The following is a 69,918-nucleotide window of genomic DNA, read 5'->3' on the forward strand; positions in this document are numbered from 1 at the left end:
CAGGCCCTTCAGACCCCACCAGACACAAGCATTGCCCTTGGTCTGGGGTCAAGTGCTCAGACCCACAGCCCAGTGCCATCACTCACCTGCCGGTAACTGGACCTCCGTGGGCCTCAGCTTCCTCATCTGTGAAAGGGAGTCCTGGTACCTGAACCACAGGTTCTCTTGCGTATTAAATAAGGTCACTGAGTGTGGTGGCTCATGCCTGTAATCCCAACACTTTGGGAGTCCGAGGCAGGTGGATCACCTGAGGTCAGGAGTTTGCGACCAGCCTGGCCAACATGGTGAAACTCCATCTCTACTAAAAACATAAAATTAGCCGGGTGTGGTGGCTCACGCCTGTAATCCCAGCTACTCAGGAGGCTGAGGCAGGATAATCGATGGAACCCAGGAGCGGGAGGTTGCAGTGAGCCAAGGTCTCGCCATTGCACTCCAGCCTGGGCGACAAGAGCAAGACTCTGTCTCAAAACAATGAAACAAAATAAAATAAAAAGGTCACTTAGGATAGCACTCAGCAGATTTCTCGGACAGAGATGGCTCGTCAAGCCCCTTCACCCAAGCCCCCAGTCCCTGACCTCCAGCTGACCACCCCTAAGAACCCCAGGGGACAGGGGCTGAAGCCCTGTGGTGCACCAGCCCAGGGCAGCGGGCCTTCAGGGGCAGATCATCTCGGTAAGAAAGCCACAGATAACACAGTTCCATCCGCACTCACGGACAAGAAGAGGGAGAACAAATACACACACGTTTTCTGAGAGTTTTTATCATTTTTTTTTGGTTTCATTTTGTTTTGAACACTAAGATTTATTTTCAAACAGCACACAGACCATCTGCGGGGCAGAGCCAGGCTAGGCTGGTGTCTGGGCCCCACCCACAGCAGCTGCCAGGAAAAGAGGACCCTTGCCCGGGTGGCGCGGCCGAAGCTTCAGGCAAGCATGGTGGCTCGGCAGCCCCCAGCCCCGCCCTGCGGCCAGGCACACATGCGGGCACAGGCAGGGGCGCCAGAAACTCAACTAGGGGACACAGCAGCTTCAGAAACACTGGTGAATTTCCGCCGGACTTGCCGGGACGCGGCTCTTTGGAAAACGACCTAATCTTTGGGAGAACGCCCCTCTGCCTGGGGGTCTCCTCTTGATTTCCCTTTGCTCTTCAAAAGATTAAAAACGAAAACAAAACAAAAAAAAGAACCACACATTTTTCGGGAGGTGTTCTTCACACGCCCGGAGGCTGCCTGGGCCCCGCCGTCATGGGACCCTCTCAGTGAAGTTCTCGGGGAAGACGCCGCGGCACTTCTCCAGCTCCTTGTGCTGGTTCCAGTCGCTCTCCTTCACGCCCATGAGCCAGCCTTCATCCTGAGGGGCAGAGCACCGGGTCGCACAGGGATGAGCAAGGGGCTCCACCCCACAGGGCACGCATCCCACTCCAACCTGCTGGGAAGACGGCCCCTCCTCCTGCTGTTGGTGCCTCAGCCTGCCAAGCCCACCTTGAGAACACCTCCTCCAGGCAGCACTCCCTGATGCTGCTGGCTGAGGCTCCTGCCCACAGGCACCACAGGAGCCAGCCTGTCGTCCGCAGGTGGATCTAACCATTCGTGGCTGGTTTTGATGAGTCCCACTGCATGCATGATGTGCACATCAGCCCTTCCAGGATTCCAGGCTTCTCAAACAACCCCAGAAAGTTTTGGGAGTGACAACAAGTTACAAGTTCTAGAGGGACTTGGGGCCATCCCACCAGTCCCTCCAACTTCGACTTGCCCTTTGCTTCAATCCTGACACCCGCAGGGCCTTCTCTGGGAGTGCTGACAGGCCCCTGGCCCCAGGTGGGTCACGGGGAGCCGTATGGCCATCCACTCCTGCCAGTGGCTGGGCCGAGGCTGCCCCTGCAGCTGGGCTGTGCCTGGGGCCTACCTGGGTCTTTGTTATTTCCCTCTGTGTCATTGTCAGCCTGGTCACAGACCCTACTCATGCCCTATCTGAGCCCCCTCCAGCAGCCCCAGGGCAATTCTCACTGTGGGCTCTGGGTAGCAGTCTGCTTGAAATCCTACCCAGCCAGGGCTGGCCCACTAGGAGGTCCATGAAGACCTGGGGGCTTAGGAGAAAGGGCCGAATCAGTGCCAGGCCCACAAGGTCCTCATCACTCGGGCCTCCTGCCCCGGACCTCAGTAAGTACCTGGTACCCCTACATCCCAGCCCAGGACTCCCAGTAGGGTCGGCCTCATCCAAGACCCAGGCAGACCCACTGTCACCCCCAGCCGCTCTGACAACCTATTCACACAGAAGCGTTGATGGCTAAACATGTTCTCTGGAAGCAGGAAGAAGCCAGCCAGGCCCTCTGTGCACAGCCCGAGGTGCTCAGGGGCTGAGCCGTGGAGGAAGCCAGATGCCCACATGGCACCACCGACCCCCGACAAGCAAAGCTGGCTCTACACAGCGGGGAGGCTCCTGCCAAGAGTCCAAGGCCCCCTGGGAGGGGCAACTGACCCAGATCCAGGAGGGTCCCAGACCTAGGAGGGACACACTTAGCACCCACCCAGGCTCAACAGGAGCCCTCACTTCCAGGAGATTAACATGGAGCCACAGCAGGAGGAGAAGGGTCTGGAAGGCATCGTGGGTGAGCCTCAGCCGGGGACACAGCTGGGAAGCCCATGGCCCTGCGTGCACAGGGCAGGGCCCGCCTCGAGGGACGGCACACGGGGCTTCATGAGCCCAACCAGTGCTCCGGCTGGCTGCAGGGTGGGCAGCTTGTGGGCGGGGCAGGAGGGGTCAAGCATCCTGTCCCAGGAGGGAGGCAGGCCTCAGGCACAGCCGCCAGGAGAGGAGAAGGGGAGAGACAGAGGCAGAGCTGAGAGCGCCTGAGCAAAGGGGGACGTGGGGAGAAGAAAGCAGAGGCTACAGGAAGAAGGGGGTATGGGGACAGGGAGAGAGAGAGGCCTAACAGGAGAGGGGCCGAGGGAAGGGAGAGGAGAGGGAGAGAGGAAAAAGCCCAACGTGGAGGGCGGGGAGGAGCAGTTGGCGCGGGAGCCCTGGTGCTCGCAGGCCTCTGCTGCCCCCTGCTGGCCTGTCTCCGCCACGGCGGTGCCAGCCACAGCCAGGATGCCTGTGGTCCCCCTGCGCTCTGGCGGCCCCATCCAGCCCTCACCTGCTCTTCAGGGTTCTGGAAGGGGATCACCAGCACCACATCACCAGCCTTGAGCTGCAGCTCGTCTGTGTCAGTGGCCGTGTAGTCGTGCTGGGCCTGTACCTGCAGAGGATGCGGATGGCAAGTCAGACCTTCCGTCCCACCTCCAGCCCTGCACAGAGCACGGGCCTTGCATGTGGGAGGTGCAGGTGGCAGTATGGAGACCAGGAGTGCTCAAAAGCAGCAGGACAGTATGGGGCTCAGATGCCACCTTGCTGGCTGGGAGTGACCTAGTAGCGCCTGCACAACTTTGGGCAAACCACAGAGTCTCCTGAGGCTCAGGGTTCTCATCTGCCCACCAGGGCACCGAGGGACTGCAGCAGTCAGAGGCTGTGGGCTCACCTTGAACATGAAACCTGGGGGCAGGTCCAAGCGCCCGGCCCCACTGCCGCCCTCCACGGTGCCATTCACAGTTGCTGGGAAGGTCTCCACCACGACAGCAGGAAGAGAGCTCTGGTGGCAGAGGTACGGGTCAGCTGAGCAGGGAGGTGGTCCAGGGACAGCCAGGGCCACCGAGGAGAAGAGGGGCGGGGAGGGGAGAAAGGTGTCTGCGCCTGGTGCCAGACCGGCCCGCCTCCAGCTTCCTCAACAGGAGCCAGGCCTGGACCAGCACCAGCAGGGGCCACAGGGGAGCCCCGGACAGGCAGGCGGGCGGCAGGGAGGAAAAGGCAGGGCTTTGTCCCTGCTGTCTTACGGAGGCTGCTTCACTTGCCGCCGTCTCCCCTGGCTCCTGGGCTCCAGCCGCAGGTTGGGTCCCACCCGCCACCTCCGAGGCCTCTGCTGGCTGCAACATAAATGCCGGCTTGGGGTCAGACACAGGACAGGACACAACCAGGACACAGGAAACAGGCCACAGGAGGGCAGCACCCAAGCGACAGGGCCGGGGGCATCGCCTGGCTGGCAGCAGGGTCTAGAGATGCCCAGTGCCTCGAAGAATCCAGGGAGCCTCTGCTGGACAAGCTGGGCCCTGGGCCGGGGAAGCAGCTGAAGAGTAGGCGCTGGCAGGCCCAGGGATGTGAGTGACATGCTGTGAAGAAGCCCAGTGCAAGCCCCAGAGTGCCACCCCCAACCCCGCCTCACAGGCCCTGCTCTCTCGGCACCAAGACCTCGCCCAGCCACAGCCACCGCCCGCCCAACCTGCTTGACCCGGCAGGTGGCAGGATCTTGCTGCACCTATAGATAGTCCATGGCAGGGGACAGCAACACACATCTGTCCCAGCCTGAGCACAACCCAGCGCAGGCGGTGCGGTGCAGCCTGTGCGCAGCCCAAATCCAAGAAGGGTGTGGCACAGAATGGGCACCGCAGCACGGGCACCGCAGCACGGGCACCACGGCAGGCCCTGCAGGAACCCCAGAGCTGGGCTGACCTGGGCCGACACTCAGACTTGGCCACTTCTGAGTGCTGGAACCAAGTTACTCAACCCTCCTAGCCCCCATCTCCTCATCTGTAAAAGGAGGAAGTGTCTGGCTGGCAAGGTGATGATGAAGATTAAATGAGAAGATTCTGGAAAGTGCCTGGCATAAACCAGTAGGTGCTCTAAATGCTCCTCCTCCTGCGCTGGGAGGCTGGGCTGGGGTGGGCGAGCAGGAGGGGCTGATGCGCCCAGCTGCGCTCACTCACCCCTGGCAGCCTTGGTGACAAGCCCGTGCTGGGGCAGCCTAGCTCAGGACCCTGTCCTCACCCTCACATCCATGGTGGCCTGGTCCCTCCTGCAACCCCTCCTCGGGGCTCTCCTTCCATGCTGCACCCCTAGAGACTGGGGACAAGCCAGACAGGGGCTGGAGGTGGGCACTTACTTGGGCAGGCCCCGGCTCGGCCGTCTGGCTGGGCCAGGACACAGCAAAGGTGCCCTCGGCAGCGCTGGGCTCCCCGGAAGGCAGGCTGCCGGCTGGACTCTCTGTGGGCTGGTAACAGGCCACGAGGAGAGAACAGGGAGGGGGCGGGGAGGCCGGGGTGGAAAGGCAATGGGCAGGATCACAAGACAAGAGAAAATGTCACCAGCGGCTGGGGTTGGTGGGGGCAGGGTGGGTACCAGCGGAGCCCGGCCAGCCACCCGCCTCCCACATCCTCTCTCCTACCACTGTCAAAGGGACAGGCAGGTGTGACTGTGCTGCCCAAGCTCAGCACCTACCGAAATCCACTTGTCAAAATGGCCCTACCAGCTCGCACCAGGCTGGCTCTTTCTGGCTTCCTCCAGAGGGAAATCCTGCGGTGGAGCCTCCAGAGCTCCCAGGAGCCTGGGCTGCCAGCGCATGCCCCAAGGGCGCCTGCACACCCGCCTGCCCCTCCCAGCATCTCTGCCTGTATCAGGGGGTCTCAGGGACAGAGCCCAGGAGACCCTGTTGGAATTCTGGCTCTACCATGACCAGTTCTTGGGCAAGTACTGAGCCTTCCCTGAGCCTCTGTGTCCTGAGCTATCAGGTGACAGTGACACGGTGCTGTGTGAGATGGCCTTGCACCTGCCTGCAGGCCCTGCTCTCAGAAGGCACTCAGCCACACCCTGTCTTCCCTGACTCTCTCAAACCATCCATTCCTCCCCTCTCCCCTTCCTCCCAAACAGCTCCCCACTGCCAAAAAGCTCAGAGAAGGCAAGAACCTTCTACCCTGAGGCCCTCCTGCCCCACACCCTGAGGACACTCGTCCATCCTGGGTGACCGGCCCACTTCTGTCTGGAGGCAAACACTCACAGGCTGTAAAACAGGACCAGATCTCAGGGGACCCCTGTCTCAAGCTAAACCGAAGATCCCCTTTTCCAAGGGCCTGCCAGAGGGAGAAGCAGCAGAATGGCTGGAAGCGGGGTGGCTTCACCAGCTCCCTGTGCGTGAGCACGTGCCTGTGTGTCCTGCGTGTGGGGGGGGTGTGGGGTGCATGCACCTGTGAACAGGCTAGGAGCAGGCCAAGGCATGTGGGCCTGGACACATACGGAAGAGTGGCTCCCCCAGGGGCTGGACAAAGAGCAGACGTGCAGCTTACCTCCCAGAGGTCCCATGGAATTGACTGAGCGCAGCAGTGAGGGCGAGAAGGACAGTTAGCACAGAGGTTAGAGACAGGGCGGCAAGCAGTCCCCAGGGACCCTACCCCCGCTCGCCCCAGGCCATCCAGCCCAGCAGGCACAGGAGTGGCTCGGAGCCAGGTAGACTCCAAGATTTGCAGGTGGCCGAGCTCCCGACACCTCTCAGGGAGCTTCAAGACCCCAAGCCAGGATGCTTCTGCCCCAAGCGATGAGCACAAAGTTGCCAGGAAGTGTTCAGCAACCCCCTACTGAGAGTTCTCCCAGCTGATCAGGGGCTGCTTCCTGCCCTACAACCAGGAGGTGATAAGGGCTGAAGGCTGAGGTGCCAGGGGAAGGGCAGTGACCCAGGCCTAGCTGGGGTCACGTGGCCAATAGGCAACATGAGCCCAGGGTTGGGCACCTGGAAGCTGGTGGGCCCATGGGCAGTGGTGGGCACAACCAACCTGACCAGAGGGCGTGGGTGCCTTCACAGGGCTCGTCACGGGCGGGAGGGGGTCAAAGTCCAGGTCCAGCAGACTGGCCTGCTCCGAGAAAGGCCCCGGGGCCTCAAACTTGGCGGCAGCAGCAGAGGAGGAAGCAGTTAGTGTTAAGCTGGGAGCCCTCACCCCAGGCAGACACTGCAGGCACAGGCACACGCGTGGACACACACACATACACACACCACGCATGCACAGAGCAAGCGCACATACACGCACACATGCTGGCACACAGCCCAGGCACCAACTCATCCACCTCACACACGGGAGCACTGCCCAAAGCCACGCGCCCCGGCACAGGCTCCCGCCCACACCAGGAGGACGACCCCAGTGCCCTCCTCAAACTCCCAGTCATAGGTCCGCCCGTGGCCGCCACCCCGCAGGGCCAGCACCAGGCCCCAGCTCTCTTCTGCCACCATCCACAGACTGGTGGGCCCCTCCCCACCGATGCCCGAACCTCCTCTCCGCTCCCTGCCCCAAGAGTTCTGCTGATCTTGCTACCCCCCGGTGGCGAGAGTAACACCATGCCACAGCCACCCTCAGTGCTCCCGACTGGGAAAGTTCCAAAGGCAGAGACTTCACACTGGCTTTTCCTCCACCCCAGACAGGCAGGTCACTCTCTGGCGACACCACCAGCCGTCAGCTCCAGGGATGGAGAAAGAGTGGAGCCAGCCACAAAGCCCAACAGGCCAAGCTTCAAAGTGGGGGTCTTCAACATTCGGGGGCTTCAGAACCACCCGGGGCACTTGGGTTAAAACTGCAGGCCCCTGACCCCTCCCAGCAGCCCCTCGCCAAGATCTCCTTCCAGTGAGCCCAGGAATAGGCATGTGACAGGCATGGCCCCAGGGATGGGACACGGTGGCCCTGGCCACACAGGGACAAGCCTCCCCATAAGCTGGGCCAGACTAGCATGGGAGGAAGGGGCTTCCTTAGAGCCCCCGGCACAGGCGGGGACAATGACTCCGGTGAGCCCTGGGGCAGCACCCATGCCCAGGGCACAAGCTGCCTTCTGAGGAGCAGGGACTGGCTCGGCTGCGGTCTCCATCTTGTACCTGGGGCTTCCCTTTGGGGGCCAGAGAGAACTTTGCCCAGGTTTAAAAGGAGAGGGACGTGGCCGGGGTGCTCCCCTCTGGGGCCCTCCCCTCCGGGGCCCTCAGGCAGTGCTGGAAGAACTCCAGCCCCGCAGCCCAGGCCAGCGGCTTCCCGGCTCTACACACTCTTGACAGGCACCGGACACTGACAGGGGCGCCCTCCCACCCGGCCTCCACCATGAAGGATGTGAGACCTGGGGCTGTGGGCCGGGCTCCCCAGAGGCACCTCCATAGCTGAGCCGAGGGCCCATTGGGAGAGACCCAAGGTCCTCAGTCCTAAGAGGACCCAGCTGTCCTGCAGCTCAGGGGACAAGGCGTGGAGCAGTCCACATGGCCAAGCCAAGGTGTCAGACAGCTCAGGCCAAGTGGACTCACTTCCTAGAACCAGGGGCCCTAGGCCCCAAGCCCTGCCCTGGGCCAATCCCAGCAGCTGACTTTCCTTTAGGTCCAGCCCTGTCTGGGGAACCCAGGGCGGGGAGGTCACTGCTCTGCCCCATAACCGGCCGTCTCTGAAGGAGCCCTGAGGACGCCGGTGCACAGCCTCGAGGTGCCTCCCACCAGCGGGCGGCCAGCATCTCTCCCCAGTGGCCCCCACCCTGCCCCAGCAACACCCCTCCCTCCTGTCTCAGAAAAGTCAGCCAACCCAGGCAGCAATATCCGTCATGTGCTGAGGGGAGGGTCATCCGCCAGAGAGCTGACCATCCCTTCGCTGTCCTGCCCCGGCAGGTGGCACCTCGCCATGCAGGCCCGGGACTGTCCCTCCATGCAGGGACACAGGCTACTCACCACCCCACAGCCAGGAAGCCCGTGGGCACCCGTGTCATGGACAAAGGCAAGCCCACCCCTGCCCCATGCCCCACCCAAAGGTCATGTCTCCCCGACCCCAGACCAGACCGGGAAGACCAGTTGCCTGGAGATGGCACATGCGGTGGCCAGGGAGGCAGGTATGGTATGGAGGGATAGGCGCGCTCAGAGCCTGGGTGCGGGTGGTCTCTGCACCACCTCCTGGCCTGGCACACCTTGTTCTGGCGTGGGCCCGCGGCACAGGCCCTGGGTTCCTTTCCTCACCTGTTAAATGGGGGCATGATGTCCTCCCAGAGGGTGATTGAAAACCAAACAATGGGGTATAGGAAGTGGCTGGCACCGTTCTCTGCTCAGTATTTGCCAGTGTCCATGCCATCCCGTCTCCCTCGCCTGCACACACACTGGGCATCACCAGGGCGGAGGCATGCTCGAGCCAGGGAGGCCAGCAGCAAGCAGCCCTGGAGGTCCTCAGCCCTGCCCCCACACTGCTCTTCCTACATCGCCCTCTGCCACTATCCCACAGAGAGGGGCTCCCGCGCCTGCCAGGCCCCTGAACTAGGGCGTCACCCACCCAGACACCTGCAGCCTCAGTTCCTTAGTTCTAGTCCTAGTCTTTGCATAGGGGCTTGAGGCCCACCATCCCCAACCCTTCCTAGCAGCGACCACTGTTCGCAGTTCCCAGCGGCCACTCCCCATACTCACACCCTCCAACCTATCCCCACTAGGCGTCTGAGCTGTGTGAAGGTGTTTGCTGGAGGCCACCACAGCCTGGACTGGATAGCCTTCCCTACAGGCGAGGCTCCGTGTGGGAAGGGTCCTGGCCTACCCACAGGAGGAAGGCTGAGGCCTTGAGGGCTGGACTTGAGGAGGCAGTCAGCTCTTGGGGAGTGCGGGGCAGGCCGGCCACCTCTGGGCAAATCTGACAACATGTCAGCCCACTCCAGCACTGGCAAGATGCGCTTCCAGCACAGGTACTCCAGCCCGACCTCCACCACGAAGGACGTGAGACCTGGGGCTGTGGGCCGGGCTCCCCAGAGGCACCTCCACGGCTGAGCCAAGAGCCCACTGGGAGAGACCCAAGACCCTCTGCGTGGCTCCTTGCTGAGCCAAGGGCCCGTCGGGAGAGACCCAAGCCCCCCGGGTGGCTCCCTGCTGTATCTGGGCATTCCACGCCTCTTAGGGAGTGTGCACACAGTAGTTCTGCCCTGCAGCCTGGCCGCTGCCCCCGCCCTCGAGGGGCTGACAGCAGCTGTGGGAGCTGAAGTCCAGGTGCTTCAGCCATTCCAGGACCTTCCAACTCTCCCTGGCCCCGGAAGCCTTCCCTGACGGCCACAGGTCCTCCACACTCCCCGATCCCCTCTGCCATAGCACCCACTGCATCGCGAGGGCGCTGCTGACATAACTGCTGCGCCGGGAGGGGCGGCACCTTTCCCCTCTGTGGCCCTGCATCTGGCCTTAGTACATGCTCAGAGATGGGTGATGGAGGATGATGGAGGATGATGGATGGAGGGAAGGAAGGGTGAGAGAGGGAAACTGACACTCTCTCTGGCCAGATTCCTGGCTCTTGAGACAGAAGCATAGAGGATGAAGGCCATGCACGCCCTGAGAGGGCAGGAAGAGAGGAGAGCTGGGCCGCGGCGGCCGCGGCTGACCTGGGAGGGGGTGGTCACGCTGATCTCAGGGACAAACGTGTCCTCAAACAGGCTGAGGATCTGCTCCTGCTTGACTTCCTTGGACGGGGTGTGTTTGGGAGGCGGAGGGACTGGTGGGCCTTTCCGGAGCTGTGGGTCGGCGGCGGGTGAGGGGCCGCGCAAGAAGGCACAGCAGAGCGCGGGGTTTGGGGGAGACAGACAGAGACAAAGCCACGGTTAGTCACACCTCAGGCCACAGTCCCACCCAGGCCACTGAGCAGGACGCAGCAAATGAAGAGTCACTGCCCTCCCAGCCCCCCAACATAGACACCAAGACCCCAGGCCACCCCCGAGAGGGACAGTGAGGCAGGCGGTCCAGAAACGCTGTGTGGAGAGAGAAGAGATAGAGAAGTGAGGGGAGAGGAGGAAGGAGAGCGAAGAAGAGAGAGGCCCCAGGCTGCCCAGTGGCCAACTGTGGGAGGGGCTGGCTCCCACTGGCCTGGTGAGAAGACTGGGGAAGCAAACAGTCGTTGAGAGACAGCCGGGCCCCAGCCTCCCCCTGCCCACCTCTCCCTTCCCGCAGGCCCCTCTCTCCAACTCCCAGGGCACAGGGCTGCCCACAGGGAGCCCAGCTCAGACGAGTGTATCCCAGAGGAAGCCAGCGTGGCACCAGGATGGGGCAGAGGCCACACCCCTGCCCACCAGGTGGGGGACCTCAGGCAGGTCACACACCCATGATGCTGGGCTTTCTCATGCATCAGGTGATGACAGCACCTGCTTCACAGGGGTGTTGTGGGGACTCAGTGAACGAATACACAGAAGGCACTGGCACCATGTCCAGGCCGGGGGAAGTGCTGTTTGGGACAGGCTCCCACCATGTCCTTAGCCCTGCTATCCTAGTCAGCAGCAGAGCAGGGCGGCAGCAGAAAACGGGGAGCTGCAGGAGCCCCGGCTATGAGAACACCCCCACCTGGCCAGCCAGCACCTAGGGCCCTGCAGACACCTGGAGGGCCCACTGGGGGCAGGCGGGGTGGAGACAAGGACAGTCCAGAAGCCCAGGACCTGCCCCCTTAGCCACCCCACACCCTCCTCTGAGCCCTTCCTCTCTCTGTCCCTTTAAAGGTCCTGCATGGCCACCTGGCTTGGGCTCCTCCCTCAGGCCCCTTTAAGAGAGAGAGGCCAGGAAGAGGGACAGGCAGCCCACTCTGGAGATCTGGATGCTCTGTGGGCTGAGGGCCCAGAGCCTCTGCTAGGGAGGAAAAGAAGATGGAGAAAGAGTCAAGCAGACAAAAGACCAGGGAGAGGGAAGGGGAGGGCGCTGCAGTGGGGGTGGGGGCTGGGGAGGAGCGAGCAAGTCACAGATGCCTCCTGGAAGCATGCCAGGCTGGGTGGGGGGAAAGAGACCCAGGTCCAGGCCTAACCCCCACTGGGCAAAGCATCGGGTCCATAGCTGCCCAGGCCAGAAAGGGGACAGAGGAGTGGGAGGATGGGGGACAACAGCGAAGCTGGAGGAGAAGGAGGGAGGGCAGGGGACCTGCTACCAAGACATCACTCCTACCTGAGATGGGGACTTGGGGAGGGTGGCCCCGGGCGTGGCCCCGGGCGTGGCCCCGCCGGCCGGCTCTGGCTCGTGGTTGACTCTGATCTCGGGGGTGGCGGCAGGGGAGCCATCTGGAGGTGAAGGGCTCTTGTTCCCTTTTGCAGGCGCGTTGTCACTGTGGGGGAGGACAAGAAAGGGAGCCCAGTGTTGGGGGGCCAAGGCACAGGAGACGGAGGGGCAAATGTATTGACGTCTGTGTGAAGAGGTGTGTGCATATGGAGGTGTGAAACTGTGTGTGTGTGTGTGTGTGTGTATGTGAGAGAGAGCAGGAGGGTGGGGGGGGCCAAGGGACCTGGGCTTGGGGGGCTGGAAGTGGGAAGCCTGCCTCAGAAACAGGAACAGCACAAGGTGGGACTCCAGGCTGGAGGTCTATGGTCCCCAGGAGTGCAGGCAGGTCCCTTGGAACCATCTGTCGCAGAGACCAGACCAACCACCCCACAGGCTCCATGGGGTCCACCAGGGCCCATGCTGACAGCCCAAGATCCACAGCAGGAGAAAGCCAGACATCCTAGAGGCACAGTGAGTCTCCCACACCACACGCAGCAGCCCCTCTGTTCTGGGGGCTGCTCCCCAGCCTGCTGCCCTCCCTGCCTGTCCATCACAGCACCCTGGTACATGTCTCTAGACCTTGGCTCTCCTGTCCTCTCGGCTGCTGGAGGCCACAAGCAGGGCCTGGACAAACTAAGAGAGGCGTCCTCATCACAGAGGAGTGGGCAGCTGGCGATGGAGGGGACAGGTCCTGAGCCATGGCGTTCAGTGCCAGAACCCAAGGCGGAGGTGGTGTGATGCTGTGCACCCCAGGCACAGGGGCGAAGGTGCAGGGAGAAAATTCTCTACCAGAACCTGCACAGAGACGCCTAGAAAAGTGCTGCCCAATACGGTTGCCACTAGCCACAGGCGGCAATGCAAACTCAAAGCAATGAAATTTACGTGTAATTCAAATGAAAAGTTCCGCTGCCCGGTCACACTGGCCAGTTTCAAGTGCTCAATAGCCCCATGGGGTAACTGGCTCCTGTGCTGGACAGTGCAGATCTAGAAGCATCCAGCAGGAACCAGTGACCGAGTCACCTGAGGGCAAACAGTGGAACAGCGTAAGAGATGTCGCTGACACCATCTTTCCTTCTGGAATTTGTGTTTTATGGGAATGTATTCTCCTTAAAGAATATATGTATAAGTATATGGTATACACATAGAATTGTTTAAAAAACAAAAAACCCCACCGTGCTGCAGTGTCACCTCCCTGGCCCTCCCCAGGCCTCCTTCCCAGCCACGTCCTCCATTGCTAAGTGCGCTGGTGGCCCGGGCACCACCAGGGCTAGACAAGTGTGGGGCGCCCAGAGGAACGTGCTAAATGCAGCCAGATGCTCAGAGGCCAGCCCGCCCCGCGCCGCCTCCGCCTTCCCACCCAACACGCACACGACAGCCCTGCCGGGCAGCACTGCACACAGAGCCAGATTACGGGTTAGTGGCACCTGGGAGCAGGGCGCAAGGCGCATGCACAGGGCCGGCCAGGGCGCGGGCCTCTGCGCCCCTCCGCAGCACTCACTGCCGGTACCTGTTCTTCTTTCTGCGCAGCCGCGAAAACAGTTTACTTTTCTTTCTGTGGGGACGGACGGGAGGTGGAGGCCTTCATTCTGGAGAAAGGCCAGGTGCAGAACTGGCCTGTCCCCTTCCCTCTTTGCCAACCCTTCTGCTCAGAGGACACAGGGGCAAAAGCCTCTCCTAAGTGCCAGAGGCCTTGCAGAGGGCCTGGGCGTGCTATCCCGGGGTGCCCTGACTGGCCCCTGCTGTGGCCAGGTGCCCGGGGTGATGCTAACAGGGCCTGGTGAGGGGCAGGAGGCTCGGGGCAGTGGAGAGTCACCCTGCCTGTGGTCCCAGTCCCCAGGAGCTCCAGGTGTGCCCAGAGTGCCAGAAAAGGCCCCCAGGTGAGCACAGAGTGCACAAGAGGCCTCTCTGCTGGAAGGGAGACTCCTGGGCCTCTACTGCCCCTCTCTCTTCCCTCCACCTCCTTCCTGAGGGGAGCCATGGTTCTGGCCAGGACGGCCCCACTTACCCCCTGCTGATCCATCCCAGTGTTCCCACCTGTGCCTACAGGCCAGGCAGCTGTCCCTCCCTGCCCGACCTTGAATTCACCTTTTGGCCTTTATTCCACAACCCCCACCCCCCTACCCACCCCCCCAACCACCACCGCAACGCCACCGTCCTAACCTCCCCACTCCCAGCCTCAGGTCACCATGGCCCCTCTCTCAGCCACAACTATTTTATGTTGAGGGAAGGAGGGGGCAATCACCACCACCCGATACCCTCATCATCCCAGGCAATACCCCAAGAAGCAGACAGTCGCCCTGTTTTACAGAGTCCATCGGTGTTCTCTGCGTTCTGCTGTGATATGCGTGTGGGTATGCACACACTTACACCTGTCACACACAGTCCCCCTCACACACACACATGCACACATGGCCAGAAGGGAGGGGAAGTCCCAGGCTCGCTGCTTCCTCTGATCCACAGCCAGGAAAGCAAGGCATTTCCCTCCTCCCTCATGGTTTCCCCTCAGGAAACAGAGGCCTCCTTGCAGCTGGGATTCCCGGAGGGGCTGAGGCTGAGGACAGGAAGAGGATGCTCGTGTGGTTGAGCAGAATGCTGCCATCCAGGGACATGAGCTTTTCCAGGAGCAGGAGAGGGAAGGGCGGTGCTATCTCCCTGCTCTGAGAGGACTGCACACCCCGGAGTCTTTCAGTCCTGTTCACACCCCCCAGTCCCCAAAGCTGAGCAGGCTGCCCACCCCAACCCTGGATGCTCGTGCTCCACAATGAGGGGGTCAGCCGGCTCAGGGACCCGCGGACTCCCCAGAGTGCTCCTTCCTCGACGAACACAGCCAGAGGGGCAGGGACATTCGAGACAGAGACCTGCCCTCACCTGCCTCCCTGAGCACAGAGAGGCCAAGGCAGGAAGGTCCCTAGACCCCCAAGGCCAAACCCATGGGGGACCAGGGAGGGCACCAACAGGGTCACAGGAAGGAGCCCTGCCCCTGCCGTGCACACAGTCAGGGGCACCAGGGCTCTCCCCGCACGCACCTGGGCTGGGCCTTGACCGTGAAGGTGTTGCTCCCGTGTTGCTTCTCCAGGCCGACCAGCACATCATTGAGGTTCTGGTTGAGCTGCAGGAGAGACAGTGAAGAGGTGGGGGGCCTCCAGGGCCACCAAAGGGCCCCACCTTCCCCAAACACCTCTGCTTCTCCCCACCACCCTCAGCCCCTGCCAGGAACAAGCTCCTCTTTCCCCATCTGTGAGAGCAAGGAACTAGCACACCAAACCCCGAAAAACCAAGGGGGCAACAAAACGGGGCAAGTGGGCTACATCACTAATGCCTGCTGTCTCTGGAAGCCATCTTTCCCCCTCCTACTTATAGGGATATCCTAAAATGCCACATAGAGCTTGCACTGTTTTTACATTTTTCTCTTAAAACTTGTTTTGGCAGACCATTAATCTTAATTGTTAAGGTCATTTTGCCAAGATGCTTTCAGACCACACTACAACTGCCAGATATTTCACTGAAAGCACAGGCACGAGAGGAGGTTTATTCCTCACACATGGTGATTCTCATTACTGAGAATATTCCTCTCTTTGATTTGGCCACTAGGGAGCTCAGAGCCGAATTTTCATCCTATTTATAAACAACTATGTTCTGTGGCATATATTTTTACAGACTAATTTTATATAAATGTTCCTTCTCTGAAACACCTTTCTCTATTTTTTAAACTTTTCATAAGTTGTCTCCAATCTTCGAAGGGAAAGAGGAAAAGTTAAGAAGGAAAGAGAAAGTCTAAAAGGCAGGAAACCGTACTTAGAAGTGTGAGTCAGGGGAGGCCCCAAGCTGCTTTTCCTCCTCCGACCCTGGGCCTGGAATCCACCATCATCACTTCATCCATCTGGGCCCAAGAGACAAAGTCAGACCCACCACTGGGGGCGGGGGTGCCAGCCCTGGGTCTCTCCAACTGCAAAGTTCAACAGCTTTGCGTTTTAGTTGCCAGATAGGTTAAAATGAAAATAACACAACAGAGAAAGGTACGCTAATCAGACCAGACCCTGTCGCACAGTGGATTCACGCAGACGAAACAGGCCTATTTAAATGTCTCAAAAGCATGGGAGAAAAATTAAAATTGAGAAAATGCTAGTAATTTTTTCCTACAAATTGAGAAACTGCCACCATTGTCTAACACTGCACTCCCTGGGCCAAGGTTGCTAGAGAACACATTCACAGTTTGAGAGGGCCTGGTCTACGTTCTCAGGTGGTCTACCCAGGCAAGGACCCAGGACACTCTCAAAGCCTCCCCAGCATGCCCTGCTGCCCTCCTGGGCCCAGGCACTCCTGAAGGGGGCTGTTCCACAGGGCCGGGAGGGAGCCCTGTGGTCACCGGTGTGTGCTGAACCTGGCAGGGAAGGAGGAGTTCAGGCTGCCCCTCCCACGACTCTGACTCTGACCCTTGGCCAGGGTGGGGTGTGGCCCCTCAGAGGGGTCCCCATGGCCTACCTTGCTCATCTCCTTGTGGAAGTTTTCCTCCAGGCCCGCGATGCTCTGGAACGTGTTGACGTAGAAACCTACGCGGCTACAGAAGGGCGGAAGGATGGGGGCCAGGTGAACAGGCAGGTCAGGACAGCAACTCAGAAATACCCACCCACGAGCGACCACACATGCTCATCAGAGACACAAACCAGAGAGGGCCCAGGCACCACAGCACTCAGGCTGGACACTGCAGCACACAGGCTGGGCACCGCAGCACGCAGACTGGACACCGCAGCACGCAGGCTGGGCACCGCAGCACGCAGGCTGGACACCGCAGCACGCAGGCTGGGCACCGCAGCACGCAGGCAGGACACCGCAGCACGCAGGCTGGGCACCGCAGCACGCAGACTGGACACTGCCCCACACAGGCTGGGCACCGTGCCGGGCCTCACCTGTTCCACAGGGACGGCAGCTCCTCCTGCAGATCCACATTCATCTCCTCAAACACCTTCTGGGCTTTGATGAGCTCCTCCTCGGCCTGGGGGGCAGCACAGGTCATTCCCCTCTGTTGGGCGTCCCAGCCAGCCCAGCCCCATGGCCAGTCCACCCACCTCCTGCCCACCCCTCTTGGCCAGTGCGCTGGGACCAGGGCTCCGGGCAAGACAGAGGCTGAACTGGATGTGGACACCCATGCTGGCGACCTCCCCCTGCAGCCCTCCAGGACCCTGAGGACATCTGGGAAAGGGAGGGCTGAGCAGCCGTTGCCAAAGAGAGGCCCACGTGGCCGGGAGGGCAGTGAGCGTGGAGTAGGGCACAACAAGAGGGGCAAGCCTGGGGCTTGGCGAGCTGGACACGGGACATGCACAGAGGCAGACCCCAGACCCAGCCAAGTGGGGACCCTGCCCACTTCCACAATGAACCTCCTCAGGCTAGGTGCCAGCCCTGCCGCTGCCTTCTGGCTCTCAGGGCAGCATCTGTTGCTGCCCCCAATTGCTCCCGCCCCTGAGTGCTCCCTCCCCATTTCTGAGGGCCAGCTCCTGGCAGCCTCAGCCACCAGCCTTCACTTCACCTCCCAGGGATGGTCCTTCCCACAAAGCCCTCTCCTGGGACCTGTCCCCACCAGAGGGAGACCAGAGGCAGCCACTCAGGCACCTCTAGGAATGTCAGGGGGACCCTAGAGGAGGGTGCAGGGCCAGGGAGGAGGCAGCCAGGCAGCTGGGCCGTGCCTGGTCCCACTCCTAGCCCACACCTTCCCCAGGGCAGGCCCTGCATCCTCCAGGCACTCACACCCACCAGGCAGTGGTGCTCAGGCCCCATCACACGGCCACAGAGTGCTGGGGAAGGGACTGTGGGCAGCAGGTGAGTCACAGACCCTGCCCGGTGCCCAGCCCGCCCAGGGAAGGGGCTGTGCTGGCTCACTGCGGGAGGACACTGCCGGCGAGAGTGACTCAGGGATTCGGGGTCTGAGTCACAGCCCAGGAACGTGTCAGGCCCCGCCTAGGGAAACTTCCCGCCAGCAGCCTCACGTTCTCAGGCCGGGGCTGGGGCCCGGGCTGGGCCGCCTTCTGGCAAAGGCAGCCAGATGGCCGGAAGGCCACTTAACCACAAAGCACACGATTGCCCCAAGCCCAGCCAGCTGTCCCATCCAGCCTCAGACACCAGGACTAGCCCAGGTCAGCCCCTAGCCCCAGTGACTTGGGTTGGGACTGGAGGAGGGGCCACCATGGCTTCTGAAAGGTTACCTCCAGCTACTCGCTAGAGTGGGCGTGGGCTCCTTGCCTGGCTTTTCAGAATCTAATAAAAATTTAAAGGCAGAATGGGGAGCCGGGGGTGGGGAAGAATGTCTATTCCAACATGCACACCTCTCTTGGATCCAGGGACCCTGGGCACCCCACACCAGGAGGGGAATACTGCCCCTCCTCCGTCTCCAGGCTATGGCTGGGCCATCCCTGCCCTACTCCCCTGGGTGTCCCATTACCTGGCAGGGGGGCTGCCAACCATGGTTCTATGGAACTCGTAAAATGAGTGAGTCCTAGGGGTACTGTTGTGAGCTGAGCACCATCACACATACCCCCTGCCCTCAACTGCCAACAGTGGGTCTAAAGTCCCACATTCCGTAAGAACCTGCCTGGGCCACCCGGCTCCTGTACCCACTAGGACCCCCTCTCCATGAGGATGCAGCCACCACCCCCACAACTCCCCAGATGGCAACGGTGGGGACAGCAGTGAAGACAGCACCGCAGCTTGTCTATGGGAACATCTGCACCCAGCCGTGCTCTCACCGCTCAGCAACGCTGCCGAGAGCAAGAGCGGGGACAGTTCCGCTTGAGTTCCTGGAAGTCAGGACCCGTGTCTTGTATTCCCTTTGGGTGACATTCCTCATATTCTGGCTCTTTAGGAAGCATGTGGAAGGGGCAGGGAGTAAGGTGAGGGCTGTCTGCCATGAGGAGAGAGTGCCCCCACCCCAGCTCCACTGAAGCTAACAGTGGGGAAGAGCAGAGTCACATGGGCCCGGGGTCCCAAGGACAGCATTCAGGACGCTGAGGCAGGTGTGGAGAGCAGCTCAGAACTAGCCCAGGGTCTGCATGGAGCCGGCCAGCCCCCTGGTGCAGCCTAGAGAGGATGCACTGTCTCCCCAAAGTCAAGTTCCCAAGCAGGGCAGCCCCGGAGTCCCAGCTGTGCCATCTCACAGCCAGCCAGCTGCCCACAGGCCACTCCAAAGGCTCTCCAGCCTCCAGCCAGGTATGAGTGGGCTGGGGACAAGGAGGATGTGCTCAAATAAAGATGGGACCCAAATGGGACAGCTAGTTTGGCCAAAATGTGGAACACCCACAGCCCAGCACCCAAAGGTGTGATCACCTGCCTCACCCTCTCGCTGCTCCCCCAGGGTGGGCGTGGAGGCAGGCCCTCCCAGCATAATCCCAACCACACCTGTCCCAGGAGCCCAAAAGCAGTGGGCAGGCCCCATAGCCTCCTAAGAGGTTCTCCCATCCACAAAAAAATGTTTCACCTGTTTCAGGGAAAATTATTCAGAAACCCGGGCCCTCAGTCAGTAGTCCCATTCCCTTCTAGCCCAAGTGCTGAACTGACTGGCAGGGCATACCCACTCCAGCCCCTGGTTCCTCCTCTACCTCCAGAGGCAGATGAAGTCTCAGGCCTACTGAAGTCCCCCTAGGCATCACCCCCAGCCCCTGGTTCTCCATGGGCACCCTGACCTCAGGATGAGGCTGTCAACACTCAGTGTCTCCAAAGTCAGCCTTGGCCTAAAATAAATCAGGCAGCAGATCAGGTGAGAAACTGGACAGCCAGGCCAGGAGCAGTGGCTCATGCCTGTAATCCCAGCACTTTGGGAGGCCGAGGCAGGTGGATCGCTTGGCCCCAGGAGTTCAAGACCAGCCTGGGCAACATAATGAGGCACAGTCTCTACAAAAAACGTAAAGATTAGCCAGGCACGGCGATGCGTGCCTGTGATCCCAGCTACTCGGGAGGCTGAGGCAGAAGGATTGCTTGAGTTGGGGAAGTCAAGGCTGCAGTGAGTCATGATCACACCACTGCACTCCAGCCAGGGGAACGGAGCGAAACCCGTTCAAAAAAAAAAAAAAATAGAAAAAGAAATTGGACAGCAAGCCATGCCAAGCCCACCCAGAGCTCTCCACGTGACAGGCACTCAATGAAGATGACGAAATCAAGAGGAGGCTCCGAAAAAATGGGGCAGCTGCCCAGAGAGAAACCCAACCTCCAGGGCCGGGCCCCTATCGCCAGCCCCTCAGGAATATGGAGAAGTGTGAGGGCCACATCCAGGCTGTGACTACACTGACCTGAAATGTGCCTCAGTTTCATTGGTGAGAAAACCACATGACCCACCTCTCACAGGGCACTGCATCCAGTGGTCCCTGGCCACACTGTAACCCATTTGGAGGGCAGGGGGCTGAGAAGACCATAGCCTTTATGGCCAGGATGGTGAGATGGCCCAGGAGTTTTGTAAAAAAGCCTCCTCCAGGAAGCCCCCCAGGAACACCGTGGTGCTGGTCACTTGCCCTCCATGAATCCCCAAAGGCCGAGGACCCATGCTTCCCCTCCAGGTCTCAGCATCCCATCCAGACTGGAGAGTCCTCCCAGTAACTCCTCCAGAGTCACCACGGGGACCACAAGTCCCAGGAAAATGACGCAGGGGCTTCAGTCAGGAGAGCCCCAACCCTGCCCCTAACCGGCTCTGGGGCCCTGGGAGGAGGCTGTGATGTGCCTCTCTGGGCAGCTTTCTCTGCTCAGTAAATTCAAGATGATCTCAGAGTTGTCATGAGGCTTGAAGGACAGGCATGGCAGTAGAGGGGCCTGATGATGTCGCCTCCCTCCCCAGAGGAGCCCTCACAGAGGACAATGGCTCAAAGGCATTCCTGGACCACTAGGATTTCAGAGGAGTCTCCAGGAACAACCACAGACGCAGCCACGGAGCGGGCATAGCTATGCCCCCACCCAGGTCACACAGAGCCCCTCAGCCGGTTCTTTGACCCCTACATTTGACTTCAGGTCTCCTCGGAAGCAGAGCTCTCCCAGCGGAGGCCTTTGAAAAACCCTGCCCCAGCTGGGCTCAGATGCCAGCCCTGCATTCCACCGCAGGGCAAGAGGACAGGACGACAGACCGGAAGGCGCCAGCACGTGCAAGGTTAGAAGCCAGTGTCACCTGATTTCGGAGCAGGTTAGTTTGAGCTACGAGATGAGCCTGCAGTTTGCCTTGGCACCACTGGGGGGCGGCTTTCTCAAGCAGCGAGACAGGCTGGGGTGGGGAGGTCAAGGCAAAGGAAGGTGGAGAGACCAGGGAGGTGGGGAGAGAGAAACAGAGACACACAGATTAAATGCACGTCCACACGCCCCACGCGCGGGGGCCACCCCAAGCAGATATGGGCCCTTGAGGCCGAGAGAATTAGGGGGAGCCCGAGGGGTAAGGAAAGGGGGTGAACTCCAACTGCAGAGGCAAAAGGTGAGCGTGGTTAGCAGCACAGGGGGCCCAGCAAGCACGGCCCTGCCTGGAGGACGGGGCCACCCCAGCCCCTCACCACAGGATGAGTGGGGCCAGCTCTGCACCTACTGGCTTGCTCCAGCCAGGGACAGTCGCCTGGGATCGCGTGACGAATTTCACCTGGCTCGCCAGGCAGGGCGGCGCCGTTCCAGGGAAACCCAGGAGGCCCATTCTCAGGCTGGCAGGTGGCCTGGATCGGGGCTGAGGGGCCAGGGTGGCACGGGGGGGCAGGAATGGGCCTAGGGTGGACCTCACCCAGGCACCCACAAGGGCCTCTCACTCACCGGCCTGGGCCCTGTATCGTCCCCACCCCCAGTTCAGCCACCTGGGGCCAGGCAGGAGGAAGGCTCCACCCTCGGGGTCCTAGACACCCGCCCTCTCTCAGCCCCCTGCAGACGCTGCCCCGACCCGCCTCCAGCCCTTACCTTGGCAATTTTGGCTTCATCCTTCTTTTTGGCAGTTTGAAGGGACTCGTAGTGGTGCCGGGCACTGTCGTAGTCCACCAGCTTGCGCCCCCGCTTGGCAATGCGTGACTGGGGCAGACAGAGGAGGGCACTGAGCGGGGCCTGGCACCCCTGCTGAGACTCCAGGTCCAGTGGATCCTGGATGGACCCGCAGGGGGGGCAGGAGACCCCAGCTCCACAGGAACCCTTGAGCCCTTGTTGCTGGAACCCTCCTAGTGGCAGAGAGCTCACCCCCTCCTGGCAGTCCAGCCCCACTGTGTGAAACCACTTCCTTGCACATGAGCCCATGTGTCCGTGTCCACCAGCTGGTGACGTGTCAGCCAAGTCTTTTCCTTGGCCTGGCCCCTGGCTTCTCATCTCCAGAGCCACCAACATCAGACTCAGGGAGCTTGAGGCATCTGCACTGGGGACCCCTGAGGCTAGCATGAGCATGACACCCCCATCCTGCCCACCAAGGGGATCTCGTCCAACCCAATGGTCAACCCAGGCTTCCATGTGCACGTTACCGGGGACCACTCGCCTCGGTGGATACCAGAGACACTGCCAGCTCCTAGCACCAACCCAGGCCCAGCAGAGACAGCAGGCTTTGCGAATGCACACAACCACACAAACACACCCACACATGTAGACCCAGACAACAGGTGACATGCACACATACCCTTCCAAGCACACATGGTGTAAACACAGGGGACCTGCAGGCACACACATGTGTAGGCCCTACTCACCCTTCTACACCTTCCACAATCATATAGCCAGCCACTCCGCAGCAACACACACACACACACACACAGACACACATGTGCCGTGAGGCTTCCTCCCATAGCCCTGAGACCCAAAGGGACAGGAAAGGAATGGGGGGCCGTGGGCTGGTGGCAGAGGGAGCAACCCCGGAGGGGTGAAACACCAGGCCAGGCGCTTCCTGCCTCCAGGACAGCCTCCTCCTGGCCTGAGCCGCACGCCCTAGGCCCTGTCCTCTCTCCAGTTCCCTCCAGGCCAGAGCAGGGCAGATCTGCAAGTGGGTCTCTCACCTTGATGTCGGGGAACTGGCCCAGGTACGTGTCCATGGTCAGCAGCGCCTGGTCCACCAGCTTCTGGTGGTAATCCATCCACAGCAGGTCGTTGTTCTGAGACAGGCAAGAGTACGACAGTGCCACCAGCAGCGCTGGGCCACACCCGCCCCAGCGCTCACCTCGCAGGGACCAGCCCCAGCCCCATCTCTTCACAGCTCAGTGGCTTCTCAGAGCCTCAGTTTCCCCATCTGTAAGATGGGGGCAAATGTTCCTACCCTATTGGGGTGACTGTGAGGATCAGATACGCTGAGGACTGGGGTCAGCCAGGAAGGCTTTGTGAGTTGTGAGCCATAACACACAAATAAGGACGACCACGACCCACCATCTGACCCACCTTGGTGTGAGGGCGTGTCAGGAGAAAGGCCCTCAGAGAGGGAGGGCAGCTTGCACCAGGGCACACAGCACGCGAATGCCCGAGAACCAGAGAGGCTTGTCCCAGAGGGCACGGCAGAGTGGGACAGGAGCTGAGACCAGAGGGCCCTCTGAGAAGGGCAGGCCCACCTGTCCCATGCTCACCTCTGCGATCTTGTTTGCCTCATCCCTGCCGGGCCAATCGGGCTCATACACCTCCTGCAGACACTCATTCAGCTTCTTGGAAGCCTCGTGCATAGCTGTGGGGCAGAAAGGAAGTATGTGGGCCTCCCACTGATAGCGCTTGTCCCACCCTCCCCAGCTCTGCACCCACCAGCTCTACACGGGCCAGGTGCGCTCTGCCTGCCTCCTACCTTTGACAGAGGCCAGGTAGGTCCGGAGATCCTTCTGCAGCCGGGTGCCCTCAGTCTGCAAAGAGAGGGACAAGGACCAGGTCAGGGACTGGTGGCACACCCAGTCCCTGACCCTCTCCTTCCTGCCACCCTCACGTGAATGAACCAGGCTGCTCTCCTGACAGCAGCCACTGATCAGCTGACCTCCCAACAGGACAGCAGCTACGGTCACCACCCCTGCCTCAGACGCCCTGCATCCACAGGCACCCTTGCCCATGCTTGTGGGCACCTGCCATCTTCCAGATGCCATTCTCAGCCCAGGAAGGAAGGCAGGAAGACAAAGACCCCCCTCCGAGATGACGTGCTGGAGGTACGGCTGAATGACACACAAACAGCACAGCACCAGTGTGCAGCAGCCCCGGCACTCTCAGACCTGCCCTCAGACACCTGCAGACAAGTGACCAATGAGCACAGGAGTATGGGCAAGGCAGGTGTGGTGACCGCCAGGCCCCCTGCTCCACAAGCTCAGGTGGTGCCCAAGGACAGAGAGCTCCCACTGCCTCGTACTAGGGAAAGAGGGCCCGGTGCGAGCCTGTATAGGGACAGAAGACCTGCAGAAGAGACGGCACTACAGCAGGGGTGCAGAATGCGGTGGTCATGGCCAGGATCACTGGCCCAGCTGACAGCAGGGACATAGGATGTAGAGGGAAAAGGCTGAGGGGACAGTGGGCTGGGTGGTGAAGCTCCCTGAGCAGGGAGAGTGTCCTCCAGGGGCTTCCTGAGACAGCAGGACCAGCAGAGATAGTAGAAGCATGGGCCAGGCCTCAAGTCCCTCTGGGACATCAAAACCAGAGCCAGGAAAGCTGAGTGGAGAACTCCAGGTTCCAGGAGGGGGTGAGCAATAGGCGAGGCCAGCACTGAGGTCTGAGACCATGCTCAGTGAGCTGCGGAAGTTTCCAGAAGCCATGTGCAAAGAGTGGGCTGCACACGGGCTTTGAGGCCATGCAGACCCACCTGTGTCCCTTACTAGCCACACAGCCCTAAGTAAGCTACTGAGCCTCTCTGAACCTCAGTCTCCTCGTCTTTCAGTAGAAGGTGAATAATCCCTGCCTGGCACTCCTCAGATCCAGTGAGCTGGGCCAGGCCCTGGAGCTTGAAGGCAGGCCTCAGGAGATGGCCTTCATGCTAAGGACAGGAACACAAGGCAGAGAGGGGACTTGGGAGAGCGGCAGTGGCTGAGGCTGACCTTCGTAGTGGAAGGGCACCCTCCTGGCCTCCCCTGCCTGCTGCCAGCCCAAGCCTCAGGGACACCCATGTTCCAGTCGCCTCCTGCCCTGAAGGAGGGGCAGCTGGCCATGGTCCCAGGAGACCCAGCATGCCTGCAGCGCTCCAGTCTGGCCAGCTTCATGCTTGCGCAAGAGCCGGAAGGTGGGCCCCATCCATTCAGGTCCACCTCCAGGTGAAGGCCAGCAGGGACCTGGCCACCTCCACAGGCTCACCCCCAGCACCCTCAAACCCTCTTCTGTCTCCCCACTACAGGCCTCTCCCTGTCCTTAGCCGGGGCTGCTCTTCCTGCCCTGGTGCCCTAGGGGCCAGCACCTTCCAGGCAGTCTTCTCAACACCACTGCCCCACCTGACAGCAAAGAAGCGGACAGAGGGTCAGCGACCGGCCCAGTCACACAGAGACTCGGAGAGCCCATGAGACCCTCCAAGCCTGGGCACGCAGCCCGCAGGGTGTTTTGTGGGTAATGGGTAGTGATGCGGCCCTGAGAACCCACAGATCTGCCTATTATGATGAATGCTTCCGTGTGACAGTAGAGATATCCACAGGGGGAGCTTCAGAGCAGCACATAAGATGTATAATTTAAAGAGAGCATGTGTGAAAAAAAAAAAATCTCTAAAATTCCTTTAATCCCCCATAGAGTAGGGTGTATAACACTGGCTGATCATCATCTTTACAAACATCCAAGTCCAAGGCCCACTGATGTGAGACTGAGTGAAGAGACAGAAGACTGCTCCACGGACACTGAGACCTCCCTGGAATCCCATCACGGGGGCGGATGGAGACCCCGCGGGGCCGAGGAATGAGGAAGGGTCCACCTCACTCCTGACACAGCCACCCTAAGTCTTCACAATTAAAGGCTTTGTTGGTTGAGACGAGGATTTAAGTGTGTTCATGATGGGATGCTATCGTGTCCTCTGATGTCACAGAATCTTCCAGATCCAGCTTCTCTCCCTGCCAGGCCTCCGCCATCCCAGCCACACCTCTCACGCCGTCCCCACCTCCCCCACGCAGCAGGGGTCCCCATGGGGTGGGTCGTTGTGCTCCCCCGGGCTTCAGGCCGTACCAGGGCTCCTTGTGTTTCCCAAACAACGCTGGGCTGTGCACCGGCACGTGGCACGCAGATGTGCAAGGGGCCGGCCAGAGCACTGCCTCCCTGTGCCCACTGCAGCTGGCTTCCTAAGCTCCTCATCAGTCCCCAGGGCAGACACAGCCCTCCCCCGACGGAGGCCCCAGCCAGCTACCCCCCGCAGGGCAGCATCCAGGCCAGTACAGAGCCGTGTGTGTTTGCTTCCAAAGTGGCTCCCTCAGCCCCTAAACAGGGATCTGAGAAAGAATTCTCTGGAGGTCCCAGAGTTCACAGAGCCCAGCTGGGGGAAGATAAGATTCAGGAGCCACTGCCCACCTCAGCCTGTGTCCCAGCTACAGGACTTGGGGGAGTCAGGAAGGTCCTGGAGCAGCTCCAGGGAGGCTGGGCTCAGCCAGCATCCCCAAGCCCTCGCTGCACCTCCCTGGACATCAGTCCCCACAGGTGGCCTGAGCACCCAAATCCCTGTGCTCCCAGTGGGTCTAGGGGGCAGGGACGGCCCTCCTACGTGGACCCCCTCTGGCACCCCTCGGCCATCAATTCGGGGGGCGACCTTCACTCAATAGTCAGGGATGCCCATTTTGAGCAAAACCTTGGGTGGGCCCTGGGGACAAGAAGGAATCAGACTTGCCCCACCTCAGTGACAGACAAACAGCAATGACAGCCCTGCAGCCTGGAGAGCTACAGACGGACCCTAGGAAGAAGAGCTGGGATGCCCTGGAGACCCAGGATGGCTTCCATAAGGGCCTGTGCCAGGTGTGCAGTACTCTGGGGGAGGGGCAAGCAGGCCCCCATGGGCTCTCAGAGCAGGGGAAGAAGGCAGGGATGCTACTGTGACCAGCGCTAGGTGGGCCCAGGAGGGGCTGTGCACCTGGGTCCTTGTGAGAGCAGGTGACAGCAGGCTGATCTACACCCTCTCCTAGGGCCCCCCACCCCATAAGAAGGGGTGGGAGGTTCGCTTCTTTAAAGACTGAGTCACCTGCCATCCTTGTCCCTTGTAGTGCTGGGCCCACTAGGCTTGGGGCTCACAGAATCAGGGGCAAGAAAAAGCTCCGCCTCCAGGCTTCCCAAGCCCCATTCTCTCTCTCCTTTCCCAGGGCCCCCAAGCCCACTGCAGCCTCCTGAATTCACTCCCCCAACAACAGTGACCTTCACCCCATTCCTTCCTGGTCCTCACACCCACCCCCACACCCTGCCATCCCCACACACCAATCAAATCCAGAACTGGCTGCCTTAGCCCCAGCCTTGAACAAGAGCTTAAAACCGCCACCCCAACTACCAGCCCTGGCCCCTGAAAAGCCAGCCACCCCACCAAACCCAAGCCCGGGGGCAGACAGAGGCCCAGCTCAGGACTGCTCCACACCCACAGCCCAGCAGCCACCTGGCAGCCTGCAGCACTGGCTATCTTTAGCCCTGGACTCTCTGCCCAACCCCTCTGTCCAAGGAGCAGTGAGTGACTGCTTGCCCAGAGTCAGAGACCCAGAGAGGATGACTCTGAGGGACAGTGAGGACAGCAACACTGGTTTCAGCCCTGGGGCCAGGCCACACAGAGTCTCAGCTCCCAACTGTGCTTCCCTCACTCTGCCAAAGCTCAGCCTGTTTTTTGTTTGTTTGTTTGTTTTGAGACTGGAGTCTTGCTCTGTAGCCCAGGCTGGAGTCCAGTGGCATGATCTCGGCCCACCGCAACCTCTGCCTCCCAGGTTCAAGAGATTCTTCTGCCCCAGCCTCCCGAGTAGCTAGGACTACAGGCACACACCACCACGCCTGGCTAATTTTTGTATTTTTAGTAGAGGCGGGGTTTCACCATATTGGCCAGGCTGGTCTCAAACTCCTGACCTCATGATCTGCCCGCCTTGGCCCCCCAAAGTGCTGGGATTACAGGCGTGAGCTACAGTGCCCGGCCAGCTCAGCCTGTTCTAAGGGGCCCCCACCACCTCCACCCGTAACCTGTCTCCCCAGCCTAGCCAGCTGCCCTCAGGACAAGGGATCAGCTCCAGAGAAGAAACTCGAGAGTGAACCAAAGGCCACAGAGCCTGGATTTCAATCCCCAACACCCACACCAGCTACATAGCCTTGGAAGATGTGCTTAACTTCTCTGAGCCTCAAGTGCCTCATCTGCAAAATGAGGAGAATATCAGCCCCATCTCAAGGATTGCATAGATGTCTGTCAAACACAGCAGCTCTGGCCCATGGCCACAGCAACTCCCTAAAGGGCCTTCAGAGCAACCCACAGCCTGATGAAGCCAGCTGAGTAGGGACATTCCCTGGGGCTTCCCAGAGATGGAATCAGAACCTAAGACCAGGTTTCTTGTTCAAGCCTCTATTCTGCAGGTGAGGAAACTGAGGCCCAAGAGGCTCTGGGAAGGAATTGCCCAGAGCCACAGAGGCAGTAGATATCCCTGCCACAGGGTCTACCTGGGCCTTGAAATTCCTCCCATAACTGGCCTAAAGGACAATCAGCCAAGGTGGCTCCCCAATCCCTGTCCAGGGAAGCCTGTCAGGCTGAGCCCCTCTGGCAAGCCAAGGCCGACTTGGCCCTGGGGCCTCTCCCCCTTGCTCCCAGCCCTCTCCCAGAATGCTCCCAGCCCTCCCAGCTGCTCCCAGCCCTCTCCCAGAATGCTCCCCAGCCCTTCCAGCTGCTCCCCAGCCCTCCCAGCTGCTCTGCAGCCCTCCCAGCTGCTCCCCAGCCCTGTCCCAGAATGCTCCCAGCCCTCCCAGCTGCTCCCAGCCCTCTCCCAGAATGCTCCCCGGCCCTGTCCCAGAATGCTCCCAGTTGTTCCCCGGCCCTCTCCCAGAATGCTCCCAGCCCTCCCAGCTGCCCCCAACCGCCCTCTCCCAGAATGCTCCCAGCCCTCCCAGTTGCTCCTGGTCCTGCCCCCGAATGCTCCCAGCTCTCCCAGCTGCTCCCCGGCCCTCTCCCAAATGCTCCCGGCCCTCTCCCAGCTACTCCCGGGCCTCCCAGCTGCTCCCGGTCCTCTCCCAGCTGCTCCCAGGCCCTCCCAGCTGCTCCCCAGCCCTCCCAGCTGCCCTCAGCCCTCTCTCAGAATGCTCCCAGGCCAACTGGAGATGGCTGCGGACGCCTCCCAACAGCCCAGCTTTGAGCCTGCCACACAGCCAGGCACACACCATGCTCAGCAGATGCCCAAATCAAATCCAGCCTGCTCCGCCCCCATGCTAACCGCTGCAGATGCCACTCTCCTGGCAAGAAGCTTCTATAGCTCCCACTTGCCCCTGACATGCAAAATTTCTCCAAGTCTGGCCACAATCTATTGCCTGCTCCTATCCCACCCTCCCCCTCCCCCTCCCCCAACTACCCTTTCTATGTCTCCTACCAAGGACCTAAAGCATACATACCCCAACCCTCTTCCTTCCCAGCATGCATTGCCAGTGCTCCCTCCTCTAGGAAGTCTTACATGATCTTGTCAGCCCACACTGATTACCCTCCTCCAAGCTCTCGTACTCCACAAATTCAGCTCGTGCCATTTTTCACCTGGCAGCCGCATTTTCACAAACTCCCTAAGGCCAAGGGCCACCCACACTCACCAGCTGCTTGTTGAAATTCTGGACGCACTGCTCAAACTGCTCATCCTTGGTCTCATCTGCCTTCCCCAGCTTCTGGAGAACCTGCCGAAGCCAAGAGAGAAGGGGAGAGTGTTACCTTGGAAAGGAGAGTGGTCAAACCAAGAGTGCTCAGTCACCAACAGCACAGACCAGGGGCTGGGAAGCCTCTAGCCAACATCACCCAGCCCAGGGTGCCCACCCAGGGCTGCAATCCCCCAGGGCATGGCTGGGTCCATCAGGTCTTCAGGCCTCCCCACCCTCTACCCAGGGCTCGACAATAGGCCAAAAATGGAGCTTAGGACAGGCTTGATGTAGTGACCACAGCCAGGAGGAGGGAGGCTTCAAAGATGGCAAGAAGGATCGGGCACCCTCCTAGCTGATCTCACACTGCACCCCTGGGTGCTCCGCCCCCACCCTGGAAGCTGAAAAGTGAGCCAAGCAGGGGAGGGGCCAAGCAGGAGCAGCCTCACTTCTCTGCATGACTCTATTCCCTGGGCCCAGGCCCATGAATGCCACAGGCAACAGCAGAGCAGGCCCTGAACCAGCAGGGGCCATCCCGGAACAAGGAGGGCAGCGAGGGGTGGCCAGGAGCTGCCAGGGGCCACGCAGAGTCTGCTTCTGATCTGACTGGGTTTTTAGATGTGACCTGCCCCAGGCACTCTGCTCTGCACAGCCCACACACACACACACACAACACACAAGGGCACACACATGAGCTCACAGTTCTGCTCCCAACCACGAGTCTCAGAGGTGGACTCCCCCTCAACCCCCCACGATGAGTGGCAGGGGGAGGTGAAGGATGGGTGGGCAAGGGCAGAGAAGCGGAGCCACACCAGGAGAGGGGAAAGCTCTAGGAAAGGAGGGCGCTGGCCAGGACCCTGAGAACATATGCTGACCACCATGCTCTCCCAGACTTCCCTCTCTGGGCCCTGCTCCTCCAATCCCAGAGCTCCACATGACAGAGACAGAGGTGGGAGCAGGGAGACAAAATACAGAGGCAAGGAGGGGTGGGGGGGGGGGCACGGTAGGAAAGAGCAGGAGAAGAAAAAGACAAAGAGCTGGGGCACAGAAAAGGGATGAGGAGTGCCAGATGGGTTTGCAGGAGAGCAGAGGGGAAGATCAGGGTGGCGGCGGGACACACCCGTCTGCAGCCCAAGAGGCACCTCCATCAGGGCGGCAGAAAGGCCAACACTGATGTCTCAGCAGAGGCCTCTCCCAGGCAGTGGGCAAGACCTCACAAGAATGAGAAGGAAACGGGGGTAGGGGATGGGAGTGGAAAGCAAAGGGAGAAAAAGGTGGGCCCAGGAGCGGTGGGGAGCCCCAGGAGCAAAGGGCCAGCCCAGCATCTGCCGAGGCCAGCAGGTCTGCAGACATCCCTCCCTTCCAAGACCTGGAGCCAGCCCACGCTGCCAGGAACATCAGCTTTGGGGCCCAGGGCCCAGGCCAGGGTCCTGGACCAAGGGATGCCTGGTACCAGGACACAGCCAGGACCCTTCCCACCCTGCCGGCCCTTGCAGGTCCTGTGCTGCCCTGCTGCACTTCCCCCCCGCCCGGCCCAGAAGCCTTGGCAAGGCCAGCTGCTCTTGGCCATCTCTCACCAAGCACCTGCTCTGTGCCTGGCCTTGGGCACCTTGGCTGGTACAGCAGAGAGGAATCAGATGTGGGTCTCTGTCCTGACATGGGGGAACACTTAAGGCTGTGGGACCCTGGGGGTAGAGATCTCTTCTAGCCTGGGCAGTCAGTGAGACTTCCTGGAGTGGGTGGCAGCTCAGACAGAGGGGAGAGGTTGCAACAAAGGTAAGGAGACCAGAAAGATGGAGCATCTTACTGGGGAGTTTTGAATTGCTCAAGGTGACTAGAGGTCACAGAGGATGGTGTGGGAAAGTGAGAGTGGCAGCAGGGGGCAGGTGGGCACTGGGAGGCAGCCACCGATGATGTTGTGCTACAGCGGTCGGGACACAGCCCCTTGGGCAACTGCAGCTGGATGCCAAGGGCTGACAAAGGGATGAGAGAAAAACCAAAACAAAACCCCCACATGAGCAAGAAAATGTACACTGCACAACTTGCAGGCTCCCCACTGCTGCCCCTCCCTGGCAGCCACATCCAGAAGGGACCCCTCAGAAAGTGGGCTGAGCTGGGGAGGTACCTCACCCGGCTCTGCAAAGAGCTTGGGTAGGTGACTCAGCCCCTCTGCTCAGGCACCCACCCCACAGCCCCACCCCCTCCAAAGAGAGGAATAGACCACCACATAGAAAAGAACTCCCAGAAGTCTACCAGAGCCACCAGAGAGAGCCAGAAGCTCTCAGAAACAGGGCAGGGACTGCCCAGCTCCCAAGGCAAGAGCACCAGGAAGGATGCCCCTTCCACGCCCTGCTCTCCCTCTCCCCAGGAAGACAGACACACTCAGCCAGCAAAAGGTCCCCAGTCTACCCCACCCACACTGGCCACCAGGGCTCCTGAGGTGTACAGAGACAGACACACACTCGACCCAGTTCCCAAACACTGCTGTGTGCTCTGCACAGACAGCTGGAGAACTGGGGAGATCTTCCAGCCTTGAGAACGAGACACCAGCCCAGGTGAGACTCCACACAGCAGTGAGAAGACCCTTGGGAAAAGGGACAGCTACTCTCTGAGCCTCAATCTACAAAATGAAGTGAACACTGGCACCCTCCTCAAGGATTACAAAGATCATGTCTATAAAGTGCAGAGCAGTACCTGGCCCATGATATTCAAGAAATGGCAAATCCCTAGAAGGCCTTCAGAGCAGCCTTCACACAGCTGGGGGATGGGCCTGACTGACACCGCCAGCCCTCACACCAGGTCCAGGCTGACGGCATCCCAAGATGTGAGACAGAAGTCACAGACGCGCACACTCTACCTGCACATGGCAAACTCCTATGCATCCTTCAAAACCTCACTCAGGTGATATCACTGTGAACTGTCCCTGATCTCTCCTTTCCTCAAAACACTCTGTACCACTTAGAGCTTTCCTCACTGCTATGTGATGTGCCTGTGTGCCTCACACCCTCACCCTGAAGGAACAGCTTGAGGTCAGGGACACTGTTCCAGTCGTCTCTGTGTCCCCGACACCCACACAGGGCTAAGCACAGGACAGACACACAAGATATTCTCAGCGGCTGCTGCTCATCTGAGCTGTGGGCTTTGAGGGCAGAGACATGACCCTAAACAAAACAACCCACCTCTCGGCCTCAGGCTCCTCCCAGGCAAAATGGAAGGGTAATGTACAGAAAGCCCTCAGCCCTGAGGGGTGACAGCAAGCCTGAGGCTGAGCCAGTCTCCCCACTCTGCGGGACCTCAGGCTGCTGAAGCTCTCAGTGCTCCAGTGGCCCCACCTTGGAAATGGGAGGAATAACAAGGCCACAGCATGGCCGAGGCCCAGGGAAGACCCATGGGCGAGGCTGGCCTTGGCCACATGCCATCCTCACTGCACCTACCCCCATTTCATCCATGAGGGAACGCAGGCAAGTGGCCTGGGGTCCCCATCCTCAAGGAGCTCCTGGTGTGGCTACCACAGGGAAAAACAATCTGGGCACCCCCTGCCCCAGAACAGGAGCTGGGACAAGGCCATGAGCCCTGGGACACAGATCTCCCACCCCATCCGTTCCACACTTGGTTAGTGGGGCCTCCCCTGTGCCGAGCTCACAGGCAGACCACTGAGGGACACAGGGGACTCCAGGTGTCCAGGAGGGGCTGGCCCAGCAGCGACTCAGGAAAGCTGGGCAGGACAGTTGTGCTGGGTTTTGAAGGATGAGCAGGAGTTGGGTGAGGAGGAGGGTCTGGCGGCACAGGCCAGGATTTGCACTCTGTCCAGGGTTACTGGGTGAGGACCCCTTAGACAATCAGTTCCACTTACACTCATCACACACTTATCACGCACACTCACTCTGTGATAAACAAAGGGGAGCCTTTGAAAACTTGGCGGCGGACGAGACACACAGAGGCCCAGGCAGCAGAGGCGGCCACAGAGCCAACAGTCCCAGGAGCTTTATCAGTGCCACACCCAATCACCTCCTATCAGAGCTTCCTCTCACCATGTCCTCAACCCAAGGCCAGATGTGAGTGGAGCTGAAGTGCCTTGGAGGGGACACCCCAGGGCAGGGCAGGGAGGGGGGGCAGGTGGCAGGAATGACAAAGTGTGAACCCGTGGCCAGCTCCAGAACCTCCTCCTGCAATCATCCACAGGGTTCAGCCTCGCTGGGCCTCGGCTGTGGAAGGAAACCGGCCCAAGGCTCCTCCCTAGAAAGGCTGGGTGGTTCACTGAGTTGACGCCATGCCTCCGGCACCAGGGTCCACAGGGGCTCAGTGGGAGCATCCCGTGGGCGGGTGCCCCTCTCCAGCCCTCCACCAAGGCCTTTGTCATGGCCCAGTGAGAGGGCAGAAGGCCCTGGCGTCAGCCGCTCCCTGTGGGTACAGAGAGTCCTGCCACCCTCCAACAGCCCCCGCATGGCAGGCAAGGCCCTGACCCACAGCATGAGTCATGGGGCACAGTCAGTGCACGGCCACCGAACCCAGAGGGAGGAAGGGGACCCAGGCCTGTCTTGTTTGAGCCAGGAGCAGCTCACCTCGTACAACACCCACCCACCATGCACGCACTTCAAGTCACCAGGGCCGCCTCCTCAGAAGGGAAGTGTCCTTATCTCCATGTGACAGATGGCAGGTGAGCACAAACAAATCAGGACACAGCCTGACACCGTCCAGTCAGGAGGGGCCGGGAGCTCTAGCCGCCACAGTGAGGAGGGCCGAGTCTTCGGGCTCACCCGGCTGGGCCCCAGCAGCCCCTCCTGGGGTCTCTGATCCCTCCCTCGGCCCCAGAGACCAGTGGGCCCGCTGCACTTGCGGGACACACACCCACAGTCTGAATGGCATGGCCCAGGGCAGGGATAAGCACTTCCCAAGGCCATCAGAAGGACCAGCCCAGGGGCCCAGGAGGGAAGCCTAAGGAAGGAGGGGTGAGGGCCGCGTTCCCAGTCACTCTGGTCCTGGCCAGGGCCAGGCAGAAAGCTAGGGGCTCCTCCACCAGCCAGCGGCACCCCTCGTCCCCGCAGTGGCAGCAGAGTTCCCAACACCCCACCCCCCCACACACATGGAAGGGGGGCCTCATCCAGCAAATCTCCCTCCCAGGCACCCACCACCCAGCTGCTGAGACCCCAGAAAACGCATAAGGCCCTCACCTTCCGCATCATCTCCTCCCCACCTGCCTGCACAGGAAGGGCGGGCTGAGAAGTGAGCCCTGTCTCGCCCCTTCCTCCCAGCAGAGCCTGCGGTCGGGGGCCACGGAGACAGGATGCACACCCTCGTGCCCCAGCGTTCTCACACCGAGGCTCCCCAGGCAGGCAGACGCAGACAGAGGACAGGCGGGCGGGCAGGGGGAAGGCCACTGTCAGACACCCGGCCAGGCTTTCTCTGGGCCCAGTCCCAAGGGAGACACCCCAAGAGGCGAAAGGGAGGAGGGCCCCTAGAACAGGACAAAGGCGAGACTTCTCCCCACCCCCGCCCCCCACCTCTGCGTCCAGCCTCGCTCACTGACTCCCGGGGGCTGTCCCTCTGTCAATCTTTCCTTGCCCCTCCTCCTCCGTCGTCTCCCACACACAGCTCGGGTCAGCCAAGCTGGGGAGCTGTGGCTGATGACACAGGGCTGGCCTCGGGGATCTTTCCGCCCTCATGCTCCAGGGGCCCCTGCAGGGGAGACAGAGGGCAGGATGGCCAGCTGAAGGCCTCCGTGGTCACAAGCTCTGAGGCCTTGCAGGCACTCAGCTGGGGATACCAGGGACATCGCAGGACAAGTCTGCACCGAGACCGGGGTTGGCGTGGGCAGGCCATGGTGGGCACCCAGGCAGGGGAAGGGGTACAAGGCCCTCTGCCTCCCCTCTCCTGCCCCGAGATGCTGCCTGCTGTCTGACACATCAGGCTGGGGTGGCAGTGGTGAAAGGGGTACAAGGGGAGTCTTAAACCCCCAGGGGCAGAGGGAGCCAGTCTGAGGACAGTCCTGCAGATCCCATAGTCACCTAGTTCCCCAGCACACAACCCCTCCTCCAAGCCCATCTCTCAAATGCGAGCTGTCCCTGCAACCAGACACACAGGACCCCCTCTCCCGGCTGCTGCTCACACCTCCCCATCCCCACTCCGACAGTGGAGCCACCTAAGCCTGCTCCCCACCTCTGGGTGGAGAGTCTCGGTGGCCTCCAACAATCTAGGTGCCATGCAGGAGGCCACAGCAGCCCTGACAAGAGAGCAGAGGGAGGAAAAGAGGTTCTAAGCCCACCACTCACCTCCACATTTCATGTGGCCCTCTCACCTCCTTATTTTCAAAGTATAAACCTCAAAGAAACTGGAAAGGATACTACAGGGACTATCATCTACCCTTCACCCAGATTCACCAATCAACTGTTACCACTTGGCCACACTCATTTGCTTTTTTCTTTTTTTTTTTTTCTTTTTTTTTGCTTTTCTCTTTTCTTGCTATGTCGTCCAAGCTAGAGTACACGGCGCAATCATGGCTCACAGTAGCCTAGACTTTCTGAGCTTAAACGATCCGCCCACCTCAGCGTCCCGAGTAGCTGGGACTACAGGCCACTGCACCTAGCTAGTATTTTTACTTTTTGTAGAGACAGGGCCTCACTATGTTGCCCAGGTTTGTCTGGAACTCCTAGCCTCAGGTGATCCTCCCACCTCAGCACCCCCAAAGTGCTGGGATTGCAGGTACAAGCCACCGTGCCCAGTCACTTTTCTCTATATATAAACCGTTCCTGCATTTGTATGTTTGCCCAGCCAACAGAAGGTAAGCAGCAGAAGGGTCACTGGGATGACCTTCGCTCCACAATACTTCACCCCTAAATACTCCAACAGATTTCCTAAGAACAAGAACATGCTCCAAAATGCCCATGATACCATAAGCACCCCCAATACATCCAAAATGTATTTTAAAATACCATCTACCACATGGTCCGCATTCAAATATCCTTGGGTGCCCCCCAAATGCCCTTTATGTCTGGGTCTAGGATCCAACTGTGGTTCACATATTGCTTCTGATTGTCAGGTCTCTTGTTCCTTTAGTCCAGAATATTCCCCGTATGCCTATTTATCAATGTTATCCATTTTTTTTCTTTCATGATACTGGTATCTTTTTAAGAGTGCAAACCAATCACTTGGAGAATGCCCCACACTCTGGATCCATCTGATTGTTTCCTTGTGAGGAAGTTCAGGTTAAAGGCTGCTTTGGCAAGAGTCCTGCAGAGGGAGGCTGAGCCTTCCCACCGCACCACAGCTGTGTTAGGCTTGACCGCCGGGTCTGAGTCGTGTTTGCCAGATCTCTTGGAAAGGAAGGTCACTTTTCTCTTAGTCATCTGCAGGGCAATCACGGTCACTGTGGCAAGGCAAAAAGTTGTTGAAATTTTTGCACAGTGCCTTTACTATCCATCATTCTTTGCTATTCAGTGTGAGGTCTGTGGGCAGCTGCATCACAGTCTTCCAAGAGCCTGGAGGAGAAAAAAAACTGCAGACCTGCTGAACCAGAGTGTTCCCTTTAACAAGTCCCCCTGGCGCACCGTATGCGCAGTGAAGTCTGAGAAGCACTGCAATAGCATCTTGGCTGGAACCCGCTGTTACCCAATCTCCTCCACGTGACCCGGCATTCCACAAACACGAGCCTCCCCTGGTCTTGCCTTTGCGAGGAGGGTGGTGAGGATATCGTGAGTCCTTCGTTTTGCGTTCGTGATTCATTTTGATGCTCAAACATCCCAAGTGCGACCAGTGGGAGGTTTCGGACACATCCTCATTCATCTGCAGGCGCTTCCTTACTTTCTGGCACTAGCAGATTCTCCAGGCTCAGCCTGCACTGTCCCTGCCCCAGCCCTGGCATCAGCCATTTCTCCAAGGAACCCTGATTTCCTTCGGTGGAGAGGCATGCTCATTGCTCTTAGGCATTTCAGCGTTCCATCATGCTCAGAGCCGCAGATTATTACCCCTGCTTTAGAGATAAGAAAGGAAAGGCTGCGGCACTGAAGGATTTGGCTCTGCAGCGAAGAAGCGACCGAGCTCAGATTCTGTGGCTTTGTGGTGGTGGTGAACAAGCATCATCACTCAGGTCTGTCTGCTTCAAGAAGTGAGAAAGGAGACAGACCCATGGCCTAGCAGCTGCCCTCTGAGTCCATTGCAGTGTTCCTTAGGAGGCCACACTGACTGTGGGCTGTGGCACCTGCCCCAGGCTGGTGACTGCACAAGGGGCAGCTTCCTGGTCTCATCCAGCCCAGGGAAACTCTCTTCCTCCTCAGAACCCAGTGAAGTCACAGGTACAGAGGCGTCTTCAGAGCAGCAGTGCTTAACCCAGAAGCTAGCAGTCTCCTGGTGACGATTGAAGCCTTGTTCTCCCTCCGTCCCCCTCCCCGCCCCACCCCAGAGCTGCTGCTTCACCCTCAGGTTGGGAGGGGAGGGCACCCAGACCTGCAGCCAAGGACAGAGGGGCTAGAATGAGGGTCCCAGACTCCTTGGGAAAGCTACGGGCAGCTGGGCCCCTTGCAGCAGCCCCAGCTGTGGCTGCAAAGGGGAAAAGTGGCCTAGGTTCCTGCTGGAGAGCAGAGCCCAGGGGCACTGGGAAGTGAGTCCCAGGAAGCAAGCCCAGAACACACAGCACACTTCTTAGCGGCTAGCCACCCTTCAGGCTATGCCTTCCAACTTCTCAAAGGCACAATGACTTTAAAGATAAGTGCATTCCATCCGGAGGCAAGAACACTCCCCAGCCCTCAGGGCCCCACACAGCAGCACAAGCTTGGCCATGTACATGCAGCAAGCACCTCCAGTGTGAGATGACGCCCACACACGCTCACACACACCCTCCCTGGCAGAGCCACCTGTTCATGGCCCTCCTGGGCACAGTAGGAAAGTGGAGGAACCACGAAGAAGCCACAGAGACAAGCAAGAGGCAGAGGGAGGCCCGGGGAGAGCCTATAATGAGGAAGGAGCCCGAAAGAAAACCAGAGATGGGGAAACCAAGAGCGAGCCCAGGGCGGCAAGACGCACCCCCAGCAGGAAGGGCCCAGCACCTCTGGGGGAATGGGGTCCTCCCCCTCAGCTCACACCCTCAGGGCTGCTCCGAAAGGGGGAGCTGAGCCAGGCCTCAGCCCCCTTCCCTAGCTCCTCTGTGCCCCCATACCTGGGGCCCCCATGTCCCCTGGGCTGGATATGAGGTGGTGGCAGGAGGGGCTGGCTCTAGGGACAGGCATCTGTCAACCTGCCCTCCCTCAAGGGAGATGCTGCCAGCTCAGCTCTCACTTCAGAGGGGACTCCCTCCCCATCAAATTCCTTCCCTATGGAGCCCAGTTGAGGCCCCCACATGTGCCCCTCTAGGTAAGCTCCACAAAGCTCACAGTGCAAAGCATGACCACCAGGTAATCTCTCCTCCAAGGACTCACCTTGGGGGACACACCACCCTTGAACCCCCTCCCATTGGGTTCATATCCCTAGGCCACCCTGAGGTGATGATCGTTGGTCCTATTTTACAGATGAAGAAATCGAGGGTCAGGGCGGTCACTCAGCTAATGAGCACTAGAGCCAGGATGCCACACCTGATCAGTTCCAAAGCCCAGACTCAACTTTTGACTCCCAAACTGGGGCACACAGACACTGAGGGGAGCGGGCGTGTGTCTGGAGCTTGCTGAAGAAGATTCACACTCCATCTTGCTTTGATCCAAAGATCGAACTGGTAAAGAAAACACTTTTGTGACATAACCAACATAGACAGCTTGTGGATTAGAACGCAAAGCTGACAAAGATTTTCACGATGAAATACAAAACCGGGAAGACATTCCTCCCAGGAAGGCCTGGCCTCGCCCCCACATGGTAATCCATCTTTTTTTCTTTTTTTTTTTTTTTTTAAGACAGAATCTCGCTCTGTTGCCCAGGCTGGAGTGCAGTGGTGCAATCTCGGCTCACCGCAATCTCTGCCTCCCCGGTTCAAGCAATTCCCCTGCCTCAGCCTCCAGAGTCGCTGGGACTACAGGCGCACGTCACCACGCCTGGCTAATTTTTGAATTTTTAGTAGAGATGGGATTTCACCATGCTGGCCAGGCTGGTTTCGAACCCCTGACCTCGTGATCCACCCGCCTCGACCTCCCAAAGTGCTAGGATTACAGGCATGAGCCACCGCGTCCAGACAGTGATCCGTCTTTTTAACAAGTCCATGACCCCCAGGAAGCTCCTGGCCTCACCCCCACATGGCGATCCGCCTTTTTAACAAGCCCCCATGCTCCGTCCCCTGACACCAGTCCACAAAGACTCATCACACTTTTCCGTGGTCCCCTGCTCAGAAAGGCTGACTGAGGAAGCTGCCTGGCCTCTCTTGGGAGGCCATCACTCTAAAATAATGATCTCCTTCCTCTTTTTGGTGATTTTCCCTTTCCTTTGTGAAATACTGGTGAGAGCAAAAAGTGGTGTTGGGTTTCCTCCTTTACATCCTTAACTGACAATAAAAACTTGACCAACTACGTCAGCCCCACCACAATGCTTTGCTGGTTAAAAACGAAAACACAGAGAGCCCTCCCAGCCCGGCCGGCCCCTGGAGGTCCTGTCTGCATCAGAGCTGGCAGCCCAGCCCCGCCCCTGAGAAAGAAGGGGGAGGGGAAGGGAAGTTGCAGGGTCTCCTCCTCCACACTCATCTCTGCAGCTGGAAGGGAAGGCTCCCGCCCCAGAGAACGAGTGTCCAGTTGACTCCAGGCCAGGAAGGCCCCCTCCCCGTCCTCTCTCTCATCCCTCCCAGGGTGCCTGAAATTCCAGCGGGTTCTGTAGATAAGCCTATGGCCTGCAGCCAGGGTGGTGCCACGTGGACCCCAGAGGAAGCCAGGGTGGGCTGAGGTGGCCTGGGGAGCCTCGAGCAGAGCACACAGCGTGAGTGGAGGCAGCAGGGGCCAGAGTCAGGCTGGGAGGGGGCTGGGGTGAGCACTCTCAGAGTGGCCGGCGGGGCTGGACCAGCCAAGGGCAGTGCGGGACGGACGGCAGAGCAGGAACCGCTCATCCAAAGGCCACATGTGCTCCAAATCCTGGCAGGGGAGGGAGGCGCTTCACAGTGAGGAAACCGAGAGTTCCATGTCAGTAAGCAATGAGCTAGAATCCGCACGCGGCCCACCGCTACCAAGCCCATGGATTTTATCAGCCACCCCACCAACTTCCACCCAGGAGGGCTGGAGGACCCCCTGGATCATGACTGGCTCCCCTCCCCTCGGGACCATCCCCCAAGCTGAGTCTATTCTTAGCCATCAGCAGAACCAGGTGTCCACCAGCAAACAGAGGAGTTTCTAGAAGGGCTACGCCCACCCAGACCATCATCAAGCGCCCAGCCAGCTGCCCAGGCCTCACCCTCCAGCTTCTTCCCCACCCAGCCAGCACTTAGTGGAAGAAAGGAACCTTCCACCAGACCCACCACTGTGAAGAGTCCCCACCCCGGCTCTGGGACGTGGCCTCTCGGCTGTAGGGCCTGGTGGCTGTGGTGGTCACACTGTGGGTGAGCTGGCCAGACGCAGGAGGGATCTTCTCATAACTCAGTTCCTTGAGAGGGGTGCCAAGAGCAGGACAGGCACAGAATCAGAGCCTCCCCTGCCAACTCCCACCCAAAAACGAAGGTGGCTTCCTCTTCTGCACTATCACCTCACAACAGGCATTTGGAGACTCAGCAACATGCCCTGGTGGCAGTGTGCCTGGCCATGCTCTACGGGAAGCCAAGCAAGGTCTCTGCCCTGGAGGAGCCAGCGCTCTAGGAGGGAGGCAATGTTGAAAGGTGCTGTGAGCCTCCGAACAAAAATGCAGCAGGGGGACGGGTGCGGTGGCTCACACCTGTAATCCCAGCACTTTGGGAGGCTGAGGGCGGCAAATCACCTAAGGTCAGGAGTTCCAGACCAGCCTGGGCAACATAGTGAGATCCCACCCCTACCAAAAATAGTTTTTAATTAGCTGAGTGTGATGGTGTGCACCTATAGTCCTAGCTACTGGGGAGGCTAGGGCAGGAGGATGGCTTGAGTTCAGGAGTTCAAAAAATGCAGTGATCCAGGACCGCACCACTGCACTCCAGCCAGGGCGACAGAGCAAGACCGTATCTCTTAAAAAAAGAGAGACACTGAAGGGCTGGGGGTGAGGGGAGAGGGCGGCTACTCTTAGGAAGGAACTCAGGGAAGTGACAGCTGAGCAGAGACCTGATGAAGGAGCAAGACACCAGGCCGGGAAGGAAGAAGAAGGTAGAACTCACTGGACAGAGAACTCAGTGAGTGCAAAGGCCCTGAGGTGGACGGGGGGGATGCCACAGGACAGCAAGGCCGGCGTGGCTGAGAGTGGCAGGGGGCAGGGAGGACCAGGAGGCCCTGAAACACCAGGTGCCAGGCTTCATGCTGAGCCCTTGGGCATGATTCCATAGCCTCATGGTGGACCCCTCCATAACCTCATGAAGGAAATACTATTATATTCTCACTTTGCAGGTGAGGAAACTGAGGCACTGCCTTAACAACTCCCCAGGGTCACGCAGCCAGGCCCAAGATCCCAACCCCAGGCCTGGGTCCATCGGTGAGGAGCTTTAACCACTGCACATGCGGCCTCGGCCCCCAGGACCACAGAGGCCCCTGGAAGACTCTGGCCCTTAAAACCCAGCATGGAACGTGGAACCCTGCAAAGCTCTGAGCCAAGACTTGATTTTGCAGCCTGCAAAGCTCCCAGGCTGGCGCGTGTACACACTTCAGGAGCGCAGTGGGGCAGGGTGCCTGTTCAGAAGCTGACTGCACTGACCCAGGTGGGAGGCAAGGGGACTCTGTGATCTGAGCTACTAGAGGGAAGGGGTGGTCATCACCTGAGATGGGGACACGTGTTGGGGTAACAGCTGGGGGTCACAGTGAGTTTGCATTGCCCAGAGATGTCCAGGAGGAAGGTGCGGACACAATGGCCAGGAACCCTGGGGTGGACTGGACACACCCCACCGTCAGGTTTCTATCACACCCCGGCCCCACCCACCTGCCCCTCAGTGCCTCCCACTGCCCACTCTGGATGACCAGCTCAGGGCATCTAGTCTGGGCAGCTGGCCAGGAACCCCTTCTGGTAGGAGACACTGCTGGGGCAGAAGGTGCTGGGAGCAGGCCCAGGCTGTGCAGCCCTGGGCAAGTAAGCTCACCTCCCTGACCTACTGGGTCTCATCACTTAGAGCCAAGAACTCCCTCAAGGGTGTTTAAAGGTGAAGTATGATCATGTAGGTAAGAGGGCCCAGCAGAGCCGCTGGCACTGGATTCCCCCCTGCTCCCCCCACCCAGGGCTGAAAGTTCCTGCAGTCTTTCCACCCTAGTCCCCAACGCCCTACTCCCCCAACCCCCAGCCCACATAAGCCTGCCCCGCACCTGCCGCCCAGTGCACCTGCTGCCCAGTGCACCGGCTCCTGCGGCTCACAGTCCACTGCAGGATGGCCAGTTCCTTGGAACAGCATATACCAACCACCCCCCTTCCTCTCTCCAATCAAGCTCCCCTCTGCAGCCTCCTTGCCTGCAGCTCTGCAAGGACCCTGCAAGCCACCCCATTACGCTGGGCCCCTTTGGGAAAAGGGTAAACCGACAAAAGGCCCCACGGAAATCAACCAAACAGCTGAAGACAGTGGCCATCGCAGCAAGGCTAGCCTGGTGCAACCCGCTGTGGCCACATGAGGAGCCCTGATGGGCCTTGCTACTACTCCACATCCCAGTGCCACCCCCGCAGGCAGGCAGCAAGGGCATGGCCGCGGGGCATCAGTGACACAGGGCGACCCTCCACCACTTCAGTTGTGCTGGGTGGGGCTCGCTGAGGACAGCCTGTCTCCACAGGCACGCACCCCACCCTTGGCCCCAGCCCTCCGCCCATCTGTCCCTCCACACAAGTGTGGGTGCTATTCTCAGCCCAGCTCCAGGACACTGGCCATAAACACACGGTGGAATCTGCTTCTCCAGCCCACCCGCCTCCCACCCTCATCACCTGCTTCCTGAGCTCAGTGGGGGAACAGCCTGTGCTGGGAGGAGCAGAGCACCAGCCCAGCCCCAGCCAGGGCACAGCTGTGGGTGGGGGGCGGTGACAGCTCCCCAGCAGCCAGGGCAGGGGAGGGGGAAGGTCTGGCCAGCACCCACCTGCCTTGGGGCCAAGTGAAGGTCTGAGCTGGGTGGGAGGGCAACCAGCCACGGGTCGCCACACACTCCCACAGTCTTCATTAGGAAACTCTGCCTCCCTAGCAATGCCAGGCTATGCTGGCCCTTCACATCACCTCCTCCAGGCAGCCTTCCCCGACTCCACCCCAGGCACAGGAGCTGACTTGTTCTTCTGGATGCCTTCAGGTTCTTACACGTCTGTTCCTGTCTGAGAAGCTCAACCTATACATGCAACCAGGCTATTCATTCCTTAATCAAAGTCCTCGGTTTCTATATCCATGACACTGGAACTAGTAAATGGTGCCTACGGGAGGTATGTGTTTATCTCAAACACATCATTGGTATTACTTCAAACAGTATTGTTGTCATTTCTGCTATTCAAAGGAGTGAATGCCCAGAGTCAGCTTTAGATAGCGCCCACCCAGAAGTGCCCACTGAGGCACCAACAGGCACCCCACGCAGCACAGTACTGAGGAGGCTGCCCTCACCTCAGCCCCGGGGCATTCTCAGGCCTTCCTCTACCCAGTGCTGTTCTAGGGGCTTCCCTGCCTCACCCTGGCCTGTCCAGCATGCCCTGCCCCTCCACACAAGTGTGAGTGCTGTTCTCAGCCACAGGGGCTCCCCATCTTTGCAGATGCAGAAACAAAAGCCAAGGCTGGCAGGTTCTGAGTCCCAGAGAAGAGGAGAATGGACCTACTTCGAGTCCAAGGCTGATTCCACTGTATTTGGTCCCAGAAGTAGGAAATCAAGGCTGGAGGAAAGTTGGGAAGGAACCAGAAGGAGACGAGGTGTTTGATCAACAGGTATTCAGATCAAGAATAAGGGTTGGCTGACCGGGCCTGGTGGTTCATGCCTATAATCCCAGCACTTTGGGAGGCCAAGGTGGGAGGATTGCTTGAGGCCAGGAGCTCAAGACCAGCCTGGGCAACGTAAGGAGACCCCATTTCTACAAAAAAAAAATTTTTTTTTTAATTAGCCAGGTGTGGTGGCATACACCTGTGGTCCCAGATACCCGGGAGGCTGAAGCAGGAGAATCGCTTGAGCCCAGGAGTTGGAGGCTGCAGCAAGCTATGATTGTGCCATTACACTCAGCCTGGGTAACAGAGCAAGACCCTGTCTCAGAAAAACAACAAAAGAATAGGGGCTGGTGGGTGGGGGGAATGGAACGGAGAGCCAGAGGGGACAAGAACATGCGGAGGGAGTCACGTGGCTACCCCGCCCTACCCCATGGCCCCTACCTTTGGCCCTGCCCCCAGCCTTGCCCCTTCCCCAGGCTCTTGGCCCAGCTCTCCGCCTGGCCCCTACCCCACATACCACCCTCCACCACACCCCTACACGCACCCCTACCCCCTGTCCCTGCCCCTGCCCCAGGCCCTGGCAGGTGGAATGAATGTTCAGGGGAGCAGAGGGGCTCCGGGCTTCCTCCCCCTAACCCTGCCCGTCCTGTGCTGTGTGGTAAGGAGGAGTGGAATGACATAAATGTGAAGGGCTAGAGGGACATGGATGTGGGGGACAAATGCACTGCCCCTCCCCACCCGATTAAGGATGTCAGCACACAGTGGGACAGAAGTGGACATAGCCCAGCCCCACCCTAATGGGCTGTGTGACTTCAGCAGGTGCCATCCCTCCCTGGGCATAATCCAGGTCCCACTAACCTTAGAGGGAGGTAACAGGAGCAACAGGGCCCAGAGAGGCTGACCGCTGCTCAGCTGGCTGCCCCGTGTGGGAGGCAGTGCTGCCGACTAAAGGCCCCAAACACCTGCCCGCAGTCCCTAGCACCACCAGGCTCAGCCCTGAGGCCAGCCACCAGCTCAGAGGCATGCTGCAGGGGGCAGCAAGGGCCTCCCACTGACCTGCAGCCCCAGGCAAGTCGCCAGCCTTCCAGAGGATTCACCCTGCAGTCCCAGTCATCATCTAGAAAGGTCCTCAGCGTGTGCCCAGGTCCCTTCACTAACACATCCAGTCCTCCTCCAAAGCTCCCGGGGAACGGCCAACACAGCGCAGTGCGCTTGGGAAGGGGAGGCAGGGACCCCATGAAGGAGGGAGGACAGAGGTCCCAGAAGCCACAGCCCACGCCTGCACCCCCTGTGCCCCAAAGGAAGACGAGCTCCTCCTGCACTGTCCCCTCCTCCCCAAGGGCTCTCTCCACCAAGAGCAGCACAGTTCAACAGTAAGGGGCTGAGCAGACAGACAGAGGGGCCAATCCCTCTAAAAAAAAAAAAAATCCCAGGAGGGAGCCAAAGGAGTGGGGCACAGCCTGGGGGCCCCCCACAGATGCCAGGTCAGCCCCCAGCCACCCCCACGCTAGGGCTGTCCACAGAGAGAGGGGTCAGGGAGGGAGGGCGGAAGGGGAAGTGGGGGCTTACAGTATCACCTGGAGCCTGGCCCCCACAAGGCCCTGTCGGGGCTCAGAACACAGCACCCCAAAGTGTGGCGCTGTGGCTCACTGCAGACTCTGAACAAAGGGCATGTGAAAGGCCTCAGAGGTAAGCGCTCTGTGACCTTCTCCTGCCCTTCTGTCTCTCTCCCCTCTTTTTCCCTGCCCAGGTGAGTCATCAAAACTGGAATTTTTCTTTCCCAAGGTGAAGCATAAAGACCAAAACCCCTTTTCCCCAAAGCCAGCCATGAAACCCAGAGAGTTCACTCTCTCCCACTCCCTTCACCCCTGAAGACCCTCATTCCACAGGGGTCCTGCACTGTATGTGGGAGGAAGCCACACAACACAGAGAGGCCGGAAAGAAGCCGAGCCGACAAGCCTTGCTGGGTTCCCCCTCGGACTATCACCATTAGGTCACACCCGTTGTCCCATCACATGTCTACATGGCTGTCCATTCCTCACCAACTTATGTCTGAAAACAGACAGTTCTCTCTGGTCCTTGCATCTTCATTGTTGAAGGCTCCCATGTCATGTAAAACATTGATTAAAGAAATGTGATGCTTTGCTCTTGGAAACCTGTCTTTCATTAGAGCGGTGTCAGCTGTGGCCCTTATGATGGGTGAGAACGATACCACACGTTTCCGCCCCTGCTGCTCTCTCTGGACAATCCCCTCCCCTTCCTTCCTTCCCAAGGCCTCAAGCCCTACCATCTGGATCCTGAGCTAGGCCTGGACTCCCTGGACTCCTCCAGTGCTGGGGGCCCCAAGCCTAGACTCAGACGGGACGGCCCTAGAAGATACACACGGAGGGCATGGGTGCAGCTAGACACCCCCCACTGGCCTAGGGCCCTGCTCCCCACCCTGAAGCAGGGCTGGTCCACGAGCCGGCACCCCGACCTTGAGGGTCCTCGTGTGTGAAATGGAGACACCTGTTCTCCCGTTTAATCCTCATGACAACCCTCCCACGCAGGATACTATCCCACCTCACAAAAGGGGACACTGAAACTTGGAGGGGGAGTAACTTGTCCAAGGTCAAAGCACTGAGGAAGAGCAGAGCTACGATTTGAACCTGGGGCTCTGAGACTTGAAAATCATATTCTTTCTACCTTGCTGCATTGTGTAAGGTGCTTTGCAAAGCCTTATACAAAGGCTTTTATCCTCCGAAGCCTCACATGCCAATTCACTTGGCACTGTGTGCCTACTATGTGCCAGAAGCCAGGAACACAGGCACGATGGGTCTAGCCTCCCCCTTCAGGATTGAGACCAGCAAACAGGGCTGTTAGCCCATTTTATGGAAGTCAAAAGGAGATGAGGAGGGAGAGCAGGAGCAGGAACCTGGGGGCTCCCACTGCCTGCTAACCAGGAGGCCAGTGCAACCTGGGAGCTCCAGGTCCCTCTGTCTCTCCCCGCATGGCTCAGGCACACAGTCTAAGCACTGGAGTGGCGCGGAGCCGACTGCAGACTGTGGGGAAGGCCTCCCTAGTCTCTCGCAGTGCAGCAGGCAGGGTGACCCGCAAGTGCAGTGGCACAAAGCCGGACGCTGGCATCAGGTTCTGTCCTTGCTGTGATCAGGGCTCCCACAGTGCTGACTCAGCTCCCCCCACCCGGCCCTGCAGCCCACACCCATTCCTCAGGGAGGCTTCTGAAGTTGGCCCCAGGCCAGAACAGCCCAGGATCAACAGACCCTGCCCACCAGCCCCCGGGTGGTGCTGCCCCGAATGCCCTCAGGGAAGGACCCCCTCAACTGGGGGGGTTGACCCCCTCAACCATGGGGCCTCCTCCAGGCCCATGGTTCACCAGACCAGGAGAACAGGGTGGGCGGGTCAACTCGGGGAAGGCGGTGACATTCCAGCTCAGCCAGGCTGCCTTCCAGGACAGGCTGCTTCACTGAGTCCTTGCAGGGAGAGGGGACACAAATAAATAAACTCCTGGCTTGGTTTATATTTCAGAAAAAGAACAAGATTTGGGTCCTGTCCCAGGTTCAGCAAATGCATCCAATTAATTGTGGATTCTGTTTCTCAGTTTAGAACAAGAGTCAGCTCATTCCTCGTCCTGGAGTCCCCTCCCAAGCCACTAACATCCCCCAGGATCCCTGCAACTCCTTCTTTGTGGGAGGTGGGAGGTATGCTTCTCAGGAGCACAGTCAGGCCAGCTTCATTCAAATCTGATCCTCCTAGGTCCCTGGATTCCTGTCGGTACCCAGGTCCCCTGCACCATGCCTCCCTGGTGGGGTCACTGGTGGATCCCGGAGTATGGAAATCCCAAGGTGAAGGGCCTGGCTCTGTGGGTTCACCTTCCCTTTGGTGTGCCAGCCTCCTGGAGCCACCCAGGGGCCCCACTCCCACCCCCAAACATATGCCAGGTGTTCCCCAACAAAGGCAGCCCCCACACTGATTTTCATTTGAAGACAATGAAGACATCTGCACCTTAACAGTCCCTTCCAAGCTCTTCTTACCACCTCCTTCCCACTCCCTGGACTCAGGGATGGGGGTGGCAGCGCCTGGGAAAGGCCAACTTGGGGCCAAGTCTGAGGCCCAGGAGGAAGGGAATCCCAGAGTTTCTCCAGCCTCTGTTCTCATCTGCCAGATGGGGCCATGGTTTGGTCCCACCTACCTCACAGGGCACAGAGAGAAACAAATGGAAAGCGGCGCGTGTGATGGTTCTTAGTAAATTACATAATGCAACAGAGGTGCAATGGCTCTGCCCCCCTGAACCTTCCAGACCCAGCCGGACCCAGCAGGAACTCAGCTGCTGCCATTCTCACTTACAGGAGTCGGGAGTTCACCTTGTTTTGCTGAGAGAGGAGTCTCCCACTTCCCGGTCCCCAGGTGGGTACACTGAGGCTTGGTGGCCCACCTGGAGCCTGTGGTCTTCTGCTACATAGCAGGTTCCTCCAGTGAGCAAGTGAGTGAATGAATAAATGATGCCAGACCCTCACCTCCACCCCCAGCCCTGTGCCCCTCATCTGGCCCCCTCCAGCCTCGGCCACACCTGCAATCTTTCGCCCTCTCCTCCCCATTCTATCAGGGTCTAAGTCAAAGGAGACCTGACTTCTGTCCCAGGGAGGTGAGACCATCAGCTCCCAATTTAGCTTTTTCAGCCTCTACAGGTGGTGGGGAGAGAATGGCAGGGAAGCTCACTGAAGTTCACTTTCAAGAAACCTGTCATAAGCACAGACAACAAGCTCAAAACACAAAAGGCAGAATGATGCCCGTGGGCTGTCATGAGATGCTCCCTGGGAAAGAGCGTTTGCATCACCCACCAGGGAGGGCAGAGCTGCGTGCTTCCCCCACACATCCTCCCAGACCCTCCAACAAGCCATAGGCAAGTGACTTGCCCAGCGCCACACAGCGGGGGAGCAGCCCCAAGGGGATGAATTCCTTCCTCCCTACGTCCTAACTTTCCTCTTCCCCTTTCTCTCATTCAGTGTCTCCCCTCCCTTTGCCCATCTGCCTGTGGTCCCAGGGTCCAGCTCCGAGCTCCATCCACCCCATCACCTGCATCTGGCCCCTGACACGTAATTAGACAGCTCATGCCACTTCAGGCCAGAGAAAAAAGGGGAGCTGCCATGGGCCAAATGGATAGGAGGCCAAAGACCCTCAAGGGGTCTTTCCCACCCAGGCCTCTCTGTGCCAGAAGGGCCCCTGCTTGCCCTGGACTCAGGCATCTTGGCCTCAGCGCCAGAGAGATGGCGAGCTGAGCAAAGGTCCAAAGAAAGTAGCAGCAGCTGTTGGAAAAAAGGGCTGGGCTGGCAAAGGCTCTCCTGGCACCCACTCCTGCCAGCCCTGTGGTTCCAACAAAGCTTCTCCAGCCACGGGCCTGGTGGAAACCCCTCGCTGCCAGACACTGCCCCCATCTCCATCCACACAACAGAGACTGTGGCATTATTCACGTTACCGTGCCCACTCCCCACTCGGGGGTCTGTCCTGGAGCCAGGGGTCCCCACAGCTGGCAGGACCACTCCTCTGAGGCCCCTCCCTAGCTCTGACCCAGCTCTGCAACAAAAGGACCCCTATGGCCATCCCAGTCAACGGCCTGGCCACACAGGGCCGTGCATACAGGGGCGCCCTAAAAAGGGTGAGCGGATCCACTGATAGACCTCCCAGCCGCCAGCTCTCCAGGCCCAGCAGCATCAGCCCTCCAGGCCCAGCAGTGTCATCCCTCCAGGCCCAGCAGCGTCACCCCTCCAGGCCCAGCAGCGTCACTCCTCCAGGCCCAGCAGCGTCAGCCCTCCAGGCCCAGCAGCGTCACCCCTCCAGGCCCAGCAGCGTCACTCCTCCAGGCCCAGCAGCATCAGCCCTCCAGGCCCAGCAGCGTCACCCCTCCAGGCCCAGCAGCGTCAGCCCTCCTGGTGTCACCCTGGGCTGTGCAGCAGGTGGAGAAGCAGGCATGCATGGGACAGGGCAGGTACAGGATGTTTTCCACCTGCCCTTCCAGCGACAGGTGTCACCTGGCCCCTGTGTCCCCAGCCCTAACAGGGGTGGACTCCAGGCCCAAGCCCTGCCCCAGACCCTGGGCATGGCTGGATTCTAATCTGGCCCAGGCCACTCCTTCTGGAGACTCCAGGCTCATCCCCTCACCTGCAACCCAGGACAATTAAGATACAGTCCTTGGCTGAGGCCAGACCAGGAGACAGAAGAAAGGTTCAGGCAACACGTGGGGAGGGAAGCTGAAGAGCCCAGGGCAGGGCCCGCCTCACCCAAGGGCCCCGGGCTACAGCCCAGGCCCAGCCTCTGCCCATCTTCTCAAACTCAGGCCCTGAATGTGCCCTGACAAGCACTGTTCCCGCTGCCATCCAAGCATCTCTCCCCACACTACCACCTGCCTCCTTTGCCCTCTGAACTTGGCTCAGGTTCTGAGGAGCCTTCCCTGACTGCTAGGGCCTGAGGGAAAGCCCCTCAGGCTCCAGTGCCCTCCCCAATCCACAGTCCTGGGATGAGTGCTGTGTGCAAGGCTGGGAGCTCCTGAGAGCAGGCACCCACAGTGGGCAGGTCACAGATGACAGAATGACTTAGGGTGTAAATGCGAAGCCATCGCTGCCTCTACCCAGGTGATCTGCAGGCTCCTCGGGGGACTTCATTCAGAGTAAGAAGTTGACCCACAAAACAAGGACCATATTTCAGGAGCCAGCGGGGATGCCTCAGGGGCTCTGAGGATGGGGAGGCCACGGAAGGCCTGAGCTCCACAGACCCTGGTAGTGATAAATCCTTCCCCCGCCCCCAACCCAGTCCTGTGGCGGCTGCTGCAGCCACCCACTCACTCCCCGTAACAATCCGGGCTCAGCCACCCGACACTGCCGCCTTCACACAGCAGGGGGGAGATGTCTGCAGGCTGGAGGCAGCAGTGGGGGCTGGGCATAGTATGGAGTCATGAATGCCCACTCCCAGGGGCACCACAGGACAGTCCTCAGTGCCCCAAGGCCACTGTGGCCCCAGGCTCCAAGGCCCAACCACCCCACCCCCACGCCCCATGCTGTTGCTGTGACCCCAATCCCACCCCACCTGCTGTCGCACTTGGGATCTAGGTCACGACGGGGGCTGAAGGTGCAGGCCCGGGAAGCAGAGGGAAGAGGCTTTGCAAAAAGCCGGGAAATGTGTCCAAGGGCAGCAGCTCTCACAGTGATGTCTGGGTCCAGCAAATCACACTGAACCCCCAGCCAGCACTGCCCAGTACTGCTGTCACCTGAAAGCTTTCTCTCATAGGACAGGCCCCTGCAGAGGACCGAGGCCAAGCCCTATTTGGCATCTGGCCTAAAATCAGGCAGGACTCCTCGGCTGGGCCTGGGCCAATCACAAGAACCCCATTTGTGGGCACCAAGCATTACAGCCACCAGCTCAGGTTAGGCCCCACCACAGCCCTGAGCAGCTGACCATGGCTGCTTTACCACAGGGGAGTGTGATGAGGAGCGATCCTGGGTCCCTCCAGGGTGGCCGGGGCAGGGTGGGATCTGCACCCACTAGCCTAGCCCCAACCTAAATCCTGCAGACACAGCATCCCTCCCACTCCCACCCTGCACCCTCAAACCCAGGGAGCCTCCAGGGCCTCTGCCAGCCATCAGTGCTGTCTCCCCACTGCCTAAAGAATCCATGCAGCCACATGTGCAACAAGTATGCATCTACTGTGAGCCAAGCTGAGGGGATGAGATGCCTTGGTGACCACAGGGACCAGAGACACATGGGCTTGCCTGGGTCAGGAAGCAAAGCAAAGTGCCCAGAGTATGGGATTCCCCCCAGGAAGTCTTCGCAGGGTGCATGTGTGTGTGTGTGGTAGGGGGGGCAGTGTCGGCAGCATGGTTCTTTCCCCGCCAGGAACATTAAAAAACAACTAGTATGACCATCATCTCATTAAAGAAATACTGTAGCAATAACAGAAACAAAATTAGAGGGACGTAAACTTTATTTTTATTTACTTATTTATTTATTTGTTGAGACAGAGTCTCACTCTGTCACCAGGCTGGAGTGCAGTGACGCGATCTGGGCTCACTGCAACCGCCGCCTCCCGGGTTCAAGCAATTCTCCTGCCTCAGCCTCCCAAGTAGCTGGGATTACAGGCGCACGCCACTACACCCAGCTAATTTTTGGATTTTTAGTAGAGACGGGGGTTCACCATGTTGGCCAGGATGGTCTCGATCTCTTGACCTCGTGATCCGCCCGCCTCGGCCTCCCAAAGTGCTGGGGTTACAGGCGTGAGCCACTGCGCCTGGCCTTTTTTTTTGAGACGGAGTCTCGCTCTGTCACCCAGGCCGGAGTGCAGTGGTGTGATCTCAGCTCACTGCAACCTCCGCCTTGCAGGTTCAAGCGATTCTACTGCCTCAGGCTCCCGAGTAGCTGGGATTACAAGCGCCGCCACCACGCCAGGCTAATTTTTGTATTTTTAGTAGAGACGGGGTTTCACCATGTTGGCCAGCTGTGGTCTAGAACTGCTGACTTCAGGGGATCCACCCGTCTCGGCCTCCCAAAGTGCTGGGGATTACAGGCATGAGCCACCACACCCGGCCAAGAGTGTTCTTCTAGACTGGAATAAACTGGAGACAGCTTTTACTATTTGGGAAAAAACACACAGCACAGGGTCCTGTCTGTCCTCATTTGCGTGCATGAACCCCCATCTCTGGACTTGCACCTAGAAACCCCAGGTGTTCCCATCACCCCAGAGTCTACCACACACTCCAAAGTGCAAGCCTAGACCCCAGGTGGAGCTGGGGGGCCGACAGGGGCCCCAAGTCTTGTTAAATAGGGGAGGTTCCTGGGGACCAAAGTCTGTCACAATGACACCCCTTCACCATCAGGGCTTTATGCAGGGAGTCCGCTGGACGCCTCCATCTCATTTGCTTGTCTCCAAGGCCTTGCCCCAGGCCAGGCCCCACTACTGATCCTACTGACCACAAGGGAGGTGGAAGCCCAGACGGGCCCACTGGGGAGTCACACAATCACTCCAGCTTCAGTTTCTTCCTTGGTGGATGGGACGTATAATACTCTCACCTGTCCACAGTGATGATGGCATGCAGCCAGTATGCAGGAAACAATGCCATTATGTTTAAGTTAATATTTGACAAGGGCTTCCCTGGAGCAGGAAGAGCCTGGCTTTCTCTCCTCGGCTCCCCAGCCCTGACCCCTGTCAGCCCTTGGCAGGTCCACAACCCTGCGGCGTCTTTAGGAGGTGGCAGCCTCTCAGAAGCCCGGGTGCTGGGCCTCTTCCACAGCACAAGAACAGCAGTAGGCTGAGTCCCTCCAGTGGTCTCCGCAGGAGCAGAACCTGGAGCCCCACCTGAGCGGGCAGCCTCTCCAGCACATTTCGATTTCGTCTTCACCACAGCCCCAGCGGCAGAGATCATGACCCCTGTTTCAGATGAGGAAACTGGGATTCCAAGAATTCAGTGAGACTTGCCCAAGGGTAGGAATGTGCGGGGGAAAGACTCAAACTCAGCTGTCTAGAGCTTTCTACCGCACCCAGAGTCGCTGCCTGGCATGAGATTCTTACAAGTGGCCCTGGGCAGCAGAGGCCATCTTTGACACCCTCCTCCTCTCCTTTAGCAGCCCCTCCTGCCTCTCCCATCCTCCATCCTGGGCAGGTGCCCCTGCCCACCTGCCCTGCACAAACACCCAGCGAGGCTGCACATCTGCACTCTTAATCCTAAAAGGAGGCTTGCCAAACAGGCAGCTTTAGGAAAACACAACAAACCAGGGTGGCATCCAAAAGGAAGCCATCCTCCCGTGGGTGCCCCTCACCTGGGACGGGAGCTGCCCACCTGCCTCTCTCCACCCGATCCACTTGCTGTGTGAGCTCCCACAGTCACGTCCACATCTCAGTCCTCAACCCAGCACACTCCTCCCACATGGGACACATGCAGAAAGTCCTGAGGGCAGGTGAGTCCCTGCCTCACCACCCCTCTAAGCACCTGCCACTATACTTGGTGGTTTCTTCACCATCTCCCCTGGTGAGAATGTCAGCTCCAGGAGAGCAGGGGCTTGGTTCTGTTGACTCCTGGGTCCCCACTCCCTAGAACAGTGCCCAGTATATGGTGGTGCTCAATATTTGTTGCATGAATAAAGGAATGAACACACAAACTTCATCATATGCCAATGGTGAAAAGTTAAGCCCAGAGACAGAAAAAAACTTACAGTTTATGGTGGGAGTAGTCAAGATTCACTCTAAAGCTCTCTGATTCCCAAGCCCAAACCCTCCACCCCTGTACACTGCACCCACACACATGCATGCACATACACTCACTGCCCCGGGTCTGTGAACGTCATAAGCCTGATCAGCCCCAGGCTCAGGAGGGATTAGCTGTCTATAGAGGCCTGTAATGGACACTCTGGGGACAGGGGCTAGGAAGTGGGGCCATGCAGGAAGAGGGTGCCACATGTGGGCTCAAGGTGCCGCTCTGCCACAGAGCTGGCATTCAACGAGCACTTGCTATGCCCCAAGCACCTGCCTGGGGCTTTACTTCCCACAACACATGTGTGAAGAGGAACCGTTCTTATCCCCTATTTGATACATGAAGAAACAGGGCTCAGGAAGGGTCCACAGCACGTCAGGGAAACCCAGAGCCTGTGCATGCCTATGCATGCTGTTCCTTACAGAGATATGAGGACAGAGGGCCTACCTCCAAGGGTAGGACTCAGGGATTCTAGAACCTCAGGGACAGTCACACAGCTTGTAAGGGACCAGCTGGGCTGGACACTGAGTCCAGGGACAAGGACCTGGTCAGATGCCAGTGAGAAGGGAGCCCCGATGTGGTGATCTTGAAGAAGGCGCAGAGAGTTCAAACTTCAGCTTCTCCAAGAATCCTTGCGATCCATAGATCTTCCTGGCCTTCACAACTTCATGAAATATGGAGGGAATCTACCACCCAGGCACCCCTTCTCTTCAGAGAGCTGGCATCCTCAATGTCCTCACACCTCTCTCCACACCTTGGACCATGCCTGCACCTCCTGGAATGCCTTCTCCTTCCCCAGGCCCCATGCAGCGTACCAAGTAGGCTGTGCCTGGACAAGTAGCCTGTGCCTGGCTTGGTCCCTGCATGAGCCAGAAGGCTATACTCAGGCCATCCAGGGCCCCTGGGGGACTGGGGAAGTCTGGAAGCCATGCTTCCAACTTCCCATGCCCACACGCCTTTACCGAACACCCAAGAACCCACACACACCTGGGCCCACCCACAGAAGATGCCCAGCTCAGAAGCCTTCCCTGCAGGGTGAGATGAACCATCTACATAAGTAACTCGGGTCCAAGGGAAGCTGAGACTGGAGAGATGCAGGAAGAGCCTGAGCAAGTTCAGAGGGAAGAGGCCCAGAGCAGGGAGGTACAGAGACAGAGAAAAAGACAAGACAGTAGCCGGCAGGGAAGAACCTCAGACATTCAAGGACAGAAGGACAGAGATGGGCCCCAAGATGGACAGAGATGGGAATGTGGGTAGAGGGGGGCATCTTTGTGCTAGGGCCTGGGAAGGGGGCGGGACCCCTGCAAAGTCAGTGGCCAAGGTGAGGAGACCAGGGCCTCTGGGTGGGCTCCCAGTGCCGTCACTGAGGGCCTGGGTGACTTGGGCAGGTGGCTGGGCCTGCCTATGCCCGCATTGTCCTTCCTATTACAGGGACCATGCACCCACTCTCAGGTGTAGCATTGCTGCTTCTGAGGTTGCTGCAAATATAAGCCTTGGTGTACAGGCCTGGCTCCTCCAGAGGAGGCTAAGGTGGCCACTGCGTGAGGAGACCTTGACCACGCAGCTGAGCATAGTGCAATTCATGGCCATGCATCAAGGCTCTAGGAATCGCCACCACTGCACCTTCCTTTAGCGAGCCTCTTCTCGGCATGTCAGCGCTGTGCTGGGCACTGACAACCCTGGGCCCTCCCTCTGCCCAGCTGGCCCTCCCCACTATCCAGCCTGCACCCCTCCAGCATGCTCAGGACCTGCCGGGAGGGAGGGACAGCATGCACACTCCCACCCTGCCAGAGCCTTCCTCCTGTGCTCACTGTCAGCCCAGCGTGGCCAGAGAAAGGCCCAGCTCCGTCAGGCCGGCTCCATGAGGACTCCCAAGCCGTGGGCCTTCAGGGGCCAGCAGGCCAGATCCCCACCCCCTCAGCTGTCCTTCTCCCCAGGCGCCCCATCCCGCGAGGGGCCCGGCCTGCCAACCTCTAATCCTCCCCGTCATCTGACCCAGGCTCCACCCTACATTGGCTTTGCCTAGCCACTCTTCTGAGGCCCAAAAATGGACACAATCATTTATAGAGGGTTCGACAAGCCAAACGCAATGGGAAGATGACCTCACAGCGCCCACAGGCTCAAGCTCCCAGCACACACAGTGCACCCCACGCATTCCGGGGGCGGTGGCCAGGGGGCCAGGAGCAATGGTGCCATGCTGGCAGGCCCTGGCAACCCTTCCAATTTATTCTCATACCCTCCTCACACCAAGGCCACAGGCCATGGGACCTTCAAGAAAAAGCTCCAGACAGGCCAGACACATGCACCCTGCCTGAGACAGCATCGGGGACTCAGCCCAGGAGGCACTGGGCCTGTATCCAGGCAGGATTTGATGAATGAGTGATGGCAGAGAACAAACAACACAAATCAATCCACCATCAGCCTGCGTCAGGCCCAAATCCCTAGTTCAAAAACATTCACTAAGCACCGACTGGGGCCAGGTAACATCCTCAATGCACACACCTGGATGTGCCCTGCCCTGCCCTCAGGGATCAGCCAGACCAGTGGTGGAGGCAGAAGGGTCAACAGGTAACAACAGTCAAAAAAGAGCTGGCTTGGGGACCCTACAAGAGTGCAGGCTGCCCTTGACCACACTGTCACCCTCACAGTCTGGATGTTTGTTTGGGCTGGAAGTGGATGTGGGAGGCCGGGGGTGAAGGGTGGATGCAAGATACGTGCCCTTCTTCCTACGCCAGGACGCCAGGACTCTCCCAGCCTCCCAGCACAGCTCCTGCCATCCTTGCTCAGGAAACGCCTTCCTGTAGCCACAGGGAAACTGGAATTGCCCCATTACCCACAGATTTCACCAAGGCAAGGTAGGTATAGTGGTGGGGCTGCCTGTAAGAGACTAGGATTCCAGTTTCATTGACAGTGGGAGTTAGAGGCGGCACTGATCACCAACAGAAGACACTGAGGATGACCCTCCAATGATGGCACAGACTCTACAGAAAGGCACACAGCAGAGGCTGCTGTGGGTTGAGGCATGGGGCTTCCTGGGAGCAGGGCCTGCAACCCAAAGGGAGGGGAAGGCTACTTTCAGAGACCTGGCCTGGATGCCTGTCATGATGGTCATGCTGCCTTGGTTTCTGATGGGGGGAGGGTCCCTAACTAGTCTCCGGCAGGCAGAGAGCAGCTGGAACACTAAACAACTCCAGTCCCAGGAAGCCCGGCATGGGCAAGGTCAGCTGTTGGCCAAGACCAGCATGCCTAGCTGACCAACTGTCACAGAACAGGGCCGTGGCCACAGAACAGGGGCTCAAGAGAGAGGGATGGTGGCTCAGGAGCTCAGTGATACATCACCACCTCCTTGGAGGGGACACGGCCCATGCCTACTGCCCTGAGAATGACATCAAAGATGCTGCTGCAGAGAAAAGACAACCAGGGCAAAGGAGACACACCAAGAGCCTTGGGGAGCCAGGAAGGGGTGGGACACCAGTGGGAAGGGGGCAGGGAACACAGCTCAGCTAACCTCCCTTCCCATTCATCTCCCTGGCCCTTTAGGGAAGGAAGCAGGCTCTGGCCCAGGGCTGCCTGCTCCAGGCACACAGATGGATTACCCAGTCATGGCAGCCCGGAGCAGGGGTGGCTGCATCTGTGCTGCCACCCCCCCACCCCACAACCTGAAGTCTTCCCAGCCCCCAGCCAGCTATTCCTGGGGCTTTAATCCCTCCTCCTCCTCCTCCTCCTTCCCTGGGGTGGGGGGTTGGGGAGCTGGGTCTGGGCAAATCTGGACTTGGCTGAGGGCCCTTCCTTCAATGCACACCCACCCACCTCCTTAGCCAGGAAACACAGGGATGAGCAGTAGGACTCTGAGGGAGGTATGGGGAAGCTCTAGGCGCCCCCCTCTCCCCCATCCCCCAGCAATCACGTGGTTGCATCCTTAGGGAGCCCGCGGGTCTCAGAAGCAAAAGTCATTGTTTATAAACAGCCACCAGGCCTGGCAGGGGAAGGCCGGCCCGTCCCTGCGCCTCCACCCGGCGGCCGCGCAGCGGGTGGGAGAGGGGGCAGGCCTGGCCGCGGGGCACTGGGGGGCCACCCTGGCAGAAACACAGATTCTGCAATCTCAGATTTCAGAGTTGGAGTCGTCAGGGGAAGTGGCGTCAGCAGCTGGCGTGATCCAATTCAATAAACCAGAGGTGGCTTGGGATAGACAGCTGACCGGGTGCAGACCCCCGCCCCTCAATCTCTGCATTTCCTGCACGCTCTGGGCACCCTGGGAGGCCCCGGCTCCATCCCCCATTCCAGCTCTCCGCGAGGAGGGGTCGGGTTTCCTGTGGCGCCTTCCACGCGCCTCCTCCAGGCCAGCTCCCCACCCGGCCGTGGGCTCCCAAAGCCAGTGCCGCCACCCGCTCCCCGGCCGCCGGAAACGCTAAGCCCCTGCTGGGGCGAGGGCACCTCCTTGCGGGGTGCGTAGCCCTGGGCTCCCGGTGGGGCCGGGCTGGGCGGGAGCTTCCAGGCCGCAGGCACCTCTCGGGAAAGGAAACCCAATCCCTCCTTCGGCCCACGGAGAACGAAAGTGGAGAAGCAGTGGGAAGGAAGGAATTGTGGGTGCCGGTTCGAGAAGCAGCCTTGGGAGTCCGGGGGAATAGTGTCCCCAGGGGCAGAGGGACATACTCCCTCTCGCCCCGAGCGCCGGCCCCGCCTAGGTTGCCTGCATGGGCCTGGAGAGCTGAGGGTCACCACCTGGCCTCCCAGCCTCCCGGCCCTTGGCCTCCAAAGCGGGGTAGCCGGGAGCGCGCGCCTGAGAAGAGCCTGGAGCAGGGCCGGCCACTGCTGTGCAGCCGAGCCACGAAGGTGCAAAGCGGGGCCCTGTCCTGCCCCGGCCGGGTGTCGGGAGACAGAGGACGCAAACCTAAGAGGGCACCCAGAGCGCCGGGGAACGCAGCCTGGGGACCTCGAAGCCCCTCGAAAGCGCTCCTCTAGAGGTGACAGCACCAGATCCTGGCGAAGGACCAGGCCCCGGGGTCGGAGGATAGGGGGACAGGTGGCCGGGACTCCGCGGCGGCTGGGACTCCGCGGCTGCTGGGGCTCCGGCTCGCTCACCTTCTCCTGCGCGCGGGTGAGCTTCTTCTGCACGTTGCTGGCGATCTTTCCCGCCGTCACCCCTTTACTGCCCATCTCTGCCATCGCGGCGCAGGCCTCGCCCGGTGGCAGGGGCCGCTCTCGCGCGGGGAGATCTTGCGCGCCGCGCTCCCAGCCCCCAGCCCCGGCCGCGCGTCCAGACCGGCTGCCGCTCCACGCCGCGCACCCGACAGCGGAGCCAACTGACGGAGGCGGAGCGTGCGCCGGACGGGCGAGCGAGCCAGCGAGCTAGCCAGCGAGCGACGCGGGGACAGAGGGAGGGATAGGGGAGGGGCCGGGCCTCAGGCCGCGGTCGGCGCCCCCCGCCCGCCCCCTCCGGACAATAAGCTGCCTTTTAAAGGGCCACTCCGGGCGCCGGCACCGCCAGGTCCGCGAGGAGGGAGGGGCGCGCGCGGCGCTGGGGCTGCGGCGAGCGGGACTCCCCTGACGCTCCAGCTACACCGCCCCGGGGCGGGGACTAATCCGCCGGCCTGGCGTCTTGGTCTTCCCCGCAAGCAGTAATCTCCTGCAACCCAGGAAAGGAGACTAGGTGGAGGAGAGGAGTGCTTTCGAAATCAAAGAGAAAGTGCGGCGAAGGGGGTGCGGCCCTGAACAGAGGAGTCGCAGCTGCTGGGAGAGCGCGCCCGGAGCCCCCTCCTTTTCCAGGGGCTCACCTCCCGCCCGGTGCCCGGTGCCCGACGCTCCGCCTCCTCCCAGCATTCGGCCCTCGGGTTTTCGCCCGGATACCCTAGGCGCCTCCGGGACATCTCCACATCTTTGCCTACGGCGCCTAGCCCAGTACCAACCGGTGCTTGGTCTTCCCGTTCGCTAAAAATTTATTATAATAACAACAACCTAGCATTACTGAGTGCTTACTGTGTACTAAGTGACTTGACAGGCATTATTTCATTCGGTCTCCGTGGCCCTAGAGGTAGGTGCTATTACTGTTCCTACTTTACAACCAACGCGCCGGGATCAAGGAACGAGATCTCTGCCTCTGTCTCCCAGGTGCTCCACCACCATACGCCGGGTTGTCTCCTACACCCAGCAGGAAGGAATGATTAGTGATCATTATTCCTGGAGAAGATAAGGTTATTGCTAACCAGCTTTGCCAATAGACCAATGACACTTCTTTTAAGTTAATAAATACGTATTGAGTCTGCTGATACCCACCCCCATTCAGCCCTAAAACATGTCAGGGGCTACAGCACTTTGCTGCCCCTGGAAATTTCTCAAGAACTGTTGATTGAGTTGAGCAGAGAGATAGGTCCCGCTGAAGAGGCCTAGACGTGCCTGGTGCACACACACGAGCCAGGGGTATGGCCTGCAGGACCCGCAGCGGTCAGAGGAGCAGAGCTGGCCAGGGACAGAGGTCCCTGAGAGGCTTCCTGGAGGAACAGGAAGGGCTCTTGCAGACCACAAACCAAGCAGTTTGTACAAATGGAGAAATCGAGTCCCAGGAATGAGAGGTTCAGCCTGGGTTCACACAGGCCATTCCCTCTTCCCTGGAAGGCCCTCCTGCTCTTTATCCGGCTACTCGGGGTTCTTCCACCACCGCTCAGTGCTGCCCCATGGCCCAGTGTGTTCATCTGTCCTCTTCCGGGCCTATTATCATGATGTCCCTCGGTATCCCCCAGGGGACTGGTTCCAGCACATCCGTGGATACCAAAATCCAGGGATGCTCAAGTCCCTCATATGAATTGACACAGTATCTGCATATAGCGTACACAAATCCTCCAAAATACTTTAAATTATCTCTAGATTCTTGTAATAGCTAATACAATTTAAATACTATGTAAATAGTTGTTAACGCTGCATTTTTTATTTATTTATTTATTTATTTTTAGACAGAGTCTCACTCTGTCGCCAGTCTGGGGTGCAGTGGCGCGATCTGGGCTCACTGCAACCTCTGCCTCCCGGGTTCAAGTGATTCTCCTGCCTCAGCCCCCCGAGCAGTTGGGACTACAGGCACGTGCCACCATGCCCAGCTAATTTTTGTATTTTTAGTAGAGATGGAGTTTCACCATGTTGGCCAAGATGGTCTCCATCTCCTGACCTTGTGATCCTCCCGCCTCGGCCTCCCAAAGTGCTGGGATTATAGGTGTGAGCCACTGTGCCCGGCCTTGTTTTTTATTTATATTATTTTATTGTTGTAGTCTTACTTTTTATTGTATTTTTCCAAATATTTTCAGTCCACAGTTGGTTGGATCCATGGATGCCCAACCCACAGATGCAGAGGGCTGACTGTATTCTTATTCTGCAGGAAGACAGAGGCGCCGCTGATGTAGGTCACACAGACAGCAAATGATAAGCAGAGATTCTGCATCAAGACTTCCTGCACCAAAGCCCTCAAAAGCACCAAGCGCTGCATGAGTGAAAAGCATCTGTCAAAATTATTATAAACTCATGCCCGATTTGTGAGTCACAAAAGCAAAACCTACACAGTCTGGGCTTCTAAAGCAGCTTCCTCCTAAAAGCTCAACATGCTTTCAGCTCATGATCTCCTTCCTCCTCATTTTCTGTTGGTCGTTTTTCTAACCATTCTCTAAAAGCGATTTCTTCCAACACTCCTCTGAAGAAAGGAGGAAATGAGCAAAGTCAAATTGCATTACAGTCAGCCCCCAGGGAACAGTGGGAGATTCTGCTTCACTGGACTCTGGTGTTTCTAAATATCGCTTGACAGAAAAATTGGAAGCAACGGAAGTGTTCATTAGAGGGATGGGGTCAGCTGTGACAGCACAGCCACAGGAGGGGCCATTGGGAATCATTTAAAACAACCATTACCGAGACTACGTAGCAATGAGAAAATAATGCTTAGGGCATAATTATGAAGGAAAGGAAAAGATAGGAAATTGTACTTGCAACCATATAAAAATAAATTAAAATAAATTAAAAGCTCATGATCAATGTCTTGAAAGAACAATGCATAAAGGAAGCAGATGTGTTAAGGTCCAGGCATTAAGGCTGACTTCTTTCCCCCTTAATTTCCTTAATATTCTATAATATGACATAATGCCTTGCCTATAATCCCAGCACTTTGGGAGGCCAAGGCAGGCGGATCACTTGAGGTTGGGAGTTCGAGACCAGCCTAACCAACATGGAGAAACCCTGTCTCTACTAAAAATACAAAATTAGCCGGGCGTTGTGGTGCATGCCTGTAAGCCCAGCTACTAGGAAGACTGAGGCAGGAGAATCGCTTGAACCCAGGAGGCAGAGGTTGCGGCGAGCCGAGATCGAACCATTGCACTCCAGCCTAGGCAACGAGAGCAAAACTCCGTCTCAAAAAAAAAAAGAATCACAGCTCTGTTTTTTTAGAGGTGATTCTTTATCAGATCGCTAGATTAGAAAGACATTTCTAAACACAAAAGCACTGGAGAATATATTGAAATTTTAAAATGCTTGCTTTGAGGTACATAAAAATTAGAATTCTTAAACTTCAGAAAATACCATAAAAACATAGGATAAAAGTTTGGGAGGAAATGATCTAAAAATGTTAGTACAAGTTCAAGGGGTAGAATGTAGATTTTTACTTTTTTCTGTATAATTTTCTATAGTACGTTATTTTTTTTTACCATGACAGCCCGTTATTTTAATTACCAGGAAAAGAGTTATTCCCATTTTGAAAATAAGTTTGACATAAAAATTAAACTGTAAGAAACTAGGGAAAATTTTTTTGGCAATAAAATAGAACTCTTACAAATTCATAAGAAAAACATTAAAACCCCAATATATAGTAGACAATTTATAAAATTGGATATTCAAATAATTAATAAATAAGTTTTCGAAAGTCAGACTTACCAGACAAAAAGAAAGGTTCATTAAATCAATGAAATACCATTTCTGTTTTCATTTTCATCAAATCAACAAATTACTTTTTATATTATGTTACTTAATAAAACCATAGAGACAGAAACTCACATTCTACTTCTGAGAGTGTAAACAGATAACAGAATTTCTAGAAAGCAATCTTGTAATAGAATAAGAATAATCAAAATATTCATATTCTTCCACCCTATAATTCCAAGTCTATGATTTAATTCAAAAATTTGGCAAAGTTTTCACCACACAGATGTTCATCACATTATTTATAATAATGCAAAACTGAACACATCTAAATATCACCACCTGAATGCCGAATGATTAACTAAACTATAGTATGGCCATGTATGAAATGTTTACCAAAAGAATATGTTCTTGAAGTTTCTCATGATAGGGAAATGTGATGTTAACAGGATAATACAGTTTAATGTAAACAGTATCGTGCCAGCCGCGATCCAAAACGTGATTGATATCTCCAGGTGGAGCAATTCGGGGTGGGGATTTTTTCTCCTACTTCTTTTTATTTTTATTTTCCAAACTTTGTACATGTACTCTTTTTGTCATCAGAAAGAAGTGCTATTAAAAATACAAATTGAAATGAGGACAATGTCCCCTGGGGCAATAGTTGGGAAACCTCAGTGTGGCAGAATAGAAAGATAAAGCACACAGGCAGAGGGAGTGTGCCGTGCATCCAAACGGTGAGAGCTGGAGAAGCCATGTTTCTGTGTTTGTTTGCTTGTTTGCTTTAAATAGACTTTATTTTTATTTATTTTTTTTTTGAGACGAAGTCTCGCTCTTGTACCCCAGGCTGGAGTGCAATGGCTTGATCTCAGCTCACTGCAACCTCTGCCTCTCGGGTTCAAGTGATTCTCCTGCCTCAGCCTCCCGAGTAGCTGGGATTACAGGCGCCCACCACCACACCCAGCTAATTTTTGTATTTTTAGTAGAGATGGGGTTTCACCGTGTTGGCCAGGCTTTTAGAACACTTTTAGGTTCAGAGCAAAAGTAAGCAGAAGGTACAGAGATTTCCCATAACCTTTGCCCCACACATGCACAACCCCCCTCACTATCAACATCCCCAGCACAGTGGGACATTTGTTACAACTGAGGCACCTCCGTTGTTGCATCATTATCCCCCATAGTTCATAGTTTATGTGAGAACTCACTCTTGGCTTGTGCGTTCTATGGGTCTGGGCAAGTGTACAATGGTACGTGTCTACTGTTAGAGTATCATATAGAATAGTTTCGCTGCCCTAAGAATCCTCTGTGCTCTGCCTGTTCATCCCTCCCTCCACCCCCCAGCCCCTGGCAACCACTGATCTTTTTGCTGTCTCCATAGTTTAGCCTTTTCTAGAATAAATGCCGTATTATTGGAACCATACAGTTTGTAGCCTTTTCAGACTGGCTTCTTTCACTTAGCAATATGCATCTAAGTTTCCTCCATGTCTCTTCATAGCTTGATCATTTCCTCTGGCACTGAATAATGTTCCCTTTTCTGGATGCACCACACTTTATTTACCCACTCACCTATTGCAGAACATCTTGGTTGCTTCTGAATTCGGGCCATTATGAATAAAGCTGCTATAAACATCCATGTGCAGGTTTTTGTGTGGACATAAGCGTTTGACTCCTTTGGGTAAATATCAAGAAGCATGATGGCTGAATCGTATGGTAACAGTGTGTTTAGTTCTGTAAGGGACTGTCAAATTGTCTTTCAAAGTGGCTGGACCATTTTGCATTCTCACCAGCAATGAATGAGAGTACCTGTTGCTCCATCCAAATCCTTGCTAGCATTTGGTGTTCCGGACTTTGGCCATTCTAATAGGTATGTAATGATATCTCATTATCATTTGGGAAATGATTTTTTTAAAACCATGAAGAACAGAGGCAAGCAAAGGACAGTCCTCCTATCCCTTGGAGAGAAAAGATCACCTGCCCCATTTTCTTCTCCAACTCAAGAATTGATTAAGAGGCTCCGAGCTAGCAATATTACTATCCTCATCATCATTCTATCTTACAAAGCAATTTTTTTCATACTATTTTGGCTACCATAATAATCCTGCATTTGATAGAACTTTTGCTGACCTTTTATAGATGGAAACTTGGAAAAAGTGGGCTTACCTGAAGGCACTCAGCTGGTGGGTCCTCTACTGAGATCAGTTAGCATTTGGTCATCTGTGGTGTCTGGAACAGACCAGCTTTGTACCTCCCTCCTGAGACAGCAGGAGTTACACCTCTGTAAGAGGTGTAACTTCACCTCTTACAGAGACAGGGAGGGGGCTGTCTTGCTCAGGATGCCGAAGATTCTAAGGCAGCACCAGTTATTTCAGGGCAGCGTAAGTGTGATGTGGTATTCAGGAAGGGCTCCCTGACTCAAATTGTCCTCCATCTTTCTCACGTGTAAAATGCCACCACTCTCAAGTTCCATGATATTTTGGAAAGGGCAGATAGACCTGGGTTCAGAAATCAGCTCCTCGGCTGGGTGCAGTGGCTCATGCCTGTAATCCCAGCATTTTGGGAGGCTGAGACAGGCAGATTGCTTGAGCTCATGAGTTCAAGACCAGTCTGGGCAAGATGGTGAAATCCTGTCTCTACCAAAAAATTAAAAAATTAGCTGAGCATGGTGGTGTGCTCCTGTAGTCCCAGCTATTTGGGAGGCTGAGATGTGAGGATTACTTGAGCCCAAGAAGCTGCAGTGAGCCAAGATTGCACCACTGCACTCCAGCATGGGTGTCAGAGCCAGACCCTGTCTCGCAAAAAAAAAGAAAAAAAGAAAAGTAATCAGCTACTCCATTTACCACTTTTCCATCCTTGGATATGTTACTCAAGCTGTTCAAGCCTCATCTATAATGTGGGGGTAAATTAACCTCTAGGTTATTGTGGAAATAGTGAACACTATATTTACAGCCCCTGGAATATCAGAAGTGACTCTGTAGATGGTGGCTATCTATAGTGGGTAGCAGATGCTATAACTGTGCTGTGCCCTGCCCATTGTCCTGCTTTCCTTTGGAGCTCCTTCCTCGGTGGGTGTGCTTTGATGAGCCTTATCTCTTACACTGTGATGTGCACATAGCCCAGGCTTGAGGATGAGCACGTGAAGTTTGGGCTCTCTTGGGAAAAGCCCAAGAAGAGCTTTCCTAGGATGCTGTATACTTGTAGGACCCATAAGTTCCCTTTTCTTCTAGACTAGCAGAGTTGGGAGGATGTGAGTCTAGAGCTACCAGATGCCAGCTTGCCCACTACATGAAAGACCTGCCTAGAAGTTGAGGTCAAGACGAGTGAAGAGACGGAGAAACAGGGACAGAGAGAAACGGAATTAATGACATTTCTTAAGAACCTGGTCCCAGTGATGCCCAAATCCTGGCCACTCCCACCACGTACTATCAGCCATAGGAACCAATACATTTTTTTCTTGCTAAAGCCAATTTGAGGCCACTTGCAAGAAGTGTTATGACTAATATACCATTATCTTTTTGTTGTTGTTGTTTGGTTTGGTTTGGTTTTTTTGAGATGGAGTCTTACTCTGTCACCCAGGCTGCAGTGCAGTGGTGCTAACCCAGCTCACTGCAACCTCTGCCTCCCAAGTTCAACTGATTCTCCCACCTCAGCCTCCCAAGCAGCTGGGATTACAGGCTCCCACCACCATGCCTGGCTAATTTTTGTATTTTAAGTAAAGATGGGGTTTCACCATGTTCACCAGGTTGTTCTCAAACTCCCGGCCACAGATGATCTGCTCGCCTTGGCCTCCCAGAGTACTGGGATTATAGGCGTGAGCCGCCGCACCCAGCCAATATACCATTATCTTAATAAAGACCTTCAGAGAGCCAACTCTAATGCATTTGTTATGCTATAGGTATCATCAAGCTAGTCTCTCCTGAGTGCCTGCACCTGACCCATCTGTATTAATATGGAGTGTCCAAACTGGGACAATTTTGAGTGAAGGGGGAGAAAAATAATTACACCTGGGTAGCAGGTGTAAGCCAGAACTGTCCTGGGCAAATGGATGTATGAGTAGCTGGGTGAAGGGGCAGGAGTTCAGAATAAAGGTTGGCAAAGAGGCTAAGGACATGGTACACTGTGCTCGGGTTGGCACCGAACACTGAGGCTTGTGCAGACTCCCCAGCCTGTCCAGCTTTCCTTGAGGCGATCCTTGCAGAGACAAAAAGACAACTCCCCACAGAACCATCTGGAAGGCCCTGTCCCTGGGCTTCTAAGGGGCCCAGATATTTAGATCCAATTTCACCAGACCGTGTAGGAGAGACCTGTGGAGTGAGCCAGTGAGTGGATCCCCCAACTAATTCCAGGATATTAGCAAGGCCTCCAGGAATGAGTTACTTCCTTTTGCCACCAGCAAGTGAAGTCTCCAAAAGCAAAACCTTTTTCAAGATGATCAGCTTAGCCAGGCACGGTGGCTTACACCTGTAATCCCCAGCACTCTGGGAGGCTGAGGAGGGTGGATCACCTGACATCAGGAGTTCAAGACCAGCCTGGCCAACATGGTGAAACCCGGTCTCTACTAAAAATACAAAAATTAGCTGGCTGTGGTGGTGTGCACCTGTAATCCTAGCTACTTGGGTGGTTGAGGCAGGAGAATCGCTTAAACCCAGAAGGCAGAGGTTGTAGTGAGCTGAGATCGCACCACTACATTCCAGCCTGGGAGACAGAGCAAGACTCCATCTCAGAAAAAAAAAAAGGAAAAAGGAAAAAATCAGCTTGCTTGTGTTTGTCCTGCATGTCTTTAAACCTTAACCCCTGCGTGGTCTATGCTGTGGCTAAAAGGTAGTAGACTGAGATGCTGACGACAACAACACAGGCTTTAGGCCAAAGGCCCTGGCTCCATCGGTATGAGTACTGTGGCCCTGGGCCAGTCACTGCCTGCTTCCTTTAAGTGGGGCCTTCATACTCACCAGGAAAGGCTGCTGATGAGGATTAGGGGTACCAGGCAGTCCTGGTAGGGCTGATTGAGCTTGGTAAAGCATAGTTGCTATTATGACATAGCGGCTGTTAGTCCCTTAGTTAATCTAGTATGTGCCCGCATTGCTGGTGAGACACAGGGGGCAGACCTCTGTTGGCTCTCCAGGTGGTCAAATAAAGGTGCAGAAAAGCAAACAGCCCTTTGCCCAGCACTCCTTCTTTAATAAATCACTGCTTAGTTCCTGTAGAAGATTCCAGACTTTGGAAATACTCACCGGAAATTTACACTAATTATCTATTTAAAAATGGCTTTCTAAACAGAGTGCTGAGATAAGATGGCACATCTCCGTGTTTAAGCATTTCTAAAGTCTCGTTTGTTTATCAACACGCCCACAAGCTATGAAGCTACTAAGATGACTGACCGGTTCCTTGAAACTGGGCTTCATTTACAAGTTACTAGGTGCACTTTAGGAGGGCAATTTCAGATGTTTAACCAAAACCTGACAAACATATGCATCTGAGATTCTGTCCTTGGAATATAGTCACTAGTGCAGTCATGTCCTCACAATGAGTGAAATAGTGAAAAGTTGGACCCAATCTAAATGTCCAGGCATGGATTGTTAAATTTGCTTATTTTAAAATTTGGTTTATCCATACAGTTGATCCTTGAACAACATGAGTTTGACCTGCATGGATCCACATACACATGAATTTCCTTCCGCCTCTACCACTCCTAAGACAGCGAGACAAACCTCTCCTCTTCCTCCTCAGCCTACTCAGCGTGAAGACCTTTATGATGATCCATGTCCACTGAATGAATAGTAAGTATATGTTCTGTTCCTGACAATTTTCTTATAACATTCTCTTTCCTCTAGCTGACTCTAGTGTAAGAATACAGTATATAATACATATACAGAATGTGGATTAATCAACTGTTTATGTTATCAGCAAGGCTTCTGATGAACGGTAGGCTATTAGTAGTTAAGTTTTGTGGGGGCCAAAAGTCATGCACAGATTTTCGGCTGTGTGAGGGATCAGTGCCCCCAACCGCCGCACTGACCAAAGGTCAATTGTATTTTGAATATTAAGCTACCGTTAAAAATTGATAAATGAGACTTCAAATTTTTTTTTCTTTTTTTTTTTTTTTTTTTTTTTGAGACGGAGTCTCGCTCTGTCACCCAGGCTGGAGTGCAGTGGCACGATCTTGGCTCACTGCAAGCTCCGCCTCCCAGGTTCACGCCATTCTCCTGCCTCAGCCTCCCGAGTAGCTGGGACTACAGGCGCCCACCACCACGCCCGGCTAATTTTTTGTATTTTTAATAGAGATGGGGTTTTTTAGTAGAGACGGGGTTTCACTGTGTTAGCCAGGCTGGTCTCGATCTCCTGACCTCGTGATCCGCCCACCTCGCCCTCTCAAGGTGCTGG

The 69,918-nt window shown here is 57.6% G+C and overlaps 1 protein-coding gene across 49 annotated transcripts; it reads right to left on the reverse strand.

Moving 5' to 3' along the window:
* Positions 1-744: 744 nt before the first annotated feature.
* Positions 745-60,457, reverse strand: BIN1 (bridging integrator 1). 49 transcript variants are annotated; one of them, XM_009443211.5, is made up of 20 exons: positions 59,743-60,205; positions 29,461-29,541; positions 23,570-23,624; positions 23,361-23,455; positions 22,803-22,898; positions 21,736-21,843; positions 20,975-21,067; positions 16,746-16,831; positions 16,321-16,396; positions 14,865-14,947; positions 13,346-13,390; positions 11,749-11,905; positions 10,212-10,340; positions 6,632-6,739; positions 6,149-6,172; positions 4,972-5,079; positions 3,869-3,958; positions 3,517-3,627; positions 3,136-3,237; positions 745-1,349 (listed from the first exon to the last, which is right to left on the reverse strand). In XM_009443211.5, the coding sequence occupies exons 1-20, from the start codon at positions 59,824-59,826 to the stop codon at positions 1,242-1,244; spliced, it is 1,839 nt and encodes a 612-aa protein (XP_009441486.1). In that variant the 5' UTR covers positions 59,827-60,205; the 3' UTR covers positions 745-1,241. The 49 variants fall into 49 exon arrangements, with proteins under 49 accessions (XP_009441486.1, XP_009441485.1, XP_016805156.1 ...); XM_009443210.5 differs by lacking the exon at positions 20,975-21,067 and adding an exon at positions 21,380-21,511; XM_016949667.4 differs by lacking the exons at positions 20,975-21,067; positions 59,743-60,205 and adding exons at positions 21,380-21,511; positions 34,671-35,001.
* Positions 60,458-69,918: the final 9,461 nt, after the last annotated feature.

The sequence above is a fragment of the Pan troglodytes genome, chromosome 13 (assembly GCF_028858775.2).
Source record: "Pan troglodytes isolate AG18354 chromosome 13, NHGRI_mPanTro3-v2.0_pri, whole genome shotgun sequence".
In the NCBI taxonomy this organism is placed as follows: domain Eukaryota; kingdom Metazoa; phylum Chordata; class Mammalia; order Primates; family Hominidae; genus Pan; species Pan troglodytes.

Bases quoted from the DNA above. Each gene is read 5' to 3' on its own strand.
- BIN1 (XM_009443210.5), bottom strand. From the start codon at position 59,826: ATGGCAGAGATGGGCAGTAAAGGGGTGACGGCGGGAAAGATCGCCAGC. The intron at 13,391-14,864 runs GTGCGTGCGGGG...CCGTCCCCACAG, and splicing joins ACGGTCAAGGCCCAGCCCAG to AAAGAAAAGTAAACTGTTTT. The intron at 3,628-3,868 runs GTAAGACAGCAG...CTCTGCCACCAG, and splicing joins CGGCAAGTGAAGCAGCCTCC to AGCTCTCTTCCTGCTGTCGT.